The sequence below is a fragment of the Oncorhynchus mykiss genome, chromosome 3 (assembly GCF_013265735.2).
Source record: "Oncorhynchus mykiss isolate Arlee chromosome 3, USDA_OmykA_1.1, whole genome shotgun sequence".
Lineage (NCBI taxonomy): Eukaryota > Metazoa > Chordata > Actinopteri > Salmoniformes > Salmonidae > Oncorhynchus > Oncorhynchus mykiss.
Genome location: NC_048567.1, coordinates 28889809 through 28961897, shown reverse-complemented (window position 1 = coordinate 28961897; position 72089 = coordinate 28889809). Strand labels below are relative to the sequence as shown.

The following is a 72089-nucleotide window of genomic DNA, read 5'->3' as shown; positions in this document are numbered from 1 at the left end:
CTACCATGGCAGGGTCTTGTCCCCTGCCTTTACCTCCTCCCAGGTCCAGGATGTCCTCCACTCCATTTTCTCCCAGGCCCAGGATCCCTGCTCCTCCTGGCAACGTTGCTTGGTCCTTTGGTGGTGGGATCTTCTGTAACGGCTCTCGTCGAAAGGAGTGGACCAAAGCGCAGTGTGGAAGGAGTTCATGATTTTTATTTTCAAAAAACACTCAAACAAAATAACCAAAGTGAAAACGAACGCGCACAGTTCTGTCAGGTACAGACACGAAACAGAAAACAAGATCCCACAAAACCCAAAAGGTAAACGACAACATATATATGACCCCCAATCAGAGACAACGATAGACAGCTGCCTCTGATTGGGAACCACATACGGCCAAAAACAAAGAAATAGAAAACATAGACTTTCCCACCCGAGTCACACCCTGACCTAACCAAACAAGGTCAGGGCGTGACAAAAATGTTGCATTTGTTCATTTCCATTAACAAAAAGAGTGATCAAATTAAGATCCTACATCTGTACGGGCTAAACTGTCTCAATTCTCTCCACCTCATATCTCTCACACACACTCAACCGTGCACACACACACAAATACACATACAGCCCTATCAATTTACTTGTTTCCCGACTAGGAATTTTAGGGGTCCTCTGAAAACCATATAATAGCCATCTATAGGAATAATGCATAATAAATCTCACTTTATAGCTGTCAATTAGTTTATAGGTCCAAAGAGGAAGGGCCTTTGACTTAGTCAAAGTTAAGGAGTTTACAAACATGACCCCAGCCAGACCACCCAACAGTTACCATCATTTAAACGCAACAGAAAACACAGAGCCAACACTTTCTTAATGTAAGAATGCATTTGCTGTCTATCAAAATCATATAACAGTGGATTAAATATCATCATCTTTCGAAACAAAACATTGCTGTAATTGAGACAGCTGGGATGAATTTGGAGGAGAGGGGGCAAGATCACAGTCTTATTTGTTGTTCTTCCTTTGTGTGCAGATCTTGTTTTTTCTGGAACATGGCTGTTGCTGGTTACCAATCTTCTTCATTTACTGCATTGGGTTCAAATGCTATTTGAAATAATTTGGAATACTTTATTTGTGCCTAGTTAAGATTGCCTGGCATAATGGAGCCAATAGAATAGTCCCAAAATGGCATGCCCCTCCCATCTGGCCCTTCAGGCAGACGAAAGCAAATGCTCAAAGTATTTGAAAGATTCAAATAGTATTTGAAGCCATGTCTACTGTATTGGCTAATTGGCTGGATGGAGATTGTCTTCTCCCCTCCATGACACAGAGTGAATTAAAATGCTCTCTATAGTCCTCAGATGCAAATCAAAGGCATTTATTTGTGCATGAGAATTGTAATCTCTGGGAAAATACGCCCTCTCCAGCGGAAACTTTTCGGGGGATTTTATTTGATGCAAATCTTTCCATTCTGGACTGCATTTTCAACCGCCATAGTTTGGCTGTACTGCTTTGCTTGCATTGCTGAACTCTTCTTGACTTGGTATGGATGGGTTTATTCTGTAGGCTTACATTGGGGTTGTAATGATCACATTTAAATGTTCACATTTAAGTTCATACTCAATGTCTACTGAATCTATTGTGATTTTATTACAGAAGTAATATCCTACACACCGTTGGTGGATGTCAGTATGATGTCAGGATAATGTGGGGGAAAAGAGCTTATAGCAACTTTTGATCCCCTTTTGATCTGTTGGTAAGATCCAGTAACTGACAAAAAAATGACGAGAAAGTCGAAATGTCAGAATAAGACGAAAAAACAGCAACATAAAGTTTAGAGAAACTGCTCTTTGCTCTGAGTTTTGATTGGGGCAAGTCATTGACATCATCACTGTCTTTTCGAAGACTTTCCTCTTATTAAATATTTAACCTCAACAGAGACGGCCTCCCACTGGAGCACTCTGAGATGAACTCAATGTTTGGGCTGTGAGCAACATGCCAGGAGCTCAACTGACATTTACACTCCCAGTGGTAATTTACTTTGGTGTGTGTGTGATTGTGTGTGTGTGTGTGTGTGTGTGTGTGAGTGGGCGCAAGTGCACACAGACTACATATGACCATCAGTATGTACATGAGTAATGGAAGAGGGTTAAAGGCTTCAACATTATCAAACCCTCTTGATGAGTCCTGTGTTATCACGTTTATTGTTCTAACAGTGTCATCCAAAACACGAGTTGTAGTATTTTACTGCATAACAAAAACAATCAATGGCCAAATACAACTTCTGTGCTCTATGTCCCATTGAACTCCAATCAGATGGAGAGTTTGAGTCTCTGTATATTGATACTGGCCTGCCTTTAGTTTCAACAAGAAGTGTATGACATATGTGTACATCACCCTTGCCTGGAGTGTGTACATCAACATTTGTGATCACTACTGATTTTTTAGATGGCAAGAAGCCATATTTCTTGTCGCCTACTGAGCAGCACTACTGGGGCTGGGAAGCTCGATTTTACTCATGATGTTTATCACACAGTGACAGACTAATCACGAGCACATTCACGTTTCCAATACATGGTCTCTCTCGTGTTTGATTGCTGCAGATGTGATACTTCTCCCGTAATCCGCAGCCTCCACCAAAGGACACACATGTATACTCAAAGGGTTTGTCTTTGCAATATGGGCGATTTACTCTATTTTAGAACACACACGCTTGTACGCAGGTATGCAACCATTGCAAGCACACACCTCACGAATGCACGCACACACCTATGCATTCAAATACACGAATGCACACACCCACATCACACAAACACACACAAACAAACCTGAAGATACATAGTAAAAAGGATAGCATGCAAAGGAGGGATATTCCATCATTCATGTTTCTCTTTGTTGGCAACATTTCGCATGAAAAAAATAAACGACCCAGTTACCAGATACACAATCTTGCAAACTACTTTTCTTTTATCTGTAGTTGTCTAGTTTATCTTTCATTGCGGTAGAGCTTAAATAACTCTAGCATAACATTAATAACTGCTCTCACTCTTGACATGTCCAATTCAGCTCCAGATTGAACTTTCCTGATCTATGGTCTGAATGTGCAATGTCACACTGGTTGGAAAGGGAATGACATGTGAATGTGTGCCTAATGTAAATAGTTTAAAGCCACTGGTCGCCAAACATTCATTTTCAACCACAAATAGAGTTAGGCCACCAGGGATGGATGGCAGCATTTGTCTGTTTGATGCCTCTGTTTGACACCTACATGGCGGAGAGGGTGCGAGACCGTGAGCGAAAAACTCCACATAGTGAGATACGATGCAAATAAAAGAGAGAAGATCTCACTTCTTGTAAAACTCTTCTTTCAGCGAGGAAACATAGCCCCATCCCTGGGTACACTCTCTTTGTTGAACTGCTGGTGAGGAAATGCCTCCTCTGGATGCCACCTTGGCCATCAGGGCCCCATGGCATGGATCTTTGTGTGGAGAAGTGGATCTGCGTTAATAATGTGTGACAAAAATAGGGCCAACTATGTAAATGGGATTTGTGGCAATACAAAAAAATATATATTGTGAAATCAAGTGAATACAACTGTTGACTGTTATGGTGAAACCTGTGAAACCTTTATGGAATTATAAAATACTTATGGCAAACATACTTACCCTCTCCCTCAGATTCAGGGCCTGTATTCACAAAGTGTCTCAAAGTTGGAGTGCTGATATAGGATCAGGTCCCTTGTCTATTCTAAAAGGCTGGTCCTAGATCAGCACTCCTACTCTGAGACACTTTGTGAATATAGACCCTGATCTCAGTAGCCTACCTGTGACTCAGCCCCATGACAGCGCTGCTCTGTAACAGGTTACATTGGAGAACCTGTTTCTTCTTCTTCACCTTTTTCTGTTTAACTAACACTAAACGTGTTGAAATATATATTTATTGAAGTTAGACTGTGAGAGTTGATTCAGATGGTTTCAATTCATCAGCCAGATCGGACATCTGTTCCTGGCTCTCAGACGAGAGAGAAGGAGAAAAAAGAGGCTTAACTTGCAACAAAAAAAGTGTTTATTTTGGATAACTTTTTCAATGGCTTCTCCAAGCCTAACAAGTTGTCAAGTATGTCCAACAGGCAGGTAGGTAGGCTACATTATATAGGGCTGCCTGTGACATCACCATTTACTATAAAATGTAATTAAATGATAAAATGATTTTTGCATTTCAAATCGTTTCAGATTGTGGAGAAGTGATTAGAGAATATACGCCTTGGTTTTATATAAAAGTTTGTTTAATATAAAAAATATAACGTTTTTTCGATCTAGGTTTCGATCTGACCAGGTTATCTGCATGATTACTTAGGCATTAGCTGGTGAAGGCATTAGCTGGTGAAGGCATTAGCTGGTGAAGGCATTCGCTTGTGAAGGCATTGGCTTGTGAAGCGAACACAGTTCTTCAGGTTACTTTTGTAGTTTGTTGAACCATCTCTGTTACACTTTGTCTGCCATTGAACTTGATTATTCCGCTGTCAGGACCATTAATGCATCATATGCAGTGGTGTAGAGGAGGGTAAATGCACGTAAACGCCGTTCACCTACTTTATTCACTGCGAATGGAGATCAGCGCTTACCCACCTATTTTATTCACCGCGAATGGAGATCAGCGCTTACCCACCTACTTTATTCACCGCGAATGGAGATCAGCGCTTACCCACCTATTTTATTCACCGCGAATGGAGATCAGCGCTTACCCACCTACTTTATTCACCGCGAATGGAGATCAGCGCTTACCCACCTACTTTATTCACCGCGAATGGAGATCAGCGCTTACCAACCTATTTTATTCACCGCGAATGGAGATCAGCGCTTACCCACCTACTTTATTCACCGCGAATGGAGATCAGCGCTTACCCACCTACTTTATTCACCGTGAATGGAGATCAGCGCTTACCCACCTATTTTATTCACCGCGAATGGAGATCAGCGCTTACCCACCTACTTTATTCACCGCGAATGGAGATCAGCGCTTACCCACCTATTTTATTCACTGCGAATGGAGATCCGCGCTTACCCACCTATTTTATTCACCGCGAATGGAGATCAGCGCTTACCCACCTACTTTATTCACCGCGAATGGAGATCAGCGCTTACCCACCTACTTTATTCACCGCGAATGGAGATCAGCGCTTACCAACCTACTTTATTCACCGCGAATGGAGATCAGCGCTTACCCACCTACTTTATTTACCGCGAATGGAGATCAGCGCTTACCCACCTACTTTATTCACCGCAAATGGAGATCAGCGCTTACTCACCTATTTTGTTCACCACTAATTACATGAGTATAGTTCACCGAACCAAACCACCTCATTGATGTGCTACAAAGGTCTTTCATTCATTTGAATCACATAATGATCATATCTTAGGGTGACTGAAAGACAGATGTATTGCTTTTGTCATTACCAGACAAGAAAGAAAACCTGGGCACAATTTGGCTTTTGCTAAAGCACCAATTTTCTGCTTGTCCAGAGCTGAAAACTGTTGTTCCGTGCAATAATTGACAGCCCTTTTAAAATTCCCCTATTATTCATTCCTGAACCCGCCATTAGTGACCAGGGGAGTACGGGGGAAGTTATTTCAATGATTAACGGCTTAGTTTACAAATGAATAAAAATGGTCTGGTTTCCTTTTTCCCAAAAACCCTGTTCCAATTTTCCTTGAAGCCTGAAATATAAATGAAAATTCATCCAAATGAACATTTTCCAAAAGGTAAAAGGTGTAATGGATATTACACTTAATAGAAATGTCAAGTAAACAGTGAAACATTTTGATTGATCGGGATGTATCCCATATTCCATTTTTGAAATCCCATATTATTTCTTGAGCAGACAAATGATTGAATCTGTGGCACAGGATTGGGGATATATTGCACTGGACGAGAGAAACAGCAAACAGTTGTAAATTCTCATCATCATGGGTGAGCCTTCATTGCGCTTTAATGAACCTTGTCTGAAGAGACAATATGTCTGGGGCTGCATTCTCTCATATTGGACGAGTTTTAGCTTTTATTGTTTTTGGTTCAGATTTAGAAATTAGGATCATAAATGCCCTACGAATTGGAGGCAGACATCTCAAACAGTATGTATATTATTTGACTACCATGGTATCTGATTTCAGAATCGATTCATGGTGCAGACTCTGCTCGTCAGAAAATGATGACAATTATAACTTTTGACAACATGTTTTTGACACCTGGGTGTTGAAAGGTGAACTTCAAGAAACTGTTTGGTGAGAAACATTTTAGCTTCGAAGATCACCAAAATCATCCTCTTTAAAGGGGTACTCTGATGGTATTCCTGCCAAAACCAAAATAAGCCCAAGGCCCCTGCCATGGTTGATTTTCTATTACAATGCACAACAAGCTAAGTACTACAGCTTAAGAGGGCTCCAGTCCCCTTCTGTAGTTACTTACTGTGTGGGATGCAAACAAAATGTGGGACATTTGGTACATTTCTGTGTACCCAGACTATTTTCTTAGGGTCATACTTGAGAAAGGGGGTCGCTTAAGGATAGATCTCAGTGGGGAAGTCATGAAGTTCAGAATCTCCTATTGGCTCTGAATTACTGCACTCCTTTGACATCCCTAGAGCATGAGAGCAGTCCAAGTTTTCTTCCTCAATGTGGTGCGTACTGGGGTGATTCTACCCATGAGTTTTCCCTAGCAGAGGCAGTTCTAAATGCAGTCAGTATCAAATAGAACCTCAAGAAAATCCAACTTTATCCTTCATTTGGACCCCAATAGCTGACGCCGTAGTGACCACTAGTCTTCATGGAGTCTTCCAACTCCTGTTCTCTATCAGATGTCACAGACATGAAGAAAGTTACATTATATGCCATTTGAGAGGCAGGATTACTGTTAGGCGGGATTGCGATTATGGTGAACAATCTTTATTTGAGACTGTGGATATATTTCTAAAGTATTTTATCTGAAATGTTTGGATATAGGCAACGGTGTTCCCTGACCTAAGCATTCTCAAGACTTTCTTACGCTGGTCAGTTAAGGACAAATCGTAATTTGAGACCTAACTCAAATTGTTGTGAAAATATCACATTTTGAATCCGACCTTCATTCTGAGCATTGCAGAATAACAGAATGAGCGTTAGTCATTGAAATCTGTTTGGTTGAGATCTTTCCCAAATTGACACTCCGGTTAATATCGTCATAATTTCACAAGTTCGTTCAATGACTAGCAGAACAGTGTCTTTTGGGGAAACGCATTTTGTAGCCAGCTGTCCAGCTTTTGAAGACGTGCATTTTCTCATTTTACATTGTGTGATCTATCAGGAATGGATAGCTTCTGATTGAGTCTCGGAGCAGGTGTTGTCATTTGATGGCTTTTGATATCTGGCTAAGATATTGCTATTGTGTGATTGTGCAGACATCAGGGCTTTGATAGTGAATGGCCACCTTCTATCCTTATGTGGATGAGCTACTAATGAGTTATTGAGTGTCAACAGCTTTTTAAGGATTTGATGATAAGTGTAAATGTGCGAAACATGCTCCGCAGCTGACTTCAAAGCACTGCATGCCTTCAGAGTTCATCGCAGAGAACAATAAACAGCGTTAATAGCTGTGAAATAACACAGCACATTGTCCGCGTGCTACAAAATTGTAAACTATGGCTGGACCCTCTCTGGACTGCAATTAGTCAACATCTGGTGAAGTTATGCCACCATTTAACACAGAGCAAACAAGTGTCACACTCTTCTTTGAAACTGCTGAAATATTGCAGAACATTTGAGGAATCACATGTGATGATATTACTGTCAACATAACAGTCTGCTCAGATAGACGTGCTTTTTCACATTCAGAGACCAGCATAGGCAACACGTGTACTGTGTAATGCATTGTATTGTGAGTTTAAATAGATAGTTCACCCAAATTACTAAATGGCAGTCTATGGCAGCCAATTCAATCAGTATACCAAGTGGATTCTCACATTTCTTCAAACACCTGGTAAGGCACGTTAACTTTCAAAAATATAAATAAATTGTATGATTGTTATAAAGTCAGAAGGATCAAAGAAACAAAATATGGTGACGTTATCTTGGAGTACGTCCAGATTCTTCAAATGTCAAAATATTTTGAAATGTCGGTATTACTTAGACCCTCTTGAACATACTCTTGGAGAGACAACCAAACAACGACCATAAATGGAAGAAAAGCTGATTTTAATAAAATTTCCTTCGTAATATGGTGTTTTGATTTCATAACGGGATGTCTCCTTTCATGTCGGTCACAGTCAAAGATCACTTTTGAATCCAGCGTTTCTCGTCTAAAGCGTTGGCAGCTGAGGGTGTCTTCTCACAAATCAGAAACCAAATCTGACATCTGAGTTCTGGCCTCAATGTTTCCAAACTCACGGTTCAAACCCAATCAGAGCATCTCTCCCAGAAATGCCTCCCCAAAAACCCATGGAGAGCATCAAACCTGTGGCTTTTGTTTGCCATTCAAGCTAAAAGACAGCTTGGAGCTTATATAATTTAAGACAATTTCACAAAGTCACGCAAAGCAATCTAATGTCCTTGCTCTAACATTGCCGGGGCCAGGCCGAAATTGTCACGTTCTGACCTTTATTTCCTTTGTTTTGTCATTATTTAGTATGGTCAGGGGTCAGAGTTGGGGTGGGTAGTCTGTTTGTTTTTCTATGATTTGGGGATTTCTATGTTTCGGCCTAGTATGGTTCTCAATCAGAGGCAGCTATCATTAGTTGTCTCTGATTGAGAATCATACTTAGGTAGCCAAGGGTTTCACTGTTTGTTTGTGGGTGTTTGTTTCAGTGTCTGTGTTTTTCACCACACGGTACTGTTTTGGGTTTCGTTCGTTCCACGTTTATTGTTTTTGTATTCAGTTGTGTTCATGTTAAGTATTTCTTATTAAAAGGAACCATGGACACTTACCACGCCGCATATTGGTCCTCTGATCCTTCTTGCCTCTCCTCTTCGGAAGAAGAGGAGGAAATCCCTTACAGAAATCAGATTTTCAAACAAAATCTGTGTTCCCCTCCCTTCTCATTTTTGTCCCTCTTCCGTTTTTGTCCTGCCTCTGCTTCTAAGTTTGTCTGTGTTTATCTCTAGTCAAAACAATGTTTTGTAAGTATTAAAGGTAGACTCAGCATTCTGCGATGAGCGCGATGCAAGACTTTGCTCTCACACAGTACAGAGTATCTGGGGCATGTGCACGGGTTCGGGGTCACGCTGCTACAACGTGGTAGCTACAGGACCAAAACAGCAGAGAAGTTTAGCCTCGCTCCTAGTTGTAACAACCCTGTCAAACTAGTACTGTAAGTTTGATAGCTTGCATCCCCAACGTTACAAAAAGTCCTCAAATTGCTTCATTTCAGGGACCCAGAAGCTATGCGAGGAGTCACCAGCATTAATATTTTATCCATTTACATGTAACTTAACTTGCTGTCCAAACAACTGTAAGCCAACTGTGGATAATCCGCATGGTGCATGGATTCGACAACGGCCAGCCCATGCGCCTCTCCTCTGACCAACGTTGCTTATGTTTTGCCTGAGCAGAATTCTCATCCCACACAGATGTTCTGGAACTGTCCTGGGTGTTAATCACAGGTAATGTCCTCCATGGTGTAAAGTAGCCCTGACCCTCTTGTCAATCTTTTCCATTCTCCCTTCCCTCTCGCCCTCTCTTCTCTGGAGCAATGGCTCTTGTGTTTTTCTCATTGGAAGGCTAGTGTGGGAGCCCTCAAGCAACGATGCTGACTGTGCTCAACGTTTGGATGGGCACTTAGCTTCTCAATTCACAATTTTGCGTGAACTATTAAAACATGTATCTGGGATTAATTGTCTGGTATACTATTTTCTCTGTATTGTGGCCTTCCAAACGGAGAATATCCTGGTAAGGAAACTTAGTCTGCGTATATTTACCTTAGTGTGAGCAACGGTCTCATGTTAAAAAAGTCACATTTTAACCATTGTAGTTAAATGTCACCCAAGCTGACATATTAGTAATACACACCTGTTCTGACACCTGTTTGCGGGAATGTGGCATGAATTGAACACGACAGGTGTTCATGATGAAACCTGTCAAATCCCTGTATTTCGGCAGATCTCCTGGTCTTGTAATTTACATTCTTGTTGAGTTTTTTCAATTATATTTTTATTGTCGTCTCATTTTTGGCGTAGCTACCAAATTAACTCCACATGCTAATTTTATGGGTCATGTTTCCATGGTTTCAAGAACATTATGTTTTCATCATGCTTTCCATTCACTTTGTTCACAGATTTGAATGATTTGGTTCTTACACTGTACAAGGCTACTCTTTCAATAGAAGTGCCAGTTGTTACTAGTCTGTCTATATATATGCAAATAATGTGTGTGCAGTGTCAGTCTATGTTTTATATCTTGATGAGCCTCCCTGACATATTTCACACATATTGAATATTACTGTTTTTCTCACATACACAGCCTAAAATGTATCCCTGGGTTTGTTGGATGATATTGGCTTTTAATTGCATGGCTGTAGCCTACAGACAGTATATGATTCATTATGAGCAGTAGACGCCTGTCTGCAGTTATTTAGACAAATTTAGATAATTACACATGATTATTTGTGAATTTTGCAGAATCATTAGTAGCACCGAGCCATAAATATTGCTCACAATCTCTGTGGCTCTAAAGTAACCATACCATGTCATTGTGTGAGCCGTATCTGCTTTTGAATGAACATATGGTACTTGTTTACATTTGAAATGAAAAATCATACTCTGAACTTACATCAGGGCAGGTATGATGTGTGGTCCTTCACTATAATATTTCATATTTTTAAAAAGAGTGATATGTTAATAGAAAATTGAGTATTTCGTGGTATTCTATTTTCGATAATGCGCCTCAATAAAGCCATGGGTAATTGTTATTACGGAAAACTCCAAGGGAGTACATTGCTCATCTTCTCCCCTCTTAAATACCATGGCATCCATCCAGGAATAACTTATTGGGCAAACTAAAGGTCAGAGTTGTTGCTGCGTTTACCCTCATTCTTCAACCTAATTTAATTATGAAACCACACAGCAAATCCCACGTAAACAACTGCAAATAATAGCAAGTCTATCCAATAAAAAACCAAGCACTTATCACAGTACAGGGAGGAAAGGAAAAGTTCAACTCCCTAAGCTCTTGATCTGTCAGTCATAGCGACTAGGCTAACCTTATGGCTGTCACATACTACTAGACTATATCCCCATTGTGTCACTTCTCAGGATGTACAGTAGGCTGCATGACCTCTGAGACGTTTGAGGAATGTAACCAAGGGCAGTTATCTCAGCACCTTCTTAGAGATTCTAGGTAAATGGTCAGTGATTCTGTTCAGGCTGTTCAAAAGACCCTTAAAAGACACCTGCTGTTGTGGTAACATGGACAGATCTTAAAGGTAGACTCAGCTAGATGACGTAGATGCACAAAGTAAACAGCAGTAACAACAACAGGTCAATTGTTAAACCATGCTTATTTGGGGTGTAGAATCCATGATAAGGTTGTTACAGGTACTTGAGTAAGTAATAGCCACCTGTGATCAATCCATTGGCCTTTTATTTTCTAAAATGGAGGGCAGTTACAAAATGATTTCCCAGGGACTGATACGCTGTTGTTTGCAACTCCCATTTTCAACTACTTTAGTTTGAAGCTGGCAGACCACACCGTTGTAATAACGGTACTTTGGAAATGTTAAGTCGTCCATAACTTAATCACAGCAGCACTATCCATGTATCATAGCCAATCAAAATATGTTTATAGAACAATGTCTTGTTACTGCCTGTCTTGATGACAGGGAACATAATACAGTATGAGAGTGAAAAACGAATAGGTTATTTTTGAAGTATCAAAAACATTTATTTCTGCAATATGTGGTTCACATGGACTATTTCAAATCCCTTCTCATGTTGACCTAATTATCTAATAAGATCTGAAAGCGATGCTGATGTGATGAATTTTGCACATTTGCGCTATTTTATCACTCCCCCCATTTACGCAACCTCTTCCTCCATCGAGTTTCTTTATTTTTTTTCAGTCAGTCTTCTCTTAATAGCTGAGTTTGCCGTGGATCCCGTAATAATGAAATGGCTTAGATACAGATGACATGAACTATACCCTTGGGTGATTGCCATGGGTGTAGTTTATGTGAACATAAAAGCACCAGCAGTGTTTCTCTCTTAGAGGGAATCAGAGTAGGGAGATGCTAGACAGTCAATATATGAGATCAGGGTACATAGTGGAGAGATGTCGCTTGCCAGGGTAAATTCTATTTCAATTCCAATGCCAGTACATGACTTAAAAACTGGTTGAGGGAATAAACTGTTCATAAACAAATTGTATAAAGGCAATAACTATTTGGAGAACATCGATTCTGCGGGAAACTGACTACTAGCAAAGTTGACTAGGATCTCAGTGTAGGGGGTCTTGCTTAAATTAGTCAAAAGGTCTTACCAAATCTCTTGATGAAAAGGTCAAATCTCTTGATGAAAAGGTCAAATCGATCATTCTAAAATGTATCTTAAGTGTTTCAAATGTCAAGGGTTGCATCACTGTTATTCTGTATCTGCCATTTCCTTGGGCTACAGTAACTGTGACAAAGACAGGTGTATACGGTGTCCATATTAGGACATAGTAACACATTCATAGAAGTTGAGTCCTAATATGGACACTCTGCTCATGGGAATACACCTTTAAAACAATCATTTAAAAAAGAACTTACGGGTACATTTTGTCTTTCACCGTTTCTGCTTTACTCTATTTTTTCTCCCTCTGGCATTCAGATTCCATGCCACATTGGTTTAGCCCTATAAATATTTATCAGACCAGAGCTGTTTTCCGACACACTTGACAAGCGTTAAGATTCCCAGTCTGATCCTCTGAAAAGCTCTCAGACATCTCCTGTGTGGTGAAGAGTTCAAACAGAGCCACGCACGAGGGGAAGTCCAACTAACCTGGGTCAGTGTTGACATTGCACAGACATTACAACATGGTCCAATGGGCTTAACTCATCTACTTTTTGGGCTCATTTTCAGTGGCGTGTCCAGAAAATGTTTTATGGAGTGGCCAAGGTGTGGCACAGATGCAGTTTAGGGGTGCCATAACATGTTTTACCTTAACTGATGCAAGGTGGATCTTTTTCAATATACAGTAATTATGATGGTTCCATGCATTTAATGCTTCAGCATAGGTTTGGTACATTTCCCTTTTAAAATCATAAATCAAATCCAGAAGCCTAAGGATATTAGCATATAGCAGTAAATTCATTTGAAAGTGCCACCCTAAATGTGAATTATACCGTGACGTTCGGGAGGGGAGGGGGGGGGGGGGGGGGGGTATTTGAATGTAATGATATTCAGCCAACTAAGTGGTACGTATTCATGGATGCCAAAACAATTTCCAATTAAAAAAATGAACAAACGTATCAAATATTTCTCATTCGTGTCAATCCGTGTTTCATAACTTTCTTTCAATTTGCAAGAGGTTGAATCTACCAGAGAAAGCAACCGAGCAAGGCAAACAGCACCCCTATGTCGTCTTAGTATCTGTAGCCCATGTATCTGATCATGTCTCTTTTTGGCCAGACAGCATCAGATACTGTACATAGCCTAAGATAGAGGAGCGTCTTGCTGTCGGTGCACATCTTGTCAAGCATATCAATATATTCAGAGACGACCTATCAGATCTCAGAATTCCTGGGTGCGGGGGCACTGGGGTGGCCAATCAGATTTCAAGGGGGGCTGTTCATTGTCTCACTGTCTCTTCTTCACGTTTTCCATTGTTAAAGCAAACTCGCCATTTGAGTCACTTCTGATGGCTTTGGTACTGACATAGATGACATGCAAATGAGGGATAGTTCCTTGCATCCTTATAGGATGGTTAAAATTATCTGACGCTATGTTGGGGAAAAGAAAACACCTGACAACATCCAATATTCAGATGGATGTCATAATTATTGGATGTCATAAGCACCATAACATTTTAGTAGGATCTTGACGAGTCATGCCAAGACATACAGTACAATAAACAAATTCATAAAATATAGTTTTGGAAAGTTTTACTGCACTGCTTTTCTGGAGGGTATCTGAAAATTAAACGGGATTTGGAAATATGAGACCATCTTGAAATCTCGGCAGCGGCCAACTTATTAGTTCACCAGCCCTATTCGTGTGTCTGTCTATGATCAATGAGGCCTTGCTGTTATGGTTGTCTGAGTCTTCATCAAATTGGCATAAAACCCCTGAGAAGTATTTTTTTATGTTCCACCAACTAATATAGATCATCCGCTTGTACCTCTGCCAAGCACTATTGCAGGTTTTTGGTACTGGTTTTCATGGCCAGCTTCACCTTAGGATGCCTTTGCCCTCACGATGGAGGCACTGGTGCAGTGAAATGAGGGCAAACACTATATGACCAGTGCTTCATACCATGTGAGGTCATACATCTTCCTCCTTTACTAAATATGTGAATGTGTCAGAAAAGAGAGTCAAGACCAACGATCTTACAAACTAATTAATTAACTTAGAGCCTGATGTTATGAATGTAACAACACCGTTTAAGGAAAGAACCTCAACCACAATCCTTCATGTGAATTGTCACGTCAGAACCAGAAAAACCTGCAGCAGTGCTTGGCTTCTCTGTCTCGTATGTTCGCTAGCCTTTTATACTGTCACGTTCTGACCATCGTTCGTGTGTGTTTTCCTTGTTTTAGTGTTGGTCAGGACGTGAACTGGGTGGGCATTCTATGTTGGATGTCTTGTTTGTCTATTTCTATGTCTGGCCTGATATGGTTCTCAATCAGAGGCAGGTGTTAGTCATTGTCTCTGATTGGGAACCATATTTAGGTAGCCTGGGTTTCACTGTGTGTTTGTGGGTGATTGTTCCTGTCTATGTGTTTTCACCAGATAGTCTGTTTAGGTTTTCGTTACGGTCATCACGGTCTTTATTTTGTAGTGTTTGTTTTGATTCGTGTTTTACGTTTGTTCATTAAAACATGGATCGCAATCTACACGCTGCATTTTGGTCCGACTCTCCTTCTCATACAGAAAACCGTTACAGAATCACCCACCACAAAAGGACCAAGCAGCGTGTCAACAGGCAGGAGCAGCGCGAGGAGATGCGCAATAAGGATTTCTGGACATGGGAGGAAATCCTCGACGGGAGAGGACCCTGGGCTAAACCAGGGGAGTGTAGCCGCACCAAGGTGCAGCAGGAGAAGGAACAGAGGCAGCAGCAGCAGGAGCAGCAGCAGCTGCAGTGGGAGAGGCTGCACCACCTGGAGAAATGGACATGGGAGGAAGAACTGGACGGTAAAGGACCCTGGGCTCAGCCTGGAGAATATTGCCGCCCCAAGGAAGAACTGGAGGCTGCGAAAGCTGAGAGGCGCAGATATGAGGAGGCAGCTCGACGTAGCGGATGGAAGCCTGAGAGGCAGCCCCAAAAATTTCTTGGGGGGGGGCTAACAGGGAGTATGGCTACGCCAGGTAGGAGACCTGGGCAGACTCCCTGTGCTTACCGGGGGGCTAGAGAGACCGGACAGGCACTGTGTTATGCAGTGGTGCGCACGGTGTCTCCAGTGCGGGTGCATAGCCCGGTGCGGTATATTCCAGCTCCGCGTGTCGGCCGGGCTAGATTGAGCGTCGAGCCTAATGCCATGAAGCCGGCTCTACGCAGCTGGTCCCCAGTGCGTCTCCTTGGGCCGGCTTACATGGCACCAGCCTTGCGCTCGGTGTCTCCGGTTCGCCTGCATAGCCCAGTGCGGGCTATTCCACCTCGCCGCACTGGCAGGGCGACCGTGAGCATTCAACCAGGTAAGGTTGGGCAGGCTCGGTGCTCAAGAGCTCCAGTGCGCCTGCACGGTCCGGTCTACCCAGTACCACCTCCTCACCCCGGCCCTCCGGTAGCAGCTCCCCGCACCAGGCTTCCTGTGCGTGTCCTCGGCCCAGTACCACCAGTGCCAGCACCACGCATCAGGCCTATAGTGCGCCTCGCCTGTCCAGCGCTGTCGGAGCCCTCCTCTCCAGCGCTGTCGGAGTCTCCCGCCTGTTTAGCGCTGTTAGAGCCTTCCTTCTCTACAGCGCTGCCGGAGTCTCCCGCCTGTTCAGAACTGCCAGTTAGCATAGAGCTGCCAGTTAGCATAGAGCTGCCAGTTAGCATAGAGCTGCCAGTTAGCATAGAGCTGCCAGTTAGCATAGAGCTGCCAGTTAGCAAGGAGCTGCCAGTCTGCAAGGAGCTGCCAGTCTGCAAGGAGCTGCCAGTCTGCAAGGAGCCGCCAGAGCTGCCTGTCTGCAAGGAGCCGCCAGAGCTGCCAGTCTGCAAGGAGCCGCCAGAGCTGCCAGTCTGCAAGGAGCCGCCAGAGCTGCCAGTCAGCATGGAGCAGCCAGGGCCGCCAGTCAGCATGGAGCAGCCAGGGCCGCCAGTCAGCATGGAGCAGCCAGGGCCGCCAGTCAGCATGGAGCAGCCAGTCAGCATGGAGCAGCCAGTCAGCATGGAGCAGCCAGAGCAGCCAGTCAGCATGGAGCAGCCAGAGCTACCAGTCAGCATGGAGCAGCCAGTCAGCATGGAGCAGCCAGAGCTGCCAGTCAGCATGGAGCAGCCAGTCAGCATGGAGCAGCCAGAGCTGCCAGTCATCATGGAGCAGCCAGTCAGCATGGAGCAGCCAGAGCTGCCAGTCGACCAGACTCTCCCAGATCTGCCAGTCGACCAGACTCTTCCGGATCCGCCAGTCGACCAGACTCTTCCGGATCCGCCAGTCGACCAGACTCTTCCGGATCCGCCAGTCGACCAGACTCTTCCGGATCCGCCAGTCGACCAGACTCTTCCGGATCCGCCAGTCGACCAGACTCTTCCGGATCCGCCAGTCGACCAGACTCTTCCGGATCCGCCAGTCGACCAGACTCTTCCGGATCCGCCAGTCGACCAGACTCTTCCGGATCCGCCAGTCGACCAGACTCTTCCGGATCCGCCAGTCGACCAGACTCTTCCGGATCCGCCAGTCGACCAGACTCTTCCGGATCCGCCAGTCGATCAGACTCTTCCGGATCCGCCAGTCGATCAGACTCTTCCGGATCCGCCAGTCGACCAGACTCTTCCGGATCCGCCAGTCGACCAGACTCTTCCGGATCCGCCAGTCAGCCAGGATCTTCCAGAACCGCCAGCCAGCCAGGATCTGCCGGATCCAACCACCTGCCTGAGCTTCCTCTCAGTGCTGAGCTACCCATCAGTCCCGAGCTACCTCTGTCCCGAGCTGTCCTTCTGTTCCGAGCTTCCCCTCTGTCCCGAGCTGTCTCTTAGGAGAATCACCTATCTAGGGACGCTAAGGAGGTGGACAAAGACTATTATGGAGTGGGGTCCACGTCCAGCGCCAGAGCCGCCACCGCGGACAGATGCCCACCCACACCCTCCCCTATAGGTTTAAGTTGTGCGTCCGGAGTCCGCACCTTGGAGGGGGGGTACTGTCACGTTCTGACCATCGTTCGTGTGTGTTTTCCTTGTTTTAGTGTTGGTCAGGACGTGAACTGGGTGGGCATTCTATGTTGGATGTCTTGTTTGTCTATTTCTATGTCTGGCCTGATATGGTTCTCAATCAGAGGCAGGTGTTAGTCATTGTCTCTGATTGGGAACCATATTTAGGTAGCCTGGGTTTCACTGTGTGTTTGTGGGTGATTGTTCCTGTCTATGTGTTTTCACCAGATAGTCTGTTTAGGTTTTCGTTACGGTCATCACGGTCTTTATTTTGTAGTGTTTGTTTTGATTCGTGTTTTACGTTTGTTCATTAAAACATGGATCGCAATCTACACGCTGCATTTTGGTCCGACTCTCCTTCTCATACAGAAAACCGTTACATATACCTTCTGGCTCCGACACTTGCTCCAATATCATGGCTTATTTCTTTGCTGCACTGCACTGTCTTTCAGCTGGTCTGGGCTGTAACCTTGGCCTTGGAATCCGAAAATACCACTTAAGCTTCAACTCAATTACAATGATGTAAATTCAATTTGCTGAAAAGTATTTAGAACCCTTTGTATGGAGTATATTGAATTTGTACCTAAATTGCTTTGAGGTTTTTCAGTCAAAATTGTTTTCCTGTTTTGAAACCTTGGAGCATTTCGCTCACCTATTTGAAATTGTAGGGCAATAAAACAGAAAATGTCTCAACATTTCCAAACATAAACACCAAGAAGAATTTAAAAGAAATCCCACGATGTTCTACTGCATTATAAAACAGAGGATTTATTCTTTACGAGACATCAGATAACAAAGCATCCACTGTCCTCACTTTCCAAAGGGCATCTTAAATCACTCCCCGTCTCTAGCTGCCCTCAAGAGTAAAATGCTATACTGTGTACTTTGCTGTACTTTGAGTCATCTCTTGCACAGTCCGGGATGACATGTCTTCAGAAAATACCGTAATTCTTAAAACCAGTTACAATAGGACAACTAAGTGATACCTGATGTAATTAAGCAATAAGGCACGAGGGAGTGTGGTATATGGCCAATATACCATGGCTAAGGGCTGTTCTTATGTACGAAGCATCGCGGTGTTCCTGGACACAGCCCTTAGACGTGGTATATTGGCCATATACCACAAATCCCAGAGATGCCTTATTGCTATTATAAACTGGTTACCAAAGTCATTAGAGTCACTGATGTGATCTTCCTGTCTGGGTTGGCGCCCCCCCCCCCTCCCCCCCCCCCCCCCCCCCTTCCTGTCTCAGGATGGTAAGTTGATGGTTGAAGATATCCCTCTAGTGGTGTGGGGGCTGTGCTTTGGCAAAGTGGGTGGGGTTATATCCTTCCTGTTTGGCCCTGTCCGGGGGTATCATCGGATGGGGCCACAGTGTCTCCTGACCCTTCCTGTCTCCAGTATTTATGCTGCAGTAGTTTATGTGTCGGGGGTCTAGGGTCAGTTTGTTATATCTGGAGTACTTCTCCTGTCTTATCCGGTGTCCTGTGTGAATTTAAGTATGCTCTCTCTAATTCTCTCTTTCTCTCTTTCTTTCGCTCTCTCGGAGGACTTGAGCCCTGGGACCATGCCTCAGGACTACCTGGCATGATGACTCCTTGCTGTCCCCAGTCCACCTGGCCGTGCTGCTGCTCCAGTTTCAACTGTTCTGCCTGCGGCTATGGAATCCTGACCTGTTCACCAGTCGTGCTACCTGTCCCAGACCTATTATTTGAGGTCATTTATTTGCTGGTAATTTATGAACATTTGAACATCTTGGCCATGTTCTGTTATAATCTCCACCCGGCACAGCCAGAAGAGGACTGGCCACCCCTCATAGCCTGGTTCCTCTCTAGGTTTCTTCCTAGATTTTGGCCTTTCTAGGGAGTTTTTCCTAGCCAACGTGCTTCAACACCTGCATTGCTTGCTGTTTGGGGTTTTAGACTGGGTTTCTGTACAGCACTTTGAGATATCAGCTGATGTACGAAGGGCTATGTAAATAAATTTGATTTGATTTGATCAGAGGAGTAAAAATAAATGTTTTGTCATACCCGCGGTAAACGGTCTGATATACTACGGCAGTCCGCCAATCAGCATTCAGGGCTCAAACCACCCAGTTTATAATTCAGCTTATACCATGGCATTGAATACTTGTTTCTGATTGGCTTGAAGGGCATTCTAGAGCATGCATTATTTCCCTATAATGCACTGTATATTTGCACTGTAAAATTCAATGGCTATAGTTCATTCTTACATGTTCTATGTTTCAGCTGCGTTTGAAAGCAAAATCGAAAACATTATTGGCATTGTTGATTTCGAATTTCATAATAGCAAGCTACGACTGATGGTTTGGTTAGCTAAACTGGCAAGTCTGTTTGTTTGAATACCATAGCAACTACTGTAGCTATCTAGTAAACTTGTTAGCAACTTCAGTGCATGTTAAATACATTTCTACCAGTAAATGAACACATTTCTTGCGGCAAATGTGTTAAATTATAGCCATGGTATAAAAGGGATAATCAACTCAGGGCTGTATGCATTCTCTGTTAATAATGCAACTCCGTGGAAGGTCGTTCATTATTTTCCAAAGAACACATAACCCCTCGTTGATTATCCCAATGCATGTCTTGCCTGTCTCTTGTAAGGAGAAGAGTGACAGAATACATCACAATAACACAAAGATGACATTTTGCCATGCTGGGGATTTTATGAGACAAAGAGAACACAGGTGATTAGTGCGAGAGATAGATCACATGCTTTTTGGCAGTGAAGAGGGTGGCGTTTGCCAAAACCTATTGAATTGAATTGATTACCTGTGAGAGACTGTAGATCTCTGTAGAAGATGTCATACCTATTTAGCGTCTCTGGCACAATTCTGTCTGTGGGTGGTACAGGACAGTCCGCTTGCTACATCCTTATGACGAAACTACTGGCACAGATGCATGAAATTAAGGTGATATTCTGCCTGTTCTTATGAGGACCAATATGGCAAACACATGTTGGCAGCTGCAAATGTTCTGGGCACATTGTTTCCAGTGTGATCAATCGTTAGTTTGAAGCAGTGGGAAGAGTTTCAAAGAAAAGCTTCCCATAACATTCTTGTGTTCCACATACATCTATTCAGATGACAGGATAGCTTTTATTTGAGTGTTCTCGATAGAAATGAATAAATTGGGATGATAAATTACTGTGCGGGCCTGTGCTCATCACAGGTGGTTACAGAGTGATTCCTCACGAAAACCATTAAAAAAATACCATGAATTGGGGGATTTTCACAAAATGCAATCCGTAGAATAGTCCTTTGGAAGAATGATTGTTGACATATTTGACATTTGTGTCACGCCCTGACCTTAGAGAGCTTTTTATGTCTCTATTTTGGTTTGGTCAGGTTGTGATTTGGGTGGGCATTCTATGTTCATTTGTCTAGGTTTTGTATTTCTTTGTTTTGGCCGGGTATGGTTCTCAATCAGGGACAGCTGTCTATCGTTGTCTCTGATTGGGAACCATGCTTAGGTAGCCTTTTCCTACCTGTGTTTTGTAGGTAGTTGTTTTCTGTTTAGTGTTCTGTACCTGACAGGACTGTTTTGGTTTTCCCTCTTGGTTTATTTTGTTTGAGTGTTTGTTGATCCAATAAAATCATGGACACTTACCACGCTGCGCTTTGGTCCAATCCTTCATGCAATGACGACCGTTACAATTTGTATCTAAAAGCATAAGTGAGAAATAATTCATCAAAGTTGGCATATTTATGAAATGTTGACCTTAACCAGGCCTCTTTAAGACTCCATAATGTTTAATCTGAAGACACTACAAAGCAAAAATGTGTATCATATGAAGCTTTACCACTTTCTCTGTAATATGAGTGGTATTTTGATTTCAAGTTGGACTTTATGGACTTTAATTTATAAATATTGAAAAATATAAACATGAAAATTGAAAAAATAAAATTTTGGATTTGGCAAATGCTTCTTTATATTGTTAAATATAATATACTCTACAGTAAGTTTGAGTGGTATCCAGATTTCCATCCCTTCATACAGTTCCCATACCACTCCAGGGAATACGTTATTACCGGATTCTAAGGGGATTCTATTTCTTTTTTTTATGCTAACAAAGTACTAGCAAATTCCCATAGCGGACACTAGCTTGAAAATCATTCCGTCGGTACTTCAAAATACCCCGGTATACAGTATATACAGCATACAGGCCAAGCATGTTTTAAAGTTATGGCCCATTTTATGCAGAGAAATTGGCATAGGAAGCAATGTAACCAATCACAGCCCTCCTTTTATTTGGATTGTTGCATATCCTGCAAATCACCAGCAGAGGGTGACCATTTTGAATCCATTTTCACATTCACTTAGAAATTGGAATCATAACATGAAAACTAGCAGAGATCCCACTCTGAAACTTTGACATGCCCGTAGAGTATATTATGTTCAACAATATTGAAACATTTGTCAAAATTCTAAAATGGTATATTTTCAATATTCATGTTTGTTTTTCTATATTCATATATATATATTTTTTAAGTTCCTTAAATCAATATACTACTCATTACAGAGCAATCGGTAAATCTCTATATGACACCAATGTTTGCTTTGTAGCACCTTCAGATTAAACATCATGGAGTCTTGAAGGAGGCCTGTGTAAGGCCAAAATGTAATACATTTTAATTTTGATTAATAATTGATCAATTATGCTTTTAGATACAAATGTAAAAAATAACAATCCTTCCTCAAAAGGACTATTCTATATAGATCAAATTTGGTGAAAATCCCCCAAATCAGGATATTTTTTTCTGGCTTTCGTAAGGAATCAATCTACAACCTAATATGAATAACTTCACGATCAATATTGTCCACGATCAATATAAGCATTTGTGGAGTTATTGATAAATTATATCCCAACAATGATTAAAGCATCACTTTCTAAAATATCTCAATTTATTTGTGAACATTCTGTGTACAATCAAGATTAGCCAACAGCTGGATAGGAAACACGGGGAGGTAGGAAATGTAGTGAAAACATATGGAGCAGAGCAGAAAGTCAGAAGTGTGTAAAAAGCTCCATGGAATTCCTGTCTGAACCCAACACGGTCAACCGCAAATTTACTGAGTAAATATGGTCAGCAGTAACGTAATGACAGGTTGTATGTTTGGAAAATGATTATCTGGGATATTTTGTACATATTTTCAGGGAGAATTGGAGCTTAGAGATCAATGCCAGAAACCCTCTGTATGCCATCTAAATAGCTGATTATGACTTATCACAAAATAATGTGATCATCTGTGAATCAGTCACCTTTTGATGGAAGTCATGTAACCTTATACTTGAGATCATGCTAATGTATTTGTTAAAAACCATCCTGACAGACACCTCGTTAAGTTCGCTGATGACACTGCCTTGATCAGTCTGTTGCATGATGACGAGGAACACCATGGCCCGATCCTAAATGACTTTGTAGAGTGGTGTGACGAATCACACTCAATACCAATAAGACCAAAGAGATGTCCATAGACTTCAGGAAGCATACAACACCTACCTCTGCAACATCTATCAGAGGTCAGAACTTAGAGATTGTAGAGGAAGAATACAAATATCTGGGTGTCCTCTTGGACAATAAGCATCAGTGGAGTAAATTTACAGACCTGATCTACAAAAAGAGTGAACAGAGGGTTTCTCAAAAAGCTGGGATCTTTTCATGTTAATTGTACTATACTGACTCTGTTTTACACATCTTTCATTGAGAGTATTTGAACTTTTTGTATTGTTCGTTGGTTTGGCAATTCCCCTGTCAGCCAGAGAAATATGCTGAGAAGGATTTTCACCACGGCAAGTAAGGTACTTTGGAGTCAAATAGACAGGCCTGGATGAGATCTTTAAGGTCCCTCCGCAAGGCTCACAAAATCATTTTAGACCCAAGCCACCCCCACCCAGACTTTGAACTTCTCTCCTCTGGGCGCAGGTATAGGGCACCCCTCGGCAGGAAAAACAGAACTAGACAATCATTTGTGCCAGGTGTGATATCCCTCCTAAATAGCTCGGGCTAATGTTCCTATCGACCCAGTAAGGCCAGCAGGCTAGTCTCTTTTTATTGGTATGTAACTGTTATGAAAGTTGTATTGTCAATTTGTTTTGTTATTTAAACGCCGCTTTAAACGTGTACATGACACTGCAACAAAAATTCCCCATGGGGACAATAAAGTCAGTAAAGTAAAGTAAACCATAGCATAATCCGAGCAAGTTTGAGGAACTGATTAATTTGTGGGAAGTGTGGATTTCCGATGAAATACATATGGGTTGAGTCAACATAATATTATTTGTTGATGTCATGCCAAAGGTGTGCACTATATACCATCCATAATAAAGGCTTAGACGTGGGAAAGAGGAAGAGATCCATCAATACTAAGTCCCCTGAATCATCACCCTCCAACTCTCTCCAGCATTACTAAGTGAAACTCTCCTGTGACCAGATTCTTGTCTGCCTAGTTCTATGAATTAGGCAATGGACCGAAGTGTTCCTGTTTTGGGGGCGGGGGGGAGGGGTTATGGGAAGAAGAAAAAAATAACTTTTCTGCAAATGCTGCAGACCTCGTTTGATCTACTAACGCCACTGTAGACAATGTGCGTGCGGGTGGATCCGGAGGATTAGGGTGTCTGCATCGCACCCTGTTTGGACCACGATTCAGGACGATATCAGCCCATTCAGGGCTGCAGAATCAGTCAAGAGACAGGGCCTGTACTCACAAAGAGTCTCAAGTGCTGATATAGCATCCGTTTTAGGTTTTAGATCAACATAAATAAGATTATATAGACAGGGTGGAACCTGATCCTAGATCAGTATTCTTACTCTAAGATATTTTTGAATATGAGCCCTCGGCCCTGGTCACAGAATCAACGGCAAGCAGTCTTCCACACAGAATGGAGGATGTCCTCTCTGCAATCAATTATAGCAGGATACACTCTGTCAGCACATAGACAATTATTCTTCTCTGTGTCAGAATCAGACATAAAAGCTATCCCGAGACTGTTGTTTCAAAATAAGGCTGAATTCCATAATTGTATTATTTTTTGCAAACCCATAATTTTACGATTTCAACGATGTATAATATTCTGGCAAAGTGGTCATGCTGAAACGGCTGCAGACAAAGAGAACATGACAAAATACAGACCAGCTGATTCATTTTTCATCAGTCACACAATGCTTGTTTTGTCTTTTTTATGCTCCCCAACATTGTAGATGGTGTCCTTCACTCCTTTTTATTCACTTATAGCCCTGCACCTCCTTTCATTCTGCCCATGGCCAAATATGATATTGGGCTGTGGAATGAAGGAAGGAAGGACATAAACTTTAGGACTCGATAAGATTAGGAGGAAGAAAAAGACAAAAACATGTCTCCGATTATTATACGGGTAATCGTTAAGATCAACAGAAAGACTAGGAGTCAAGAAGGGGAAAAATAAACCAATGATACTGGAGCCAAACTGGTCTAGTGCTCAGCTCTAATAAAAATGCATTTTATGGACTCACTGGAGAGACATTCAGAGATTCAATCAGATGGATATCTCAATCATTATTACGCCTAAAACACCAGTAGCCTGTGTCTCTTTCTATCTCTAGGTAAATCAGATATGCAGGAAGTGTGTTGGCATCTCTGACTCACAGTGGACCTGTCTGCTTCAAGACTCCTAGGCTGGGATTTAATCTGAGGTGCGCTATAGAACAGCTCACAAAAACATACTTTTAAAGGTAAATTACACCTCAGCTGGAAAGCGCAGTGTGAATGACATTCTACACTAGTCACTGATCAATGTCGATATTTGTTTAATCAAATCTATCTAGTCATGTATAGTGGGGAGAACAAGTATTTGATACACTGCCGATTTTGCAGGATTTCCTACTTACAAAGTCTGTAATTTTTTATCATAGATACATTTCAACTGTGAGAGACGGAATCTAAAACAAAAATCCAGAAAATGACATTGTATGATTTTTAAGTAAATAATTTGCATTTTGTTGCATGACATAAGTATTTGATACATCAGAAAAGCAGAATTTAATATTTGGTACAGAAACCTTTGTTCGCAATTACAGAGATAATACGTTTCCTGTAGTTCTTGACCAGGTTTGCACACACTGCAGCAGGGATTTTGGCCCACTCCTCCATACAGACCTTCTCCAGATCCTTCAGGTTTCCGGGCTGTCGCTGGGCAATACGGACTTTCAGCTCCCTCCAAATATTTGCTATTGGCTTCAGGTCTGTAGACTGGCTAGGCCACTCCAGGACCTTGAGATGTTTCTTACGGAGCCACTGCTTAGTTGCCCTGGCTGTGTGTTTCGGGTCGTTGTCATGCTGGAAGACCCAGCCACGACCTATCTTCAATGCTCTTACTGAGGGAAGGAGGTTGTTGGCCAAGATCTCACGATACATGGCCCCATCCATCCTCCCCTCAATACGGTGCAGTCGTCCTGTCCCCTTTGCAGAAAAGCATCCCCAAAGAATAATGTTTCCACCTTCATGCTTCACGGTTGGGATGGTGTTCTTGGGGTTGTACCCATCCTTCTTCTTCCTCCAAACACGGCGAGTGGAGTTTAGACCAAAAAGCTCTATTTTTGTCTCATCAGACCACATGACCTTCTCCCATTCCTCCTCTGGATCATCCAGATGGTCATTGGCAAACTTCAGACGGGCCTGGACATGCGCTGGCTTGAGCAGGGGGACCTTGCATGCGTTGCAGGATTTTAATCCATTACGGCGTAGTGTGTTACTAATGGTTTTCTTTGAGACTTTGGTCCCAGCTCTCATCAGGTCATTGACCAGGTCCTGCCGTGTAGTTCTGGGCTGATCCCTCACCTTCCTCATGATCATTGATGCCCCACGAGGTGAGATCTTGCATGGAGCCCCAGACCGAGGGTGATTGACCATCATCTTGAACTTCTTCCATTTTCTAATAATTGCGCCAACAGTTGTTGCCTTCTCACCAAGCTGCTTGCCTATTGTCCTGTAGCCCATCCCAGCCTTGTGCAGGTCTACAATTTTATTCCTGATGTCCTTACACAGCTCTCTGGTCTTGGCCATTGTGGAGAGGTTGGAGTCTGTTTGATTGAGTGTGTGGACAGGTGTCTTTCATACAGGTAACGAGTTCAAACAGGTGCAGTTAATACAGGTAATGAGTGGAGAACAGGAGGGATTCTTAAAGAAAAACTAACAGGTCTGTGAGAGCCGGAATTCTTACTGGTTGGTAGGTGATCAAATACTTACAGTGGGGCAAAAAAGTATTTAGTCAGTCACCAATTGTGCAAGTTCCCCCACTTAAAAAGATGAGAGAGGCCTGTAATTTTCATCATAGGTACACTCAACTATGACAGACAAAATGAGAAAAAAAATCCAGAAAATCACATTGTAGGATTTTTTATGAATTTATTTGCAAATTATGGTGGAAAATAAGTATTTGGTCACCTACAAACAAGCAAGATTTCTGGCTCTCACAGACCTGTAACTTCTTCTCTAAGAGGCTCCTCTGTCCTCCACTCGTTACCTGTATTAATGGCACCTGTTTGAACTTGTTATCAGTATAAAAGACACCTGTCCACAACCTCAAACAGTCACACTCCAAACTCCACTATGGCCAAGACCAAAGCGCTGTCAAAGGACACCAGAAACAAAATTGTAGACCTGCACCAGGCTGGGAAGACTGAATATGCAATAGGTAAGCAGCTTGGTTTGAAGAAATCAACGGTGGGAGCAATTATTAGGAAATGGAAGACATACAAGACCACTGATAATCTTCCTCGATCTGGGGCTCCACGCAAGATCTCACCCCGTGGGGTCAAAATGATTACAAGAACGGTGAGCAAAAATCCCAGGACCACACGGGGGGACCTAGTGAATGACCTGCAGAGAGCTGGGACCAAAGTAACAAAGCCTACCATCAGTAACACACTACGCCGCCAGGGACTCAAATCCTGCAGTGCCAGACGTGTCCCCCTGCTTAAGCCAGTACATGTCCAAGCCCGTCTGAAGTTTGCTAGAGAGCATTTGGATGATCCAGAAGAAGATTGGGAGAATGTCATATGGTCAGATAAAACCAAAATATAACTTTTTGGTAAAAACTCAACTTGTTGTGTTTGGAGGACAAAGAATGCTGAGTTGCATCCAAAGAACATCATACCTACTGTGAAGCATGGGGGTGGAAACATCATGCTTTGGGGCTGTTTTTCTGCAAAGGGACCAGGACGACTGATCCGTGTAAAGGAAATAATGAATGGGGCCATGTATCGTGAGATTTTGAGTGAAAACCTCCTTCCGTCAGCAAGGGCATTGAAGGTGAAACGTGGCTGGGTCTTTCAGCATGACAATGATCCCAAACACACCGTCCGGGCAACGAATGAGTGGCTTCGTAGGAAGCATTTCAAGGTCCTGGAAGTGGCCTAGCCAGTCTCCAGATCTCAACCCCATAGAAAATCTTTGGAGGGAGTTGAAAGTCCGTGTTGCCCAGCAACAACCCCAAAACATCACTGCTCTAGAGGAGATCTGCATGGAGGAATGGGCCAAAATACCAGCAACAGTGTGTGAAAACCTTGAGAAGACTTACAGAAAACATTTGACCTCTGTCATTGCCAACAAAGGGTATATAACAAAGTATTGAGATAAACTTTTGTTATTGACCAAATACTTATTTTCCACCATAATTTGCAAATAAATTCATAAAAAATTATACAATGTGATTTTCTGGATTTTTTTCTACTAATTCTGTCTGTCATAGTTGAAGTGTACCTATGTTGACAATTACAGGCCTCTTTTTAAGTGGGAGAACTTGCACAATTGGTGGCTGACTAAATACTTTTTTGCCCACTGTATGTCATGCAATAAAATGCAAATTAATTACTTAAAAATCATACAATGTGATTTTCTGGATTTTTGTTTTAGATTCCGTCTCTCACAGTTGATGTGTACCTATGATAAAAATGACAGACCTCTACATGCTTTGTAAGTAGGCAAAATCGGCAGTGTATCAAATACTTGTTCTCCCCACTGTATAAACAAATCCATCACTGAAACCCAATTGATTGTATGCTCATTACTTATTTTTTAAATATTTTTTTACCAATCCACACAATAGCCAGCATCTGCCTTTCACAGTCACACCTATCGTTGAAATAGCGAGCGGTGTAAATAGGCTGTACTGTGAGAACGAGAACCTTCCGTCCTACAAAGCCCATGGCAATGCCAGTGCATGGTGTAGAGGTTAAACCATCCATTAGTGTCTAATCCAGCCAGTTCAGTACTGCATCTGTGTCATTCAAAGTGAGCATGGCAACTGAGATACTGTTTGTGTGCACTCTGGATATGATAACATGGGGTCATGAAGATTTTTGCACAGATGACTGGGCAGATAGCTAACTAGCTTCACCGTAAGCCTCAGCTGTAGTTTTTTTTCTGTAAATAGGAGACATCAGCAAATAATTGATTACTGACAAAATTATGTTGATCTCTTGGGAAGAAGACTGTAAGGGACCTAAAATCATGCAGCGCATACATTTAACACTTCGCCAGCCAAATGCAGAATAACATCACACGTGGGTAAACCATCAAACTCATGTGCCACATTGGAGGGTACAGTGTAGGCTAAGGCAAGCCACTATGGTAAAATGGTTACATCTCTGAAGGAGTTAAATAATGTATCCAGTCAAGCATGCACTCATCATGTGAATGAATGAGCTAGTAAGATATTGAACAGGGTTGGCAAGAAGTGTGAGCTTGGATTAGACTTTTGAAGAGATGTGCACGTTCGCATTACTTATGCTTTATTGGTCCCCGTTCTCAATAAATTGCCTCGTGCATTGTCTACCAAGCTGTCTTTGTCGCAGTTTTAAATATTTCCCAGCCAATACAAACCCCCTAAACTCCAGCAGCAGTAAGTGTGATGTCATCTCCGGTGGGGAGTTGAAAGCCCAGTTTGTGTCTGATTGAATGAGAGCTCTGTATTCATTGCATGCGGCAGTGGAAAAGCACATAACTCATTTCAGAGGGCCTTGAGCAAATTTAAAGTGGCTGCAAGTGTAGTAAGTGTGCCTGACTGAGATTTTTTTTAAAGACTCCACTGAACTCATTAGTTATATCAGACAAGAATGAGACATTCTGGAAGATAGCATTTAAGTTAAGACTTTATCCAAAAACACTTTTTTCTGCCACCCAAATAAAAACATCACAATTTCTTCCCAATTATATTGACTTACATCTAGATTGTTAACTGCTGTATACCATTTCAGCCAACATAAACTTGGGATGTTCTGACTTATTGAGCAACATCTCATATGAACAGAATATGTAAAACCAACCCCCTCTGTTTTCCGTTTTTTGGGCAAAAACGTCAACTTAACTGCAGCCAGTAGAACATTTATCCATCTACAGTATCTGTGTTTTATATGACATTCAACAATTATTCCCAGCCAGTCCCATCTATTAGTTTTGAAGTGCTCATGATCAAGCAAGGCTTTGTACATGCCCAAAAGGTTAAAGTACTTATGTTAGCACAGTAGTCTGAGAAAGGCTGTTCTTATATTCTGCATGCTAGGAACTAGGCATGTTTTTGCTATTACGTGGTGAACAACAGGGATTGTGCTTTATTTCATACATTTTTTACAATTTATTTCTTTCCTCTCTTTGGCAACTTAAGTTGATATTATATTCCTTTGTGTGTGATGGATTTGAAGCACATTGATATATTTTATTTTGACATTCATGTCCCGCTGTTCCGAACAGTCCGATTTTGGAGTCATAAACCTATCATTAGACATCATTAATCCCCAGGCCCCTCGTTAAACTGGCTCTGCTGCACTCTACCCTGGAGGTATTACGACGACCTTAACTACCGTTGGCTGATAGACTTTGACAGAAATTATGACCTTAATAAAGTCTATTTGGTAACATTTGCATGCATAAAAAAAATCTCATATCTGACACCAAAAAGACTGTCTGACTCGGTTTTAGGGCTCCCTCAGGACGTCTCTTGGCAGGCGGAGCGAGATGTGGCACTCCAACTTCGAGAGGGATTGCAGTGGATGTGTGTATGACTAAATGACCATTACGGTCGTTAACAGCGACTTATAAAGTGCTTAGGGATCTCCGGTCAAAGTGGCCCCATCACACATGGTTTGTGCTGCTTTTTATTTTCTCTCTCTTTCTGGTATAATGTGAAAATAACAGTGTTAACTAGAAAGTGGTAACGTTCCTTCTGATGCTCCAACTGAGATCTTAAGTACATGGCTTATAGAGACTGTGTGGTCACCAAATGTAAGGCTCAAGAAAAACACTGTGGTCACATCAAGAATATACAGACAGCCGGGTTGGTGGGTTCAAATGACGGCATTAACTTATTCTAATCTTTGACGTTACAATCTGACATAGAAGGTGCCAAATTCAATTCAAATGAAAAGTTGGATATGTCGAATAAACGATTAGAAGCTGATCAAGGTGGTTGTTTGTTACTAGGGCTCTGCTATACAGTGTCAATATGTATGCTTTTGTTCATAATATCTACCTATTAAAAAACAGGAAACAGGACCAAATGTATGTAAATTGAAGAATCTTTAAATTTTTCTCCCAAGGCTCCTAATAAGAATTTGCCCCTAACTTGTGCTTTGGAATGTGTACAGAGTTCTCGTTTTCCAAATTTAGACGTTTAACAGAACAACTGTAAAGAAAGTACAACAATAAAGCTGGGCTATGATGCTGTAAAACAGAACATGAGGGTGCCCCATGCTGTCTATATACACTAACTGAGTAGTTACAGGCAACTTAAGTTGAGTACCAAGTCAAAACTATAGCAAAAACAAAATCACACTTAAATCATAAAAAGGGTTATAAACCCAACAAATTGCCCAGCATGTTGTGAAGACATGCTACTGTAATTATTATATCTAGTCCATCAATCAAACAGACTTGCATCATCTTCAACTAGTGTCTGCATCCAAAACAGATAAATCACAAACAAATGTGTGGCAGACAGTACATACAATCAATCTACTACATGGCCGATCATTGGTCGCCACCACAGTGCATACTGTCCCTACCACATGATAATCCCCCTGGTAACTAAAGCTCAGCTCGTTACGGTTTATATAGTGAGGGAAGGAAGACAAGCCAAGTAGAGGCCTGAGGATAAACATGCATAGATGCTCCCTCAAACTCAAACCACATGCCACAAATCACAAATAAACAAAGCTCACTTTGAATATTAGATTATGCTCACTGTTTTTGATATTTCAAACTGATTACCCCAAATGTATTTGGTACTGTACTTTCTATATCATTGACATGTTGCAAAACTACCATCTGCCTGTCCATCTACTTTTGTGTTTACCCTCTTGAAATGATGCGCAGGACACATTAATAAAGAGATGGCTAGTGGGGAAGATTACTGTATTAAAGTTGTCCTTGGGGAGAATGTTGATGTTACTGTTTAAAGCTGAAATATGTCACTTTTCTGGCGACCTGACCAAATTCACATAGAAATGTGAATTATAGATCTGTCGTTTTCCTTGGAAGCAAGTCTAAGAAGCGATAGATCTGTTCAATGTGCACTGTTTCTTTCTAGGCTTCCTGTTCTTAAATTTCCTTTCATTTAATTTCACATCAGCTTCAAACAGCTGAAAATATAATATTTTTGATGATGGAAAAGATATTTCACAGCGGTTTAAATGGTGCAATGATTCTTTACACTATACATTGGTTGTTTTGTCACATTGACTGAAATTAAGTGAACTATTAGAAGTTAAGCGACCAGGAAATGGCGACGCGATTTGTGCATAATGCACCTTTTGTTCAAGGCCTCTTTTATTGGTTATAAAGCAATTATTCTGTTTGGCATCAGTTCAGCTTTTGAACTCCAGTCTTCTCTCAGACAACATGACGGGTCACTACTATCTTGCAGAAACTGTGAATGCCATTAAACTCATGCTGTAGGACAACCTTAAGTTCCTCAACATAATAATGGCCACTGTTGCTACACTCTTTTTTCAGAATGCATTGGATTAAACACCTGGGGGGTGGATTTCAGCAATCACAGATTATTAATTTACTCATAACTGACTGAAAAGAACAGCCTGGTCCATTGAGGAAAACTAGAGGAGAAAATGAAACTTTCTTCAGGCTTGCTTCTGCAAGAGTCATTACTGTGTGCAGTTCTTATACAAAACGGTATTAAAGGAAAAATCATATTTTTGAACTGAGACCGTTTTTCAAGCACTGTTGTATGAGTTGGAATTGCCTTATAAGAAGATAAATAACCTCTGTTCGCCTTCTTCAAAGACTGCTCCCCTTGTTGGGATCTCTCCATGCTTATTTATTTTTTTGCTTAAAATTTCACCTTTATTTATCCAGGTAGGCTAGTTGAGAACAAGTTCTCATTTACAACTGCGACCTGACCAAGATAAAGCAAAGCAGTTTGACACATACACCAACACAGAGTTACACATGGAATAAACAAACATAGAGTCAATGATACAGTAGAAAAAGTGTATATACAGTGTGTGCAAATGAGGTAAGACAAGGGAGGTAAGGCAATAAATAGGCCATGGTGGCGAAGTAATTACAATATAGCAATTAAACACTGGAGTGATAGATGTGCAGAAGATGAATGTGCAAGTAGAGATACTGAGGTGCAAAGGAGCAAGATAAATAAATAAATACAGTATGGGGATGAGGTAGTTGGATGGGATATTTACAGATAGGCTATGTACAGGTGCAGTGATCTGTGAGCTGCTCTGACAGCTGGTGCTTAAAGTTAGTGAGGGAGATATGAGTCTCCAGCTTTAGTGATTTTTGCAGTTCGTTCCAGTCATTGGCAGCAGAGAACTGGAAGAAAAGGCGGCCAAAGGAGGAATTGGCTTTGGGGGTGACAAGTTAAATATACCTGCTGGAGCACGTGCTACGGGTGGGTGCTGCTATGGTGACCATTGAACTGAGATAAGGCGGGGCTTTACCTAGGAAAGACTTGTAGATGACCTGGAGCCAGTGGGTTTGGCGACAGTACAAATTATTACAGAATTGTATATTTTGCATGTAAACTTGTTCGTCTACTACAGATTTGGAGAACTACATAATGAAAATGTATGCCTGTAAAGTAGAAACATAAAAAATGATATATACTCCAATGTACTACTATGATGATGACTATTATGATTATACTTAACAGTACATTTTTTAAACATTTGATATTAACAAGATCAGAGATGTACTGTATGTAACAAATCAAATCAAAATGTATTGGTTGCGTACACAGATTAGCAAATGTTAAAACAGGTGCAGCTAAATGCTTTTCTTTCTTGCTCCTACAGTGCAGTAATACAATAGCAATAGAATACAATATCGATACGCAAATAATTGAGAACATCCAAAACAAGCGAGAAATGCATCCCCTATATACAGTAAATATGTTTTACTAAAATTGCATTGGCCAATACAGTACAGTAATACATACCATTTATGGAGCAGAGACATTTATCCAAAGTGACAACAGTCCACACATTTTGGTATGTGACCCCAGTGGGAATCGAACCCGCAACTCTGGTGTTGCTAGTGACATGTTCTTATGAACTGAGCCACATACAGGACCACTATGACACATAAGAGTAATACAATACTGTAAATTACAATACACGATTCTACATCCGATTGCTTGCTCTCTGGGGTTTTAAGCTCGGTTTCTGTATAAACACTTGGTGACAACTGCTGATGTAAAAATGGCTTTATAAATACATTTGATTGATTGTATTGATTGATTAAAAAACAGGTGGAAAATGTATGATTACCATCCCCATGAGCAGACCACCCTCCTACAGGCCATCGATGAGGCATGAAATGATTTCAATCCAGACCTATGTTAGGCTTGGATTCGCCATGCCAAAAGGTTTTTCCCCAAGTGCATGAACAATGAGGATATTTACCGCAATTTCGATGAGAACCTAATGCCAAATGCTCAAGACATTCCCTATGAGCGTACCACCCTCCTCCAGGGTCCATTTTAATGGGTAGTGTAAGTCTATTGCCAAATGTGAAAACAGTGTAATGTACTGTAATTTACAGTACTGTAGCATACAACATTCAAAGGGCAATTTTTGCTATTGGATTAACTGGTTGCTAAAATAACTAGATTGAGAAGATATGATTATGTTGTGTTTTGGCGATTAACCAATGTACTCATTATATTTCACAGTATATTTTGGATCAATGCTCACTTACATTTTGGATCAATGGTTGTGTGGTGAAAGATGTCTACAAACAAAATGAATACACAATGAAAGGTTTTGAATGTAAGACTGGCTGTGTTACAAGTGTTACAAGTTTGGAGTTTTTACTAAGAGTTTAAAAAAATTCACCACATGCTTGTGAATATAGTACCAATGCGATTTATAAACTGTAAGTTGTCTCACATATTGTGGTTTGAGCTAGAGGAGACAGGGAACCTCTAGCCCAAAATTCACAGTTTACAAGGATCACTGCTCTGAAGAATCTCCAGGAATTGCTGTTTATGGCCCCCTGTTGGATTATGAGGAAATGGAAACTGTGTTGAGATTGATGTTAATTTAACATACACTGAGTGTACAAAACATTAAGAATACCTTCTCTTTCCATGACATAGACTGACCAGGTGAATCCAGGCGAAAGCTATGATCCCTTATTGATCTTACCTGTCAAATGTACTTCAATCACTGTATCAGGTATTCCCAAACTGGGGTACGCTCATTATAAATGTGATTCACATTTAAAATATATATATATATATATAAAATCATTTTTCAAACAGTACATTTATATTTTCCAACGGGGCTATTACATTTGTGTGAGTTTTTTTTCTGCCACAGTAGCCTCGTTTCACTGCCCAAAATAAAATATAACCATCTAGTGTTCAGTGAAATAACAACACAATGTCAAATACAGGTAGCCTAGTCAAATAATTAACATCCAATCACAGGAACCATTACTCTCTCGCCTTCACCTTCACTCTTGCGCAGAAATTTAGAAACAAAACATGACAATTTGAAAAATAATCCATGGGAGTTTTTGAGCGAGAATAAAGACCCATACTATTGTGGAGGACTTCATTCTTCCTTCTGCCGCGTATATGGCTGGGACAATACTGGGGAAAAGGACAAAAAAAACTATACAGACAATTCCTTCATCAAACAACATTGTTTCACGACGCATCAGTGACATGGCAGGAGATGTTTTGAAACAATTACAGCTTCGCATACAAGCCAGTGAATTCTATGAGTTACAGCTGGATGAGTCAACAGACGTGGCGGGCCTGGCACAGCTCCTGGTGTACGTCTGTTACTTTTATGGGGGGTCAAATAAGGAAGACATCCTCTTTTGCAAACCACTGGAAATCAGGACAACATGAGAGGATATTTTAAAGTACTGGACAGCTTTGTGACATCAAATGGGCATTGGTGATCAAGATGTGTTGGTATCTGTACTGATGGCGCAAAAGCCATGACAGGGAGACATAGTGGAGTGGTAACGCGCGTGCAAGCAGTTGCTCCCGACGCCACTTGGATACACTGCAGCATCCACCAAGAGGCTCTTGCTGCCAAGGGAATGGCTGACAGCTTGAAAGACATTTTGAACACTACAGTGAAAATCGTTAACTTTGTTAAAGCAAGGCCCCTGAACTCTCGTGTATTTTCTGCATTATACAATGATATGGGCAGCGACCATGTATCGTTTTTACAACATACAGAAGTACGCTGGTTATTAAGGGGCAAAGTATTCACCCGTTTTTTTTTTTAAATTGAGAGACAAGCTTAAAGTTGTCTTTACTGACCATCATTTTCACTTGTCAGACCGCTTGCAGGATGACGAGTTTCTCACACGACTGGCCTAACCGGGTGATGTTTTTTCTCGCCTGAATGATCTGAATCTAGGATTACAGGGACTCTCCGCAACTATATTCAATGTGTGGGACAAAATTTAGGCTATGATTAAGAATTTGGATCTCTTCTCTGTCTGCATTAACAAGGACAACACAAAGGTCTTTCCATCATTGTATGATTTTTTGTGTGCAAATGAACTCAAGCTTACGGACAATGTCAAATGGGATATAGCGAAGCACCTGAGTGAGCTGGGTGCGCAATTATGCAGGTACTTTCACAAAACAGACGACACAAACAACTAGATTCGTTATCCCTTTCATGCCCTGCCTCCAGTCCACTTACTGATATCTGAACAAGAGAGCCTCATCGAAATTGCAAGAAGTGGTTCTGTGAAAATGTTATTTAATCAGAAAACACTGCTAGAATTCTGGATAGGGCTGCACTCAGTTTCTTGCCTTGGAAAATCATGCTGTTAAGACACTGATGCCCTTTGCAACCACTTACCTATGTGAGAGTGAAGAGTTATTCACAATTTTTGATGAACAAATAAGGTTTTATATGTAAGATGGCTAAATAAAGAGCAAAAGTCTTGATTATTATTATATTGTTATTTGTGCCCTGGTCCTATAAAAGCTCTTTGTCACTTCCCACGAGCCGGGTTGTGATAAAAACTCACACTCATTCTTATGTTTAAGAAATGTATTGTATTGTGTGTGTGTGTGGCAGGCTTACAATGATGGCAAAAAACAACATTTGAGAGTGCGCTGACCCTGGTGCTAGTGGGGGTACGCAGCTGGAGGTTGAATGTTTGAATGGATACATACGGGTCTATAAAACGTTTGGGAACCACTGTTGTAGATGAAGGGGAGGAGACAGGTTAAAGAATAATTTTTAAGCCTTGAGACAATTGAGACATGGATTGTGTATGTGCCATTCAGAGGGTGAATGGGCAAGACAAAATATTTAAGTGCCTTTGAACGTGGTATAGTAGTACAGTAAGTGCCAGACACATTGGTTTGTGTCAAGAACTGCTGCAACGCTGCTGGGTTTTTCACGCTCAACAGTTACCCATGTTTATCAAGAATGGTCCACCACCCAAAGGACATCCAGCCAACTTAACACAACTGTGGGAAGCATTGGAGTCAACATGGGGGTAGGGAGGGCAACTCAATATTTGGAAGGTGTTCTTAATGTTTTCTACACAATGTATACTGTCAGTGCCGAAGCTTATTAAGCTTGTCATTTCTTCTTCGCTTGTCATTTCTCTCTATCTTCTCTCACTCTCATCCTCTTAATCTATTGGGACAAATACTCTGATTGATTTGATGGGTATCTAAACATTCTGCAACACTTAAGCAAGAGAAACAAGTGTGCTAACTATTATTCATCATTGGGAAAGAGAGAGAGTGAGAGAGATTGATGGAACTATGAGTTTCCTATTACTAAACAACACTTTAAACATGATCATTCCATGTCATGCAAGATTGGTTTATATGAGGCCAGTTCTGGTGTAAATCATACATAATCTCTTTTAGGTTGATTGGTGGGCCAAAACTCATTAGAAAACTTTCCTGCTCCTTATTAGTGAATAGCACGCACTCTCAACCTTGCCCCTCTGTTAAATGGAGAGGTGGTAGGAAGGAAATATGTGGGGAGCGTTAAGAGATACATGACCGAAGTACACCATATTAGTTGAAAAAGTCCCAGGGTTTTAGAGGTAGATATAATATTTGCAACTTTTCTGTTGAAATTGTGTTTATTTTGCTCTCTGACTGGATAGATTATTGTTCATGGCAATAAGTGCAACATTTTGGGAACTCATTGGCTTATTCAACAACTTGCCATGACTCCAGGACCACTTTCCCTACTAGTCTACACAGCATAGCCTACATTTAATAATGCCCCTTCTGTCACAGTTCTATAATCTTATGCAAAACAGGTGGTTTTAAATAAGTTATTGAACATTAGAAAAGGTAGTACTTTTATACCATATTATAGAGGGCATATAATTTGAATTGTATTTTATTTTACTTATTTATTTAACTAGGCAAGTCAGTTAAGAACAAATTCTTATTTACAACGATGGCCTGAACCGGCCAAACCCGGACGACGCTGTGCCAATTGTGTGCCGCACTATGGGACTCCTAATCACAGACAGGCTATCAATTGAGACAAATGAACTAACCTTGCTCTTCGAAGTCATACTGTATGTCCGAGTCATGCCCATGTAACAGTTTCTTCCATCCTTCTCATTGCCTTTCTTTTCTACCTGAAGACAAGGACAGTTCTTTTAAAATAATGATTGGCAATCAGTGGTGTAAAGTACTTACGTAAAAATACTTTAAGGTACTACTTAAGTCGTTTTTTTGTGGCATCTGTACCTTACTTTACTATTTATATGTTTGACTACTTTTACTTTTACTCCACTACATTCCTAAAGAAAATAATGTACTTTTTACTCCATACATTTTTTCTGACACCCAAAAGTACTCGTTACATTTCAAGACAAGAAATTTGTCAAATTCACACACTTATCAAGAGAAGGTCCCTGGTCATCCCTACTACCTCTGATCTGGCAGACTCCGTGAACACAAACGCTTAGTATGTAAATAACGTCTGAGTGTTGGAGTGTGCCCCTGGCTATCCTTAAATGAAATAAAACAAGAATATCGTGCCATCTGGTTTGCTTAATATAAGGAATGTGAAATGATTTATAATTTTACTTTTGATAGTTAAGTATATGTTGGCAATTACATTTACTTTTGATACTTAAGTATATTTAAAACCTAATACTTTTAGACTCAAGTACTTGTTTTACTCAAGTAGTATTATACTGGGTGACTTTCACTTTTACTAGTCATTTTCTATTAAGGTATCTTTACTTTTACTCACGTATGACAATTGGGTACTTTTTCCAACACTGTTGGCAATCAATATTACTTTAGCAAAACTGGACACTTCAAAAGAATCAAACATACTTAGATTAGCTTGGCATTTTTCACCTTGTTCGCACATGGCGCCAAAACGCCCAGTTCTCGTGGCAAGCACCTGTCAAGGACAGTTAAGTGTTATCAGCCACTGCAAATAAAATGACAGATGCACAACTACCATGGACGATATATTTTGGCTACTATCCTAGATAATAAGAGAAAGGTAGCACTTTTGGTAAATTACAACTTTTGTATCCTGTATAGCCTTTGGCTATGAGTAGAAAACGTTGCCCCTCAAATTCATCCAGTATGTACTCTAGGATGATAGCATGGTAATGGCATAGCCTAGCTAGTAACCAAACGTTGTTACCTCAAGTCAATACTATTTCATTTAACAATTCAAATTGGCAGTTAATATTAGCCTACCACAAATATGGCCAATTCTAAAAAAGAAACCACAAATATGGCCAAGTCTAAAAAAAGAACATTAGAAAAAATAAACGAACAGCTAACTCAACATTTGAATGGTGATTTCGATTTGGGCATAGTCTACATTTCTTTTGCATTTTTTGCACCGTTCTTACCCTGCGCCAAAACTGCACCTTGACGCGCTGGCAGAAAACAGACGTCTAGGAGATATATAAATGATCAAATGTATTCAATAGTCTTATTAGTGTAGGTCTAGTTGTCAGTAAAAATGACTAGGCCTGTGCACAGCCACTAAGGACTATGTATTTAAAAGTAAAGTCAAAATATATTATATTTTTAGGAATGAAAATATTATCGTTATAAAATTCGTTTGGCCCGTAAAATAAGATTGTATCCAATCGGTTGTCGGAATATGCCTAATTTAAATGTCTCACTTTAAACGTAAACCAATCCAGCTGGGCAAGGCTTGATGGCCGAACATTACGGATATTTTTTTCGTGCTTCATTACAACACAGATTAGCACTAATGGGATTTTCCAAGATTTGATGACATTAACAAACAGTACACTCCAATTGAGTTCCACCTCTGGTTTTTAGTCTCGCAGTCTGTGAGTTTGAGGGGTGGGGCCAACTCAACTTCATGCATGCGGAGACTCCGGCAATAGATGGGGTTGGACGCAAATAACCCAGGATTATGACTGACTTGTCTGAGTTGGAAGGTTTCCGACGCTTAAAAGTGGATTTATGTGGAAATTGCATTAAGAGAGTGACTTACTATCAAGAGCCTTCTTATAAATAACTGCGCTGACTGAAAGAAATAGCAAAATACATACAAACATTTTTCAGTGGATTGCATTTGAAAGATTACTTTCTCATTTTATTTGAAATGAGTTGCAGATTTTTGAATTGCCATAAATAATGCACATGGAGAGTCCAAATGTTTGATGGCAACATAAATTGCCAACTGATAAAATACAACAAAGGGAATGATTTGTCTCTCTATAATGATGATGGATCTCTTTCCCATCTCATGTGGAGGTGTCATGTAGGAGGAGTTCTTTGAAACCAAACAAGTTACGAATTTTCCCTTATAAAATAGGAAATTGAGACCCGACACCTCACTGGATCTCACCATAAGAGGTTCGCAATGCACAGGTAGGTGGAATATTCCAAGATGTTATTCCGCTGTGTATTCTGTATGACTGGATACTGATAATGCATTTTGGAATAGTTTAGATCTCTGTAATTATGGGAAATATTATGGGATCTCTAAGTAATATGGGAAATCAATTATATCATCATCTAAATTACATATTTATTAGGCTAGCCTATTAGCTTACTATGGCTTAATTAGCTTTTAATTAATGATGAATAATAGGCCTTCCTCTAATAAACAACCCTCATTTAAATGTCAAAATGAAAGTATTTTTGAAGTGTTATTATTATTATGTTTTTTTTCATTATGGCAATCATTTTAGTATTCAACTTTTTAAATGTCAGTGACATTGAATTTGATCTTGTTTTATTTTGTTTGCCGTTATTATGTAGAACCAGGTCAGGTGTAAGGAAAAATAGTGTTTGTCTGAACAATATATTTTATGTTATTAACACTCAAAAATGCATTTTCGAAAGAGGAATCATCTAATTTTCAGTAACCTATGTGCATGAGGAACCTCATGATGTTTAATAAAATAGATTTCTCACTTTTTCTGGAAAGAAATCTGAAATTTGAGACATCCTAAATGCCTCCGTTTGTATCCATTAGGGGTGCCCTGATTGTATGGAGGCATGCTTTTGGTTCTGCTGGTCGCTATTCAAGCATATTTAGGGAATAGAGTGCGCAGAAATTGAGCATTTATTTTGGCACTCCGATGTGGCAGCAGCAATTTGGCAGTTAATTAAAACAGCACTGGCCTCTTTTATCTCCCTCTCTCCTTCTTGCTCTCCTCATTCTCCCTCTCTTTCTTTCTCTCCGTTTTTCTGTATCTGTCTGTCTCTGTCTGCTTCTCCACCAGTCTTACATAAACACTGACCCCTTGAGTTCCGCTTCAAAGAGAGAGTGATAGGAAAGGTGGGAGACAGACAATTGGAGACTGAGATTATGGTAGAGAGAGATGCTGGAGTGGACTGGGGCAGGTGGAGATCTCCAATAGATTTTCTTTTCTCCTCAGAAGACCATTGTAGGCAGCTGAAAGTCAGCATGGTGTGCTAGCATGTGCAGCATGCAGACACACAGTGCAGCTAACCCTGACTGCTGGCGCCCCATAGACTATGAGTGCGTTTGAAAGGGCAGGGTGGTGCTGGTAACACAGAGGAATTCTCCTCCTTGTAGATCTCAGTGGGAGCTACCAGACAAGGAGTTGGAGGAGGAAGTAAGGAAGGAAGGAAGGAGAGAGATCTACTGTACTGTACAGAGCAGGCAGTCCTGTAGTGTTATAGTCAACATCTGTAGCACATTTTACCCAGCTTTCCCTGTACAGGAAGTGATTACCCAAATGGGCTGTGGAGGCTCCTGAAGCATTCCAGTGGCAGAGCCAGGTGTTTTTCAGCACACGTGCACATGCAAATGCCCTGCATGGTGCTACTACTACCTGCTGCTTTAGATTAGAGAGTGTTGATGGTGCTGAGCAGTCTTTCGGGTCTAGAACATGAAGGAGAGTGACTACTGATAACGCTTTCCTACCACCTACAGTTGAAGTCAGAATGTTACATACACTTAGGTTGGAGTCATTAAAACTCGTTTTTCAACCACTCCAAAAATTTCTTGTTAACAAATTATAGTTTTGGCAAGTCAGTTAAGACATCTACTTTGTGCATGACACAAGCAATTTTTCCAACAATTGTGTACAGACAGATTATTTCACTTATAATTCACTCTATCACAATTACAGTGGGTTAGAAGTTTACATACACTAAATTGACTGTGCCTTTAAATAGCTTGGAAAATTCCAGAAAATTATGTAATGGCTTTAGAAGCTTCTGATAGGCTAATTGACACCATTTGAGGTAATTGGAGGTGTACCTGTGGATGTATTTCAAGGCCTACCTTCAAACTCAGTTCCTCTTTGCTTGACATCATGGGAAAATCAAAAGAAATCAGCCAAGACCTCCACAAGTCTTGCTGGCAATTTTTAAACACCTGAAGGTACCATGTTCATCTGTACAAACAATAGTACGCAAGTATAAATACCATGGGACCACGCAGCCGTCATGCCGCTCAGGAAGGAGACGCGTTCTGTCTCCTAGAGATTAACATACTTTGGTGCGAAAAGGGCAAATCATTCCCAAAACAACAGCAAAGGACCTTGCGAAGATGCTGGAGGAAACAGGTACAAAAGTATCTATATCCACAGTAAAACGAGTCCTATATTGACATAACCTGAAAGGCCGCTCAGCTAGGAAGAAGCCACTGCTCCAAAACTGCCATAAAAAAGCCAGACTACGGTTTGCAACTGCACATGAGGACAAAGATCGTATTTTTTGGAGAAATGTCCTCTGATCTGATGAAACAAAAATAGAACTGTTTGGCCATAATGACCATCATTATGTTTGGAGGAAAAAGGGGGATGCTGGCAAGCCGAAGAACACCATCCCAACTGTGAAGCACGGGGGTGGCAGCATCATGTTGTGGGGGTGCTTTGCTGCAGGAGGGACTGGTGCACTTCACAAAATAGATGGCATCATGAGGGAGGAAAATTATATGAATATATTGAAGCAACATCTCAAGACATCAGTCAGGAAGTTAAAGCTTGGTCACAAATGGGTCTTCCAAATAGACAATGACCCCAAGCATACTTCCAAAGTTGAAGCAAAATGCCTTAAGGACAACAAAGTCAAGGTATTGGAGTGGTCATCACAAAGCCCTGACCTCAATCCTACAGAAAATGTGTGGGCAGAACAGAAAAAGTGTGTGCGAGCAAGGAGGCCTTACAAACCTGACCACAAACCTGTTACACCAGCTCTGTCAGGAGGAATTGGCCAAAATTCACCCAATTTATTTTGGGAAGCTTGTGGAAGGCTACCCAAAATGTTTGACGCAAGTTAAACAATTTCAAGGCAATGCTACCAAATACTAATTGAGTGTATGTAAACTTCTGACCCACTGGGATGAAATAAATAAAAGCTTAAATAAATAATTCTCTCTACTATTATTCTGACATTTAACATTCTTAAAATAAAGTGGTTATCCTAACTGACCTAAAACAGGGCATTTTTACTAGGATTAAATGTCAAGAATTGTGAAAAACTGAGTTTAAATGTATTTGGCTAAGGTGTATGTAAACTTCCGACTTCAACTGTATATCCTCACTATCATTGCTTCTCTCCCTCTCTTACTTTCTAACTACTCTCCACACTCACTCACTCACTCACTCACTCACTCACTCACTCACTCACTCACTCACTCACTCACTCTCTAAATTAATTTAAAAGGGATTTTCTGGCATGGGAAACATATGTTTACATTGCCAAAGCAAGTAAACATATAATTTCCACGTTTTGTCACCAAAGCCCCACATACCACCCACCACTGTGACCTCTATGCTCTCGTTGGCTGGCCCTTGCTAGATATTCATCGCCAAACACACTGGCTCCAGGTCATCTATAAGTCTTTGCTAGGTAAAGCTCCACCTTATCTCAGTTCACTGGTCACCATATCAACCCACACCCGTAGCACACGCTCCAGCAGGTATATCTCACTGGTCATCCCCAAAGCCAACACCTACCTTGGCCTCCTTTCCTTCCAGTTCTCTGCTGCCAATGACTTTAACCAATTGCAAATATCGCTGAAGTTGGAGACTTATATCTCCCTCACTAACTTTAAGCATCAGCTATCTGAGCAGCTTACCGATCGCTGCACCTGTACACAGCTCATCTGTAAATAGCCCATACAACTACCTACTTCATCCTCATATTGTTTTTATTAACTTTTTTTGTTGCTCTTTTGCACACAAGTATTTCTACTTGCACATCATCTGCACATCTATCACTCTAGTGTTAATTTTCTAAATTGTAATTACTTCGCTACTATGGCCTATTTATTTCCTTACCTCCTTACTCCATTTGCACACACTGTATATAGATTTTTCTATTGTGTTATTGACTGTACTTTTGTTTATCCCACGTGTAACTCTTTCAATTCTGTCTCAGAGCTCTACGGACTATTCCTTCGACCTCATGGCTTGGTTTTTGCTCTGACATACACTGTCAACTGTGGGACCTTATATAGAGAGGTGTGTGCCTTTCCAAATCATGTCCAATCAATTGAATTTACCACAGGTGGACTTCAAGTTGTATAAACATCTCAAGTATGATAAATGGAAACAGGATGCACCTGAGCTCAATTTCAAGTCTCATAGCAAAGTGTCTGAATACTTACGTAAGTAACGTATTTCTGTTTTTTGTTTTTAATAAATTTGCTAAAAACCTGTTTCACTTTGTCATTATGGGGCATTATGGGTAGATTGCTGAGGAAATTGTTTTTTAAATCAATTTTAGAATAAGGCTGTAATGTAACAAAATGTTGATAAAGTCAAGGCGTCTGAATACTTTCCGAAGGCACTGTATGTGTCTCTAATATGGCCATACATTTGACAGGAGGTTAGGAAGTTTCCACCTCATTTTGTGGGCAGTGTGCACATTGCATGTCTTCTCTTGAATGCCAGGTCTGCCAATGGCAGCTTCTCTCAATAGCAAGGCTATGCTCACTGAGTCTGTACATAGTCAATGCTTTCCTCAATTTTGGGTCAGTCACAGTGGTCAGCTATTCTGCCACTTTGTACTCTCTGTTTAGGTCCAAATAGCATTCCAGTTTGCTTTGCTTTTTGGTCAATTCTTTCCAATGTGTCAAGTAATTAAAATGTTTTATTTTTCATGGTTCGGTTGGGTCTAATTGTGTTGCTGTCCTGGGGCTCTGTGGGGTCTGTTTGTATTTGTGAACAGTACCAGCTTGCTTGGGAGACACTTCTCTAGGTTCATCTCTCTGTAGGTGATGGCTTTGTTATGGAAGGTTTGGGAATCGCTTCCTTTTAGGTGGTTGTAGAATGTAACAGCTCTTTTCTGGATTTTGATAATTAGCGGGTATTGGCCTAATTCAAATGTTATGTTAGTTTTGATGGTGTGGTGTAGAAGGCCCTTCTTGCCTGGTGTTTCAGATCGTTCACATGTTTGTGGAAGTTACCTGTGGTGCTAATGTTTAGATCAAGGTAAGTATATTATTTTGTGTGTTCTATGGCAACGTTGTCTAGATGGAATGTGTATTTGTTGTCCTGGCAAGTGGACCTTTTTTGGAACACCATTATTTTTATCTTACTGAGATTTACTGTCAGGGGCCAGGTCTGACAGAATCTGTGTAGAGCTTCTATGTGCTGCTGCGGCCCCGCTTGGTTGGGGACAGAAGCACCAGATCATTAGCAAACAGTGGACTTTCTCTCTCTCTCTCTCTCTCTCTCTCTCTCTCTCTCTCTCTCTCTCTCTCTCTCTCTCTCTCTCTCTCTCTGTTTATGCTGGACTGTTGTCTCGAAGGCAGCTGGCCATTGTGTTTGTCTCCCCTACCATCGACCTGTGGGCGGGTTTGGCTAATGCGACTGGAGCTTACAGCTCGGAGGCAGAGATGGGAGTATAATAAAATAAAAGTAAATCAAACATTGATGTACTGTATGCCTGGGTGAAAGTGCACATAACCTCCCTGTTTCTTCGCTGCCTGCAGTTGTTGAACCAAATAATCTGGATCTGAATCCAAAGAAAATAAAAAAGGCTCAGTTAAAAGCCCTTACACTGGAGCCAATCTCTCCATTCGGTGCCTATGTGGCAGGCACCACCTAGCAGTAATTTCATTATATTACAAAAATAGGAGGTGTGTTGGAGTCCATAAGTAGCACCAGAGCAGGCTCTGTAGGCTGCCACAGTTTTTAGGTGTTTCCCTGTGTCTGTGTGGAAGCAGAGGAAAGCAAAGGCAGCTTGTGGGGCGGACCGGGCCTGAAATTTGGGAGTGGAACGAAACGCTTGTGTGTACTCTTACTTTATTCAGTGCTTTAACACAGGTTGTGTTTATCGCCTGTTTACTGCTCGGCTCTTTTTCATTGGCTCACTCACACTTGCTGCTGATTGCAACTGCCAGAGTTATCTTTCCCTCATAAAGTAGTGTCTAGTGTTCTGGGTTTAAAGGTGCACTATGTAGAAATCTCTCTGCCATTTCCTTGTTGGTAAAATTCGAATAGTTCACCTAATTCCAGTTAATGTGACAAAATAAGCAAGTGTACAGGATCATTGTACCATCTAAACCGCTGTGAAATCTATTTTCCGTAACCAAAATTATTGTATTTTCAGCTATCTGAAGTAAAAGATGCATAAGCGAAACTTAAGAACAGGAAGCATAGAAATGACGCACATAGAACAGTTCCACCGCTTCTTAGACTTGCTTTTAATGAGAATGATAGCTAGAACTCATATTTCTATGTGAATTTGGTTGGGTAGCCCAAAGAGTTACATATTGCAGCTTTAAAATGGAAAAATATGATAGAGAGCTAAAGACAGCTTTTTAAAATATTGTTGGATTTAGGTGCAGTTTTTAGGGAGTTTTATTTACATAGAAGTTGACAGTGGAGATGGCTGTTTTGGCTTAATGACACTACAGTATAAGCAGTGCTTGATTTAGGCAGGAGATCACCGGAACTTAGTACCGGCACCTCTGATTTTCTATTGCTTGAGTTCTTGCACCTGTTACAGAATAATATTATTAGCTCAAAAGTATTGCTGAGTTCCTGAACCTAATTCAGTCCAAGTCAAACACTGAGCATAAGTATGTGTCTGATTTTAGGACCCCAAAAATGTACAGTGTTCTGGGAGTCACAATCAGAACATTGGTTTTGGCTAACCATAATAATCAGGACTATTTGAATGTACTTTTGGTCTCTTGAATGTCGTTGAATTAACTTAATTTACATTATGCAATAGAGTATGGTACAGTGTCACTCCATTACTGCTTTACTGAGCTCACATTTTCTTGTACTACTCCTACCACATCAGCCAGTGAATTAGGCCTCTGAGATCTAGATGACGTTATTTTGACAGGTTCATCGGTAGGCTAGGTTTCTGACTCTGAGCTCTGTGTAGTGGCACTTTGTCAGTTTCGAAAAATTCCCAGAGGGCGGGAGTTCCCTTTCACTGGAGCCTGCCTGATTTAATAATTGATTCATCAAAAGGACTTACAAAGCAGGGCAATTGAATCTCCTGACTATTTGATGAGGGAGTTCAGTTCCATTCAGATGAATGGAGCCGGCTGTGAAGAAGGGGACACAGTGCTTGTGTCTGTTTAATGGATGAGGGAACCGAGACAGAGCACATAGAAAACTGTCAAGAAATGGCACTGTGGCCCCAGAGTAGCTCAGTGAGATGTTCCTCATATCCAGAGGACAGGTCAGCTGTCAATGTGGAAGGATGACTCTCATGTTGTCATGTTGTGTGTTTTGTGTCCATCTTGCTCCTCATCTGTTTTACTGTCTTATCACTCTACGCATTTTCAACCATCTTTCGTCCTCATATCTCTCTCGCTCTCTCACACGCTGCACTCTCTCTCGTTATCTCTCTCTCTCTCCTCTCTAGCACCCCTTCTCTCTCTCTATCTGAGTATCAGTGGCCACGCCGTAATATCAAGGTAGGATACGGATGGATGGGACAGAGTGTGCTTCATTGGCGGGTAGTAAAGTGTTGTAGGTGGAGTGCGGTGTGAAACATCTCTTAAATGGCTCAGCACCTGGTCTGGACGTGTTGTTCTAGGTTGTTCATTCCCCTGGTCCAGGACATGTCTTGCTCTCCAAGCATCCCTCTCAATTAACAAACCTTATCGTTTTTGGCTCTTGACGGTAAATATAGGGGTAGGTGTTGAAGAAATGTCTCTAATATTCACCTCAAAAGGCAAATAAACCCGGGCAGCAGCAGAGGAGAAAGCTCGGGTGCGGGTGGGTGTGCGGGTGTTTTTGGAGATCATTTAAAAAATGTTTTAAATCCTTAAGCTGGTTAACTGAGATCTTTGACATGGCTTGGCAAGGCTGGTCTGCCTAAAGGAGTATTTAGGGTGTCAAACTGTTTGTCCGTATGCATGTGGACCACAGTATGCGCAATTGCCTTCATACTGTGTGCTGTTGTGGTGTGTTAGTGTGTGTGCCTGTTGTTGTTCTGTTTCAGCTTCTTTACTGTGTGTGTGTTTGAAGTTTGACGTTTTATTAGTCATATGTACAGGATACACATGGTATACGCCATCCAACGAAATCCTTACTTGCAGGTTCCTTCTCGAAAATGCAACATCAATAAGAACTAATAAAATATGAGAATATGAACATAAAGTAAATGGCTCAGTAGAATATAATACATATTTTAGCATAAGTATAATTACAAGAGGGCACAATTTACAGTCCAATATTGGGGAGCAAGTATTTAAATTGTGCAGTATATAGCAATCATAATAAGGGTCTGGTAGCAGCAGTTGTGATGTGTGTGTGTGTATAGCATGAATGTGTGTGTTTGTGTGTGTGTGTGACTTCTTCACATACTAACTCGCCGCAACAGAGGGACTCAGTCAGCGGCCCTTAATCTCAGAGACTCCCCTCGGAGAGACACTCTTATTCATCATGATGGACGAGACCCCTTAATTAAATACTGTCCCTGCTCACATTAATATTGTTTTACAATAGCAAGACATTTTTACACAAATGGGCTCACTGGGGAGGGGCTGTCTGGTCGATCTCAGCCACACTGGCTATCAATCTGGATTCATGTTCTACCGTGTAGTTCAAATCAAATCCAATGTTATTTGTCACATACACGTGGTTAGCAGATGTTCATGCGAGTGTAGCGAAGTGCTTGTGCTTCTAGTTCCGACCGTGCAGTAATATCTAACAAGTAATCTAACAATTTCACAACAACTACCTTATACACACAAGTGTAAAGGAATGAATAAGAATATGTACATAAAAATATATGGATGAGCGATGGCCGAACGACATAGGCAAGATGCAGTAGATGGTACAGCGTACAGTATATACATATGAGATGAGTAATGTAGGGTATGTAAACATTATATAAAGTGTCATTGTTTAAAGTGGCTAGTGATACATTTATTACATCCAATTTTTATTATTAAAGTGGCTCGAAATGAGTCAGTTTGTTGTCAGCAGCCACTCAATGTTAGTGGTGGCTGTTTAGCAGTCTGATGGCATTGAAATAGAAGCTGTTTTTCAGTCTCTCGGTCCCAGGTTTGATGCACCTGTACACGATCTCGCCTTCTGGATGATAGCGGTGTGAACAGGCAGTGGCTCGGGTGGTTGTTGTCCTTGATGATCTTTTTCGCGTTCCTGTGACATCGGGTGGTGTAGGTGTCCTGGAGGGCAGGTAGTTTGCCCCCGGTGATGCGTTGTGCAGGCCTAACTACCCTCTGGAGAGCCTTACGGTTGTGGGTGGAGAAGTTGCCGTACCAGGCGGTGATACAGCCCGACAGGATGCTCTCGATTGTGCATCTGTAAAAGGTTGTGAGTGTTTTTGGTGACAAGCTGAATTTCATCAGCCTCCTGAGGTTGAAGAGGCGCTGCTGCGCCTTCTTCACCACACTGTCTGTGTGGGTGGACCATTTCAGTTTGTCCGTGATGTGTACGTCAAGGAACATAAAACTTTCCGCCTTCTCCACTACTGTCCCGTCAATGTGGTTAGGAGGCTCCTTTGTTTTGTTGACATTGGGTGTGAGGTTACTTTCCCGACACCACACTCCGAGGGCCCTCACCTCCTCCCTGTAGGCCGTCTCGTTGTTGGTAATCAAGCCTACCACTGTAATGTCGTCTGCAAACTTGATGATTGAGTTGGAGGCGTGCCTGGGCACGCAATCATGGGTGAGCAGGGAGTACAGGAAAGGGCTGAGAACGCACCCTTGTGGGGCCCCAGTGTTGAGGATCAGCAGGGTGGAGATGTTGTTTCCTACCCTCACCACCTGGGGGTGGCCCGTCAGGAAGTCCAGGACCCAGTTGCATTAATGCCACATGGATGTATGGTTTGTCATTTTTCATTCCAGTCCTCCTTAGTTTATTAAGGCAGGGTAGCCTAGTGGTTAGAGCGTTGGACTAGTAACCGGGAGGTTGCAAGTTCAAACCCCTGAGCTGACAAGGTACAAATCTGTCGTTCTACCCCTGAACAGGCAGTTAACCCACTGTTCCTAGGCTGTCATTGAAAATAAGAATTTGTTCATAACTGACTTGCATAGTTAAATAAAGGTAATAAAAAAAATTACAGAGTTCACTGGATTACACTCTGTGTTTTAATTTATCTGGATTCTTTGCACAGCCACTTGAGATTAGGGTCAGAATTGGAGGCTAAACTGCCTGGCGGGGTTGTGGGAGTAATGTAAGATCTAGCTGGGATTCTTGCAGGTTTGATTCAAACTTTCTTTAGGGACACTATAGTGCGTTTTAGGGATATTATAGGTCATTATAGAATGTTAAATGGTGTCTGCACTTCCTGATTTGGCCTCGTTTTCGATTTGGTTCATTAAGAAATGCTAGCGGCCATGACTGAAGTTGGTTTTGTGGTGTGGATTGATGTGCATGTCTCGTGTTTGTTTGCAGGTGGGAAGAGATAGCTCAATTATTTTGACAATTAGCTTCAGTTGGCTGGTGTGAAACTGTGGCAAAGTTGGCTTGACTTTGAATAGCCTATCTCTGAGGCTATTTAGGGGCCGTCAATAAATTACAATAAATTACACAATGTAAATGAGACAATATTTTCATGTTGCACACCTTTTTTGTTTTTTCATTAAATGCTTTCATTATTTGTATATTAATTTGTATATGGAATTTTTACATTTTGTCCTATGTACACTTTGTAATTTACCCTATTGTCCCTAACTAGCCCCATAGGGATATCCAAAGTCAACCATGCAGCTAGCTGCACTCCGAATTGATGATTGTGCTGCCAGCTGACGGCATGTGACCAGGATTGAAACAAATCCAACTTTCATTTCCATTGTGATGCAGTCACAGACACAAGTTTAAAAAACACACAAAAAAACTATGTTTTGGTCGAGACTGACTATGACCAAAACGATCCTATTTACACTTTGTAGTACATTATGACAGTAGAATACATGTCTGTGACTCATGTCTATGCCACATAGGCTGTTTTCTGAATGAGAAGTTGCTTTATTTAGGGGCAGTTTTTTATGGGCTTTAAGAACTCAAAATGTCTTTGTAGGCTTACTCTGTATGATTCACAAGCCACAATAAGTACAACAGCCAAATATGGCCCTGTTTTGCTGTTTCACCCTTGGGGTAGGAGACCCTGTTTGTACTGTTCCAGACAAGCTATGCCTTATGTTTTCCGTATATGCAAGAGCTGTAAATATAGCTTGACACTATCTGAGAAGATCTCTGCACCACTTGTTCATTCCAAGTGTTTGTAGAAGGACTATTATGTGTTTTTTCATTATTTTACTTTAAGAATGGAGCAAACAGATTTTTCAAATCAACTCTCTTCTCCAAAGGCAACTGGAAGTGTAGCAAACGACCCAAAACTATTTGGGGTATTTTGTTTCTTTGTGCCATAGCTGCTAATACTTTGAATGAATCTGCATCGATTTCAAAGTTTGGAAATGACTGCGGTCCATTTAAATCTGGAATGAAAGTGCATTATCTTATGCTTTGATTTCAGGTCAAAAGACAAATGGACGCTGATTGCCCTAAACAAGTATTTTACTTATCAGATATAATACTGTGTATTTTGGAAATGTTTCAATACATTTTCCCTCAAAGCAGTTTAAAGAACGGAGGAGTCAAGTTACTGTTTTTGAATTCCAGTACTTATCATTGGTTCACTGTTGGTTGACATGGTTGGAATTGATATAATTTCCGTTCTTGTTACAAAACTTTGTATCTGTTTCAGTCTTGGCCAAGAGGTGGATTTTCTCTTGACATGCTAACTTAATGGCTTGGTGTTTTAGCGCTCATGTCTCATTATTTCTCTCTCCCCATCACACACACCCCTTCCCAACTCCCATTTTCCTCTGTCTGTCTGTCTGTCTGTCTGTCTGTCTGTCTGTCTGTCTGTCTGTCTGTCTGTCTGTCTGTCTGTCTGTCTCTGTCTCTGTCTCTGTCTCTGTCTCTGTCTCTGTCTCTGTCTCTCTAGCAGGTCCTGGCACAGACAGATGCGTTGTCACATGTAGGAGTCTCCAGCTTTTTTTAGCAGCCCCACTCCTGTCCCTCCCCCAACGCCTCCTCAGAGCATCTTTAATAAGACACATGCTCCTGGGCTCGGGTGCTCATTCACACCAAACGCTCCTTGGCGATCCTCCAACAGGCTGCCTGTTCCCCTGCTAGCCCCGCCGAGTCTTCATGGGTTGAACCAACAGGAGTGCCACACTCTCCTCTCCTCCTTTTTCCACCTCTCCTCTCCTCTCATACTCCACGCATCGCTCCTCCATTACATCGTCAACCGACCCCCCCCCACACCACCATTATGGCTTGTGCCCCGGGCATGCTTGGATTTGCAGCCGCAGCAGCATAATCCTCCGCTGAAGGGAGTTGTGGACACAGCAGCCCTTAGAGAGAGAGAGAGACAGTGAGAGACAGAGAGAGAGAGCGAGTGAGAGAGAGAGACCCAGCGGACAGCAGCAGCGGAGGGAGGGAAGCAGCAGGGAGGAGCAGCAACAGCAGCAGAGTGATCCACCTGTCACAGAGTGGAAGGGGCCCCCCGCCTTATCCGTCTGCCTGCAGGGGGGACCCCGCTTGGCCGGTCAGCACCAGGGACTATGCAGCTGGGACTGGTGGCTCTGGCGATGGTCTTTCTCGGATCCATGGGTCACAGCGACAGCGGCCTCAAGCTCTCAAAGGGACAGAGGCAGAGACGGAGTGAGTTACCAAATCCTCAAATCCCTTCCCCTCTTTCACTCTCTCTCTTTCTCTGGTTTCCATGCAGCCACCGAGAGCCACAGTGGTACATTTCTTATAAACATTTAACGGCCGCAGTAAAGATTACATGTTGTTTATTTTTTCTTCATCCTCATTATTTGTTTTGCCAAGATGGATTATGGTAGCCTCAGCTGTCTTTGAATGACCCTCTTTTCTTCCTCTTTTTATGATTTACGCCTCTCTTGATTTATGTTGAGCTTTTATGGGTATTAAGAATGTTTATAGTCGGGTTTTAGGCGGATTCACCCTGGGTTTTACGGCTAGAGCTTCAGCACCACAGTTCTCTCCATGTCTGCCTCTGAGGCACTGAGAGGAACAACTCTCGGACACTTCAGCTCATGGTTGTTGGACCATGTTCCATTGTTTGGTTTTCAAGCAGTTTTATAAACACTTTTCTGACCTCATGCACCCACAAATACAGAGCTTACTCTCAGCCTCAGTGTCTGCCCTCAGAGCGGGGTGAATCTCAGTGCAAGGCATTACCACTGGTTTTAATATAATGCCTTTTCCCTCAGAAGAGCTTTTAGAGGATACCAGCCTTTGCCCCCCCCCCCCCCCCCCCCCCTACACCCCCACCTCACAAAAACATCCAAGCAGTCAGAGGTCAAAATTGTATTGAGCTTGGCGTTTGGTAAATAAAGCTTGGCTTTGGCATGGCTATAGATGTCCAGAGGAAAGGCATTATCAGATGTGTCTTGTTAGAATTGTCATGTCTTTTCAATTGCACAATAAATACGTATTTCTGATGAGCAAAGTGTGTTTTACTGTACCGTAAAAGGTAAGATAGCAAGAAAGGCAAGATGTGTCAATTATCATTTAAGAGGCTTATCCTTGGTGAACAGTGTTCCCCCTGAATTTTGAAGTGATTTTAAAAAGTTTATTTTCCTGGTTATTTAAAATGTACTAGAACACCCTCTATAGAGACTGAGACACAAAGTGAGAATGACACGGCAAGGAACCTTCAGTTGGTTTAACCCACAGACGATGTTACCCGCTGCTGTTGGCTGGCAGGTAGATAATCATGTTGTTGATGTGTATGATTTAGTGTTATTCATCTTGCTGGAGTTAGGTTCAGGGAAACAGGTGCTCTAACTTTGCCATGCACAACAGGCTTTATATGTTAGGACTGAAGCTGTTCATAGATTAGAAATTAGAAATGAACATATCTGCATTGAATTTACAGAACATATTTTCATCACATCATCTCTGTATGTTCTGTGCCGGTCTTTCCTGGTTCGACAACACCTCATCCAAAGGAGTAATACGGCTCTAGTACATGACCTCTAGCAGCAGGGTCAAAAACTGTCTCAACATACTGTCCGAAAACACCTTACACCCCCCCACCTCTGGTTAACTTTTGCACAGTGTGATTATTACTTTTTTTTAATCATTATTAAAGTGTTAAGAGTCTGGCTGTGTGACAGCTACTTTGGCTGCATCCCCATGCGAGGTCACCATGACTCAGCCATGGCGTAATTGATTTGCGGGGAGAACATTTTTAAAGCTTTTACCATCCCAACTTATCTCTGGGAGACAGGGATGGCAGATTGATTGCAGTGTGAGTGTGTATATATTTAGATGCTGATACCACATAGGCCTGTAAATCAACCCGGGATGACCGCCATTTTGGCACCAAATGGCCCCTAGAAACAGGATGTGCATATTGACACGCTTTCTGAGCAATCATTTAAATTACTGACTGCAGCAGAGCAGAGTCTCCGAGTTCTAGCCTTTTTGGAAGATGAGGGAATAGGGATATGAAGATATGAAGTATGATCATGGGATTATATGTGGATGAGAGCCAAATGCAGATGGGGTGCTTTGAGACAGAGTTTTGTGGCTTAGTAGAATTCTTAGATTGTTATATTCAGCTTCATGGGCGGATGGTTAAAACACCAAAAGACGTTCGGCTCTTGGGAAGAGACTTTACGCACTTGTGCGCATTTCCCTTTTTGGCCGGCACGCTCATGTAATTGGCGAGATCCCGATGGCTGAGTCACTTTTCGTTGACCTCAGGGGGGCCCCTGCTGTGTGATGTCATGGCATGATGTGGAATCGATCATCGCAGGATGTCAGTCCGAAACACTCGGACTTCTCTAACCAAAATCTGTTTAGGATCTCTGGCGAGCAGTTTCAAGTAAACAGTGAGAAAACTGTTCAAACAAAGATGTTTGGCATGGCCCCTGGATAGATTATCTGCAACATGAACTACTGCCAGGTTTATGGCTATGTGGTGCAAAAATAGACAAGGGCCATGTCCTCACTGATATTGCCAGTGTTGAATGTAGTGTTTGTCTCCAACAGATAAATACTTATTCACTTTGTGGTAACTGGACCTTATATGCTGGTTTTTAATGACTGTTCTCTTTCTCCCTCTCTTTCTCTCTTTCCCCATATATTTCCACAGTTAGCACTGAGGGGCCACCATCTTGCTCAAATGGCTGTGAGCGATGTTCCGAATACAATGGCTGTATAAAATGTAAGCCCAAACTCTTCATTCTCCTGGAGCGCAACGACATCCGCCAGATAGGCGTGTGCCTCGCCTCGTGCCCACAGGGATACTTCGGCATGCGGACTCCCGATACCAACAGATGCATCCGTGAGTTTGGATTCTTGGACTTCATTGTTCGTTTTTTAAATGCATTGTGTCCTAAATAGGGCGACATGTTTTTCGTGACTATGATGTGAACTGACCAGGAAAGCCCCAGTAAAAAGGTTTCCTATATTTGTGTTGACATTTTTCGGTGTTGTACAAAAAAACCCACATCCAATGATGTTCAAGATATTCCCCAGTACAACATTCATATCATCACAATGTGTCACCATAATGGTAAACACACAATGGGCACTAATGTGGTCCAGTGGTAAGTGAGGTGTAATTTCCACTTTGAACTGCTGTGCCAATGTGTGGAAGGAGCTGTCTTCACCACATGACCACAGCCACAGCAATGACATGCAACACAACAACACACTCATAAAGATCAGCAAATAGCATCTGTCAAGCTGGAGATGGGCCTTGAACTGAGACATGGCAGGAACATTATTGTTCTGTTGCAGTAATATTCAGACAGTTTAAAGCTAGACTCAGCGGTAGGACACAGATACAGAAAGTAAACAGCAAATTGGGTCAATTTTCACGACAACTAAGAGCGTTGAATCGTGAGGCTCAACCTCCGCTGTTTTTGTGAACAGCGTGAATGTGAACCTGTGCATATGGGCAGATACTGTGTGTGACAGTGTGAGAGCGGAGTCCTGCATCTCGCTCGTCTCAATACCTGTGCTGCTGCACGTGGTAACGTCATTTTGCCCAGTCTACCTTTAAAGACCAACTGAATCAAAACAGGACCTTCTATTGTCAAAATTGACTACAAAGTGGAATCATAAAGTCAGTCTCGTGCAACACAGAGATTTGGAAGATGATTAAGAAAGAAAATGTAAGTCATGGAATTAAGGTGTAATTCCCATGGTAAATTTGGTTTGACTTTGGATATCCCTATCAGTAAATTACACAATATACATGGGACAATATTTTAACATTTCAATAGCTCCAAATGTCAATGACTTAAAAACCCTTAAACTGACTATAAACTGTAGAAATTCATATACAAATATTGAAAGCATTTAATGAGAACTAAAACATGAAAATATTTCCATTTACATTGTGTAATTTATTGATGATCCCTAACTAGCCTGTCAAACCTTTTTTTCAACAGTCGTACACCTGAAGCTAATTGGCCAAAGAAGTTGACTAGCACTAGCTAGCCTTGCCTAATTCCAGACACAAAAGACCTGGTTAGACTGTTTCAAGTTATCTAGAAGAGTGAGTGACTGTAACTGTGTACTGTTTTGGCAGAGTAAGTGTAGTAACACTTCCCACATGCGAATACACACCCACATTATACCACACCCATAAGACAACTCTCATTTGGCTTCAGTCATGGCAGCTGCATTTCTTAATGAGCAAGCAAAAAAATGAGAACAAATAAGTAGGTCCTGCCCTCCTTTAAGGGGTGTGGGGTGAAGTAGGGTGGAATAGGTTTGGTATACATGTGTAATGTTTACATTACTCCTCCATGTTGGTTCTGGAGGCACAAACACCTTTTTTCTGAACCAGGGGTGCCAAGGGCCCGGCTCGTGGTCTGTTTTCTCTTACTTGTGGGTGGAAAACAGGAATGGAAGAAACTCAAAACAAAAACATTTCTGATGCACTGCTGTTTGTCGTTTTTTTCTAGGATGTCTATGTTTTTTATATTTGTCTCGCGAGCCAGGGGTTCATGCCAGTTCACAGTCCATACCCGTTGTGTTTTAACATTTATGTATCAAAACATCCATGTTTTTAAAGTAAATGTATATTTTCTGGACACAACTGAGTTATTCATTTTGCATGTTCCCTTGTGAATCATGCAACTAAACTTGCCTCTCCAATGGTAAATTAGATCAACTTCTTATTTTTGAGGAAAGTGCGTATGATGATAGGCAATTAGAGCGCAAGGCAGCTTGTAGTCATTATATTTTGTTACAGGAAGAACACGCAGGCTGTTTGGTGTATGCAAGTTGTTGTTTTGTTAGATAGGTTGTTGCAACATCATTTAATACCAGATGTCTGTAATGTTTAGTTTTTTCTATTACAAACAAACTTCCTAAAAGCTGAACTCCTGACGCAATACAAATATGGAACTGAAATGGTTCAGGGGTATTTCCCTTTAGTTTTTCTCCCTCAAGTCATAAGGTACATGTCTTTGAAAACATAATCATGTCACATTTGTCACCAAACTGAAGAAATCTGACTGAAAATGGGAGGGAATACCTGGACAAATAAGAAACACTCCTTTTAGTTTTCTGTTGCAAAACATTTTTTTTTTAAAAGAACATTACCAAGATTTACTAGTAGTCTCGAAACAAACAGTAGTGTCTTGTGGTTCTCCAGTCAAAAATTTGGACACACCTTCTCATTCCAGGGTTTTCCTTTATTTTTACTAATTTCTACATTGTAGAATAATAGTGAAGACATCAAAACTATGAAAAAACACACATGCAATCATAATGTAACCAAAAAAGGGTTAAACAAATCAAAATATATTTTATATTTGAGATTCTTCAAATTAGCCACCCTTTGCCTTGATGACAGCTTTGCACACTCTTGGCATTCTCTTAACCAGCTTCATGAGGTAGTCACCTGGAATGCATTTCAAGTAACAGGTGTGCCTTGTTAAAAGTTAATTGGTGGAATTTCTTTCCTTCTTAATTCATTTGAGCCAATCAGTTGTGTTGTGACAAGGTAGGGGTGGTATACAGAAGATAGCCCTATTTGGTAAAAGACCAAGTCCATATTATGGCAAGAACAGCTCAAGTAAGCAAAGAGAAATGACAGTCCATCATTACTTTAAGACATGAAGGTCAGTCACTACAGAATATTTCCAGAACTTTTAAAGTTTCTTCAAGTACAGTCGCAAAAACCATCAAGCCCTATTATAAAACTAGCTCTCATGAGGACCGCCACAGGAAAGGAAGACCTAGAGTTACCTCTGCTGCAGAGGTTAAGTTCATTAGAGTTACCAGCCTCAGAAATTGCAGCCCAAATAAATGCTTCATAGAGTTCAAGTAACAGACACATCTGAACATCAACTGTTCAGAGGAGACTGTGTGAATCAGGCCTTCATGGTCGAATTGCTACAAAGAAACCACTGCTAATGGACACCAATAAGAAGAAGAGACTTGCTTGGCCCAAGAAACACGAGCAATGGACATTAGACTGGTGGAAATATGTCCTTTGGTCTAATGAGTCCAAATTTGAGATGTTTGGTAACAACCGCCGTGTCTTTGTGAGAAGCAGAGTAGGTGAAAGGATGATCTCTGCATGTGTGGTTCCCACCGTGAAGCATGGAGAAGGAGGTGTGATGATGTGGGGGTGCTTTTCTGGTGACACTGTCTGTGATTTATTTAGAATTCACAGCACACTTAACCAGCATTGCTACCACAGCATTCTGCAGCGATATGCAATCCCATCTGGTTTGCGCTTAGTGGGACTATCATTTGTGTTTCAACAGGACAATGACCCAACACTTCTCCAGGCTGTGTAAGGGCTATATGACCAAGAAGAAGAGTGATGGAGTGCTATATCCGAGGACCTGGCCCCAACAATCACCCGACCTCAACCCAATTGATATGATTTGGGATGAGTTGGACCACAGAGTGAAGGAAAAGCAGATGAGTGCTCAGCATATGTGGGAAGTCCTTCAATTCTGTTGGAAACGCATTCCAGGTGAAGCTGGTTGAGAGAATGCCAAGAGTGTGCAAAGCTGTCATCAAGACAGGGGTTGGCTACTCTGAAGAATCTCAAATATAAAATATATTTTGATTTGTTTAACACTTTTTTGGTTACCATATGATTCCATATGTGTTATTTCATAGTATTGATGTCTTCACTAGTATTCTACAATGTAGAAAATAGTACAAATAAAGAAAAACCCTGGAATGAGTTGGTGTGTCCAAACTTTTGACTGGTACTGTACATACTGAGTTATAGGAAGCACTTATTGCTTTCTTTTAAACAGTGTTTCCCTACTCTTTAACCCTGGTATTTTATAGCTCTTACATTGAGAGGAAGGTGAGATAGCATACAGATTTACACAGCTCCTCCTGGACGAGTTGTAACTGTCCAGATGCCTTCGCAGCAGAGAAGCTTACTGTCAATCAGCAGGTTGAAATAAGGTTGGAATAAGGGGGGCTAGTATGTGTGATACTCCTCATACCAGCAACATGGTCCGAGATAGGGGCCTGTTCAATTAAACAAAGAGTTATTATCCCACATAGCGTTGTTTACACATGTGGCTACCTGAAATCACATTACAAGATACATAATGAGGATCCACCTGAACATATTGGCCTTTGCTTCAAGATATTTATTTGAAATAGCCTGACAAACTTTGTACATGTACAATATGTGAACATAAACACAGGGCCATAACCTCAGAGCATGTCTGTCTGCTAGGTACTCAGGAAGACGGTTTTGGAAAATAGTCCAATTTGGATAAAAACAACAAAAGTTCTGGCTCACTCTACCCCACATTTTTGTTCATGTTTTACTGTCACTTGAAATTAACTTAACCTCAGTCTTTATTGTTTCAATGTTGTCCACTGCATCCCGAAAGGCCGCTGAGCATGCTGGTTAGTCTCCTCAACCTCCTCCTCAAGCCTCTCCGTGGCTAACCTGCTGTTATTATCCAGTCAGCCGCTTCAATTTCGGACATATCGAAATCCCCAAGATGTCTTGTTAGCCACATGTATTTTACATTAGGGCTACATTTGTCAAAGTATTTGCTCTCGAACATCAGTAACGTCAAATTTAGCTGTCAAGAGCTTAAAGTAATAATTGAGGTTAGGGCATTAAAATCCCAACGAGGATTCTTCCCTTTGGCTCGTTTCGAACTCCTGGCAAGACTCCAGCCGACTAGACATTCTTTATTTTAGTTGTTTATGGGAAAGGTGTCTAGTGTTTTGTGACTGGATACTCACCGATATTCCAACCCAGAGATGTAAGGATTACATCTGTGACCTTCGCTTAGCGTGCCTCTGTCTCCACACTCTGGTTTTGGCAGAGAAAATGTTATTATTTCAGAATAAGATAATGATGGTCGTGAAATAAGGGGGCTAGGAGAAGGGTTGGGATGAGAAAGGGGGGGGCTCTTGGTAGTCCTCTAAGGTGTCTGTTTTTCATTCTCCCACGCCCGTAATTACCCTCAATTTAAAGTAGTTGCTTGTTTGACTGGAGAAGCTGTGTTTTTAACGAGGCAAAGGTGCGTGGAAATCCGCTGACGTGCTCTCTACTCTTGGCCCGCACCCGGCCACCCGCTTTCCAAAAAATATAGCCGTGGTATGCATATGCTTTTAAGACATGGGTGTTATTCATGCAAAATCCCCGAAGAGTCTCTCCCCATTGTTTTATCACTAATAAATCTCTCATAGTAAATACAAATCAGGCCACATTCTTGTCCCTCCCCCGAGGAGAAGAGGATCCCTTAGTGCAGAAGGAAGGCTTCGCATTTTTTAAACATACTTTGCTGTTTTTGTATGGTAATACTGTATCATTCTGTATTAACGCGGAAGCTTGAAGCCAGAACAACGAACAGTGGTGTGTTATGCTGTCAGTTAATGCAAAGTGTGCGTGTATACTATGTTAACACAATGAACATGAACTAAACTAAGTGTGATTTGATTTTCCTCATTCCCTCCTCTCTTTGACTCATGTTTTTGTCTCCCCTTTTCCTTTCAGAATGTAAAATAGAGAATTGTGAGGAGTGTTTCAATCGAAATTTTTGCACAAAATGTAAGGAGGGCTTATATTCACACAGAGGGCGATGTTACCCCAGCTGCCCTGAAGGCCTCAGCACCACCAACGGGACCATGGAGTGCGTAGGTGAGTGACCTCTCACCTCTGACCTCTCTTCCTTTCACCCCCTGCCACAGCTTCACTCACAGCTGACACTGAACTGGATTATGAACAATGAGTTTAAGGGCACATAGCCTTTTGACACATATTAGCTTTTCAATAAGATAATATTACTGTAAGTCCCACACTACCCATACATTGAGTATTAAGCATATGAAGTTGAGTATGATGAGTTTTTGTGGTGAGAGCCTGTCACAAAGTCTTGAATGTTTGATCCCATAACATACCCAGTTCACCCTAACCCATCACACATGGTATACTAAATACCCTTCAGCTATCAGCAGCCAAGTATGTTCTGCCTGTCGGATGAATATCGCCTGCCATATGAGAGTTCAGTTCGAGACTTCAGTGACGTGGAGAAGCTGTGTTCTGTTGAGCTCTCTTCCTCCGCTGTTCCTTTTTTCTTCTTTCTGCTGTTTCTCAATCACCAGCGAGCCAGCTGAACTTCGGAGGGAGGCCGGCAGGATCATTTTGTTGATTTCTTTTGAAATTATTTCTGTCACAAGTAAGCAAATATCGCACTAATGGCATTACTCTGCAAGTCTAGTGCTAGCTGGCTGCTCCAGCCCACTTGACTTCTCAGAATGTCAACCCCCAGGTTGACATTCTGGCATTGCCCCTGCTCCCTTACCTTACAGAAAGTGCTCATTCCAGCCGCTCTTGTTATATATTCTCTAATTTCCTTGTTATTGTTTTTGGCAGTATCAAGTTTGCTTGCTTCACCCCCACCCACCCCCCAACCCTTAACAAAAAAGTCAAAATATTTTCCCAGAAAAAGTTTGACATTTCCCCCACAATGGAAACCAGCTCTTGACAGATAGAGTCATGACTTAAGCTCAACATTATGTCACTAGCGGTAAAACAGTGGAGGTCTCTAGATAAACTGGACAGACTTGGTAAGATAGAGGCTTTGCACTTGACAAGGCCAAATGAGTGATGTCTGTTTGGGCTGGATAAGTTCCTCTGCATTGCTTTCTCACTGTGAACATGCAAGACCTGTTGAAATCTAAAACTTAATGGGTTTCAATTTGGGCTTGTTGCATGTGTGTTCTATGTGTGTGCATCTAAAACTGTATTTAACTTCTGTCCTCTTTTCTATCCCGTCTGTAGAATGTGAACTGGGCGAATGGAGCCCATGGGGTCCCTGTATGAAGAAGAACAAGACGTGTGGCTTTAAGAAAGGCACACAGACCAGAGTGCAAGAGCTTCTTCAGGCCCCCAGCCCTGACACGGTCTCTGCGTCCTCCCCCCGGCCCTGTGCTCCACAGACTGAGAGACAGAAGTGCACAGTGCAGAAGGCACCATGTGGGAAAGGAGGTGAGCACTAACACATACCTACATTAGGAGAGTGGCAACGAGAGGAAATAGAGTGAAACCGACAATAAATATATGGATGGATAAAAGACAGGAATGAGACAGTAGAGGAAAGATGACAAAACAACAGTTCAACACAACTACAGAGTCAATAATATTGTGATCAGCATCTTTTCTGATGAAGTCATAAACTCCCTGTACTAAATAAGATTTTTTTTTTCTCTGCAATATTATAAATGTCCAAGGCAATACACAACACCAAACCCCTGTATGACCATGACCTGGCACCTCAAAGGTGTTTGTTCAGTAAGGACACGGAGTCTCTGACTGAGAACCATGTAAACAAACATTTCAAAAGAGCCAAACAGGCAAGACAGATGGGAGGGTGCCATGCAGTGCACTGCAGTGTTGGATGACGATAAGAGCTGGAGTTGGACTGTTTGTTTTGAAGCTCTGCGAGGCGCGAGTTTTACACAGTTCTTATCATTCGTCTGCCGTCTTGTTTCAGAGCTGGCTAATGTTGCTAAGCTAGCAATCTGCCCGGTAACACTCAATTTGATAACAGCTTAATCATGCTGTAATTAGTACTACTCCGTTGTTGTTCTTTGGCCCATAACACATTTCTAGTTGTAGTTGATATTATAGGATGGAGTTTATTCAAGTAGTTGAGAAACCAAAAGGCCTCTCCTTTGGTCAGTAAGTGTTTTTATTTGATTATTTTTGTATTTTACCCCCCTTTTTCTCCCCAATTTCGATCTTGTCTCATCGCTGCAACTACTCAATGGTCTCGGGAGAGCCGAAGTGGTCATGCGTCCTCCGAAACATGACCCGCCTAACCGCGCTCCTAAACACCCACCAGCTTAGCCCAGAAGCGAGCCTCACCAATGTGTCGGAGGAAACACCATTCAACTGGCGATGGGAGTCAGCCTGCAGGAACCCGGCCCGCCACAAGGTGTCACTAGAGCGTGATGAGACAAGTAAAGCTCCCCTGGCCAAACCCTTCCCCAACCCGGACGACGCTGGACTAATTGTGTGCCGTCCTGTGGGACTCCCAGCCACGGCCGGTTGTGGCACAGCCAGGGAAGGAACCTGGGTCTGTAGTGACGCCTCTAGCTCTGCAATGCAGTGCCTTAGACCGCTGTGCCACTTGGGAGGCCCGGTCAGTAGGTTTTAATGAACTCTGCCTTATAAAATAAAACGGACCAGTCAAACCTTTATTGAACAGCATGGCTGGGATACTTAGCTTTGTGATCGACCCAATAAAAAGGTAGAGAAAGGTTTGGAGTGGATTTGTTAATGTTGATTTGAAGTGAAAGGAGTTGTTTTGTATGGCTGACAACGGTGGGCCCATTTGGCCACAGTTTCTATCTCCTAATTTTCCCACTGTAATTCCTGGTTTTAATCCATGTGAATATTTTATTTGGCAGCTAATTCATGTACATGTTGAATCAAAGTTGGAAGCTTCCATTTCTTTACAGGGACTTAGTGTGCAGTAAACAAGCAATATTCTCAAACTTTATGAGCGGGTGGTACGCTTATTGGATTTCAGGGCTGCTACTATTTTGAGTAACAGCTTTCAACGAATGTCAGTTTACCCATTGTAAAGAATCAATGAAGAATCAAGTCAGTTATGAAATATGTAACAGATGGAGTACGTAAAAATGCACACAGAAACAGCATTATACAACATTAGATGAAGAAATCCTTCGAGGGAGGATATATACGAGCTCTTGCTTGTAATTCTTCAGGGAGGAGTGGACTTGCTTCACACTGGACAGGACACTGGACAGCACTGTTTGATAAATGAGAGGCAAATTTACACTGCATGACGCCTGCATCCTGGAAAGAATTTCCACCACGGATTGAGAAGAATAATTAACGGTGAAATATTATAAACTGACCCATAAATGTGTAGTGCCGGATGCCAAATTTCTAAACTTAGCGAGTGTTGTGAAAGGAGGGAAAATGAGGGAACGGGATGCCGTGTTGGAACAGCAGAGTGTAGTGTGTCAGGACTCAGGAGTCACCCGCATCTTGAAGGAGATTGAGACGTATGATGTGACTCCATTTGTGAAATGTTGACAGTTTGACTTTGAGAGATGATAGCCATTAGCTTCAACTTATTTTCCTTATTCTGGTGTCAGAATACACCGTTGTGAAAATGAGTAAGGATCTCCTGTCAAGGCACATAACAAATACATTTTCTTCTCGTGTGAATTAACTCATAAGCGCTGGTTATCATGACCTTGTCTAAGCCCTTTTTCATGTGCTTAAAAAAACTTGCCATGTGCTAAATTAGCGAGGCCGCGAATCCATCTGCAAGACTTGGCCGACGGGGCCGCTGTAAAAAAACACAGGGGGCAGTGCTTGTATAACACAAGTGATTTACTGGTCTGCAGATCTCACGCTTTGTGTCGATTTGGCCAAGCTCTCCCTTTTTCTTCCTGTAGCTTTTTACAAATGGGCCCACATGAAAACAGAATTTGCTAAATGCGTGATTGCCTTTGTCAGGCCACAGTTGTTTAGCTTGGATGGAGTGGAGCTGCAATCATGGCTGTCATAAATTGATGGAGTCCCCCTCGATCCATTAGCGGGCTTGTCAGAGGACTAATTAAGTCCTTACACAGTGAGAGAATCAGCCCAGGTCCTGCTGTGCACACTCAACAAATGGCCCTTACTGTAACTCCCCAGGTTCACTGACTAAAGCACATTACTCTAAACAGAAACAAATGTCTTCCAAATTCAAATGGTCTCCATTTTGTTTTCATTAGCGGGAGAAATTAATCCCCCAGAAATTGTTTATTTACTCAAGGCAGGCAACACATGCATACTTTACAAAGCTAGAAATCAAGTCTTGTCAACACTCCCCTAAGAAATGTGACACAGCCCCCAATGTCAGGAGCCAACTGGCCAATAGGGCCCTACAGTGACAGATGCTTTAATGACTTTGGCCCCTCGTGTCTCAAGAAAAGTTACATCAACTACTTCTAGTTAGTGGACTACTGTATTGGGTCTGCCTCTGCCTGTTTTCTACCAAACAAAGGGAAAGATACTGCACACCTGTGCTCCTGCCAGGTCCTCGTTAAATAAATGATAGGAATGCTTATTGAAACTCATTTAGTTTCAGGGGTCTCTTTATTCAAAATATGTGCCATTAAATACGTAAATGTTTGCAGGTTTACTGCCAAATAGAGATTTTCATTGGTTTATACTGAGATACATGTCTATGGAGCAAATTTGAGTAATAACAAGGCTTTTTTTCTGTGCGTACTTTCAAATACACTCAAATATAGAAAACAAGCTAAAAGGAGCACGTGGTGCAGAATGGAGGAAATAGACGTAGGCCTATTACAACAGTTATATAATTAAGCAATAAGACACGAGGAGGTGTTGTATATGTCCAATATACCATGGCTAAGGGCTGTTCTTACGCACAACGCATCACTGAGTGCCTGGACACAACCCTTAGCCATGGTATATTGGCCATATATCACAAACTCCCGACGTGCCTTATTGCTATTATAAACTGGTTGCCAGCGTAATTAGAGCAGTAAAAATAACTGTTTTGTCATACCCGTGGTATATGTTCTGATATACCATGGCTGTCAGCCAATCAGCATTCAGGGCTTGACGCATTGCGTTGTGCATAAGAACAGCCCTTAGCCATGGTACAGTATATTGGCCATATACCACACACCCATGTGCCTTATTGCTTAATTATTAACTGGGTGGTTCAATCCCTAATTGCTGATTGGCTGACAGCCATGGTATATCAGACCGTATACTACAGGTATGACAAAACATGTATTTTGACTGCTATAATTACGTTGATAACCAGTTTATAATAGCAATAAGGGTTTGTGGTATATCGCCAATATACCAAGGCTAAGGGCTGTAGACAGGGCACTCTGCGTTGCGTTGTGCATAAGAACTGCCCTTAGCCGTGGTATATTGGCTATATAACACACACCTTCCGGGCCTTATTGCTTAAATATTATATTATATTATTAAAGCAAACGAACAAGAATGCTCCATGAGCCTCCTGTTGTCAAACAGTTAGCCTTAGCGAATGCTCTCCAGCCCCCTTAGTGAGTGTTTTGAGTCTCTGTTTCTAGGGAACATGGAGACTCAACACACAAGTTCATAGCAAACATTCCTCAGCCTAACTTCCTAGTTTCCTCTCATCGTGGGAGCACTCATCAGCCGAGTATAAACAACCACTGTCTGACACCTGACACAAACATCCATTCCCGTTTATGTGCGTGAAAGGTTGTTCACACCCGCGCGAACACACGAGCAAGCCACACACACACACACACGCACACACACACACACACACAGACACACACGCTGTCATGAGAGCTCCGACGTGTCAACGTAATTGTAGCTTAGTGGTGTAGTGGCATAGCGCAATTTACATCAACAATGTCAAGAGGATGTCAATGAGTGCTCGTATGTTGAACAATCTATAGCTGCATGTACAGGACATGAAGGACTCTTGCACCCCACTTCAACAGTGTTGATTTACTTTAATTCCTCTGTTTAATCCTTCCCGAGTTCCTGGAAAACTACTCTTAATGGATGTTTGTATTTAGGGAGCAATTATGCACTTAAACTGTGTGACAGGTGGAAGTCCAGACAACAGCCTATAGCGAGAGTGAGAGGAAGAGGAGGGGAAAGACGAGGATGCGGGGGGAGGTAGAGTGGAGAGGGAAGGCAGACGTTCAGAAAGGAGCTCACCTCGACCGGTTCCCAACTGTTTACATGAACTATTAAGTTCCATCAGCCGTTGTCTCTGCGAGTGTTAAGACGTTTCCGGCTCGGAGTCGTGGCCACACTCCTCACAAAGGCTTGATTACTGTTTTCCGGCCTGTCGTTATGGCACTGCTGTGTGTTTCCTGTCAGCCCAATGCAGCACTGTGTTGCATCATGGTGGCATTTATGAAAGGCTCTGGATCCTGAGCTGCATGTCTGGGGCTTAGCGGCAATTAGCCAGTATTAAAAGGGCCTGTTAGGAAGCTAGAAACCGGGGTATCCACACAATGCCACTGAGAAACATGTTGTGAATATGGGCTAATGGGCTAATGTCAAGGTCTACCAAGCAAATTCTGACTCTACTGTACTTAAAACACACACCAAAAGCCATCAAAGCCCTGTTTATAAAAGCTGAGCCCAACTACCCTGTTATTTTGGTGTCGTAGTCCATGTAATAATGCATTTCAATCTGTTATTTTCCTCTCTCTATCCAGATGGGAATAAGAATAAGGGCGAGCGACGAGACCCGCAGAGGAGGCAAGACAAAGAAAACGTCCGAGGCCATGGCCACGAGGGCAAAGAGGGTGGCAAAGAGGGTGGCAAAGAGGGTGGCAAGAAGGGGGCCAAAGAGGGAGGAAAAGAAGGAAGCAGAGAGGGTGGCAAAGAGGGCGGGAAAGGAGGCAGAGAGGGTGGCAAGGGAGGCGGCAGGAGGAAAAAGGGCCAAAACCAGGCCACCACCACGCCCAGCCTTACCCCTAGCACTGTAGCCTAGGCTTTAGTCACGCTGGGTCTTGGTGGGGACAAGGAGGGACAAAAAACTAGGCAACACCCACCTGCATTGGCCATTATTAAGAGACAGACAGTGGACTGAGGTGACAATATCAAACTGATGAAGAAAAGGATTAATGCTGCTATGCATTCTAGAAGATGCTGTAAGAGAACTGGAGGATTGCTGCAATACATGAGGAACAGGACTTGGACTTATCAGACTTGGAGGGAAGAGGGGGAATGTGCACTGTGGAGGGTTCCACTGTAAGCCTTGCAGTAGGGTCAACATGTTTCATTTCACCGCTCCCAGGTTTATCTTAGAGTTGGCAGATGGAGATCCCAGTGGCTGAACAGTGGAAGACACTGAATATGAATATGAGCATTTCAAGATGGAGGCTTCACAATGATCAAGGATCTCTTCAGTCCATTAGAATCCCTGATGTGCTTTTCAAAATCTATTTTTCATTGTTGACTTGACTCATGTTTTGTGAACGGTAGCAAGTAGATATTTCTAAGGAGATGTTGTTGTAAGTGATATAAAGAAAATGAACAGTATTAAGATTCTTTATTTTAATTATATTTTTTGATGAAACAAAAGAAAGGCACTGGAACAAATGTGTGGTTTTGAAGGAAAACATATTTTAATAATTTTTTTGGTTTGAAGGGGAATCCGCTCCAAAACAAACCAGCAACAATATAGAGGAAGTTTAGATGGCTTTAGTTCAAATCCTGATCTGGTGTTAGACAAAGGTTACCCACTTAATAGCTTAGTTCTTAATTTCAAGTAGAATAATGTTTTGGTATCTTCAGCATAAAAAGTTTAGATTTGAAAACTGGGTGCGTTGTGTATGTGTGTTCTGAGTGTATGTCTGCGTGTGTCTGTGTGTGCATTCGTGCCTGTCTGTATCTTTACAAAATTTCAGCAAAATGTTTTTGTGAAGTAGTGGTCACACAAGCCTATGTATACTTGTGTGGGTGTGGGTACATTGTATGTGTTTCTGCACGTAAGCTTAATGTGTGTGTGTGTACGTATCAATCTGGTAGAATGGGAAATTTGATATAGACGATGAGAGAGACCATTGTAAAGGCACAGTTATATATCAACGCATCAATATTTCCATAATCATATGGCTCTGGTTACATGTAAACCCTCGACAGCTGCTCAGTAATCATGTATGTTTGCAACAGGGTCCGACATATCTGTGTTCTGTACTATATACACCTCTGTCAGTGGAAAGAATCATTGCATTACACAGCTACTTGTCAGCCTGATACGACAAGAGCGACAAACGTTTTAGTACCATTTGTCACTAATCTTTGAGCAACCGCTGTCACGTTTTGTTTAGCTTTCCCTGGGTCTATTTGCTTTACACCAACAAAAAAAAATATTAGCTTCGTGAGAAGGTATACGTTAAATATGCGTTCGTATTGTGGATAGTGGTACTGAAAATGTCAACATCAGTATATCATTGGTATATCTTATTACTTCTGTGAAAGCTTGAATAAAATGCAGATGCAGTAAACATGGCAGACACACTAAGCATGATCATTGTATATTTTATGGTAGTCAGTCTCTTCCTGTGCAATCAAATATTACTGTGGTCTTTCCATATCCATGTTTCCATTCCCTTTTTGTTCTCCCGTGGTCTCTCAATGGTTTTCACTTGTCACACGTACAGTAGTTGGCCTGTATATGATCTGTATTTGTGTACTATACCAGTAAGTATACGGTCACCATAATAATTGACACACATATAAAGACGGCCTTTCACAGGCTCTTTAAATGTATAATGACGGCACCTGAGGAACTCAACATTCACGGCATATGTTTGTCATTGCTGTAGGAAGTGCACAAATCTCATGTGATGTCTCCATAAAAACTGAACCACAATGCACAAGCCCAAATTAAAATGATATAAATCTGACAACGTTGCGCAGTCCCCTCAGTCAATCTCTCCAACCGCTCTATTATGTCAACATTATAAGGTTGATCTCATTCAGTGTCACAATAAGAGTAGAGCAACGGCAGGGATGGGCAACTGGCAGCCCACGGCCTGGGGATCAATTTCCCAAAATGTTTTAGGGGAAATCAAGTCGAGTCTCAATTTACTGTTGAGAGTGAGAATAGTAGAATACACAAGGTGCAATTCCAAAATGTGGTTGTGCATCAGCATTTTCTCTCTTGTTATGTCAGTCACTGACAGTCACTCAATTAGTCTATGTCAGCTAAAATGTTTTGGATTTGTAAGTTAGTCTAGACAGCTATCTAAACTTGTAATAATCATGGTGGAATTACCGATTGGGGGCCCCCACTGATTTTCTTAGTCACTTTCACTCAGATATATTAAGGATTGCAAACATTTCTCTCCACCGTATGGCAAAATGTGTACAATCGTAGGAAATTTGCTGTAAAATTGCACATTTTATCTCTCTGCCCCATGGCAAAATGAGTAGAATTGCATGAAATCGGTTGTAAAATTGCTAAATCTTTCCCACCTTATGGCTACATTTGTAGCATTGCAGCAAACTTGCTTAAAAACTGCAACATTTTCTCTACGGCCCGGGCAAAATGTGTAAAATTGCAGGAAAAAAAAGTTCCGCTGTCAAGAGGGAGATCCCTAACAACATTTCACTTCGGGCCCCCAAAAGGCTAGGGCCAGCTCTGAGGCTGTGGCCCCAAAGTTGCCCAAAACTGATATAAAGTATAATCATGCTGGGCTGTGTTGGTGGTACATTCAACGCTGGACCGTTAACATAGCTGTATAAAATGGCTGTGAATGGCCATATGGAGACAATACTGTATTTCTTCCATTGAAGCATGGGAAAACAGCTTGAAATGTGGGGCAGGTTGGGGAATTCCGGTTAATCCAGTGATGGCGGTTTGGAGCAACAGCATGGGAAGTCAGCTTCCGCGCTACATGCCGCTGGGAGTGACGGGAGACCATCTTGGGAGGTGGAACGGGAATGGCCCAGCTGGCGCAAGTGGGGCGGCAGTCTCCGAGCGCTGGGCCAAATGCTGGCGCCTGGGCAGGGTCTGTAAAAGCAGGGACAGAAATAAAAACTAATGATGTGTCATAGCCAGGGGGATGGGTCTACTCTGGTCTAATCTACCAGGCCTTCGCCCTGTGCAACAAAAACAGCCGTTTCTCAT

At 41.8% G+C, this 72089-nt stretch overlaps 1 protein-coding gene across 2 annotated transcripts; it reads left to right on the top strand.

The window, feature by feature from the left end:
• Positions 1-40373: 40373 nt before the first annotated feature.
• Positions 40374-70478, top strand: rspo1 (R-spondin 1). 2 transcript variants are annotated; one of them, XM_036973744.1, is made up of 6 exons: positions 40374-40864; positions 52874-53592; positions 56060-56251; positions 61925-62068; positions 63212-63418; positions 68665-70478. In XM_036973744.1, the coding sequence occupies exons 2-6, from the start codon at positions 53493-53495 to the stop codon at positions 68940-68942; spliced, it is 921 nt and encodes a 306-aa protein (XP_036829639.1). In that variant the 5' UTR covers positions 40374-40864; positions 52874-53492; the 3' UTR covers positions 68943-70478. The 2 variants fall into 2 exon arrangements, with proteins under 2 accessions (XP_036829639.1, XP_021451080.2); XM_021595405.2 differs by having other exon boundaries at positions 52871-53592.
• Positions 70479-72089: the final 1611 nt, after the last annotated feature.

What these genes read in the sequence shown, in the direction of transcription:
- rspo1 (XM_036973744.1), top strand. Translation starts at nt 53,493, where the DNA reads ATGCAGCTGGGACTGGTGGCTCTGGCGATGGTCTTTCTCGGATCCATG. An exon ending in GGGACAGAGGCAGAGACGGA is followed by an intron (nt 53,593 to 56,059) that starts GTGAGTTACCAA and finishes ATATTTCCACAG; the next exon opens with TTAGCACTGAGGGGCCACCA. An exon ending in CGATACCAACAGATGCATCC is followed by an intron (nt 56,252 to 61,924) that starts GTGAGTTTGGAT and finishes TTTTCCTTTCAG; the next exon opens with AATGTAAAATAGAGAATTGT.